Source organism: Haliotis rubra, unplaced genomic scaffold, assembly GCF_003918875.1.
Source record: "Haliotis rubra isolate DU_JTF1 unplaced genomic scaffold, ASM391887v1 Scf911, whole genome shotgun sequence".
Classification (NCBI taxonomy): domain Eukaryota; kingdom Metazoa; phylum Mollusca; class Gastropoda; order Lepetellida; family Haliotidae; genus Haliotis; species Haliotis rubra.
This window is the reverse complement of record NW_025767648.1, coordinates 182,842-254,930: the sequence shown is the minus strand read 5'-3', so window position 1 is coordinate 254,930 and position 72,089 is coordinate 182,842. Positions and strand designations below refer to the sequence as shown.

Below are 72,089 nucleotides of genomic sequence, written 5' to 3'. Positions count from 1 at the left end.
AAGGATTGACACGTCAAACGTTCCCCCTCCCAAGTCAAACACCAGAATGTTCTTTTCACCGTCGGACTTGTCAAGGCCGTAAGCTATAGAAGCAGCAGTTCTGAAACATCGAATATTTCTGTTAGCATCAACTAATCAGCATCAACAACAGCAGCAACAGCATCGCCATCAACATCAACATCAGCAACGGCATCTGCAGCAGCAGCAGCAGCGTCAGCATCAGCAGCAGCAGCAACACCATCGCCATCAGCAGCAACATCGGCAACAGTATCTGCAGCAGCAGCAGCAGCAGCGTCAGCATCAGCATCAGCATCAGCAACAGCATCAACATCACCATCACCATCACCATCACAATCACCGTCACCATCAGCAGCAACAGCATCAGCATCAGCAACAGCAACAGCATCACCATCATCTTCCCATCACCATCAGCAGCATCAGCATCTGCATCAGCATCAGCAACAGCATCAACATCACCATCACAATCACCGTCACCATCAGCAGCAACAGCATCAGCATCAGCAACAGCAAAAGCATCACCGTCATCTTCACCATCACCATCAGCAGCAACAGCATCAACACCAGCAACAGAACCAGCCGCAGCCGCGGCACCAGCAGCAGCAGCATCTTATTAACGTGTACAGTCAAGAGACAGCTTTGTACAATATTAATGTGAAAACAACCCGAGAGGATCCGGGTTAGAATTGATCTTCAGTAACCTATTCTTGTCGTAAGAGGCGACTAACGGGATCGGGTGGTCAAGCTCGCTGATTTGGTTGACACATGTCGTATCCCAACTGCCTAGGTCGATGCTCATGCTGTTGATCACTGGATTATCAGGTCTAGACTCGATTATTTACAGATCGCCGCCAAATAGCTGGAATATTGCTGAGTGCGGCGTAAAACTGAACCCAGTCACTCAATGTGAAAACTTTTCACGTACGGTTCGTTGATCAGACGGAGGACGGTGAGTCCAGCGATGGTGCCGGCGTCTTTGGTTGCTCTCCTCTGGGCGTCGTTGAAGTAGGCGGGGACGGTGACGACAGCGTGGGTGACGTTCTTGCCCAGGTACGTCTCTGCTATCTCCTTCATCTTTGACAACACCATCGCCGAGATCTCCTCGGGAGCGAACACCTTGTCCTCTGACCCAACTCTAACCTTGACGTATGGTTTGTTTTCCTTCTTTATTACCTGGTGGATAAACATGTGTTCTTCTTTGACCAAACCTTTACCTGAATCTCTTGTTTATTACCTGGTGGATAAACATGTGTTCTTCTTTGACCAAACCTTTACCTGAATCTCTTGTTTATTACCTGGTGGATAAACATGTATTCTTCTTTGACAAAACCTTTACCTGAATCTCTTGTTTATTACCTGGTGGATAAACATGTGTTCTTCTTTGACAAAACCTTTACCTGAATCTCTTGTTTATTACCTGGTGGATAAACATGTGTTCTTCTTTGACCAAACCTTAACCTCAATCCCTTGTTTATTACCTGGTGGATAAACATGTATTCTTCTTTGACAAAACTTTAACCTGGATCTGTTACATATTATCTGATGAATAACTGTTTTACCTGTCAATACAAATGAACCATAAACCCAACCCATAAACTGCATACTACCTTGATAAACATATAAATAAACTTCTAAATATCCAACTGATAACATCCGTATTATAAACTCTGATTCCAGCCATATATATTGTGCCATGACATTCCGGTTAACCACCACGTACCACTAAAGACAAAAGTAAAGAGCCTGTTGTCATTTTGGCAGAATATTGTTGATGAAATTAATCACTCACTCACTCACTCAACCACAAACTCAACCACTCATTCACTCAACTTCTCAACTATTCCACTACTCAACCACCCACTCATGTAAGAATATATCGACTGATTTTGCAGAAGACTGTTAATGAAATTAATCATTCACTACTCATCCTCTCACTCAACCACTCACTCACTCAACCACTCACTCACTCACTCACTCAACCATTCAAGCTCTGAACCACTCAACCACCCACTCATGTAAGAAAAATATAGACAAACTGTTGTCACTCATGAAGAATATTGTTAATGAAATTAATCATTGACTCTCACTCACTCACTCAACCTCTCAACCATCCACTTAACCACCGACTCACGACTCATCCACTCATCCACCCACTTATAACTCAGTCTCTCACCCACTCTACTAACCACTCAACCTCTCACTCCACTCCACTCACTCACCCGCTCATCCACTCAACCTCTCTCACTCAACCAAACTACTCATCTCTCACTTATCCACCACCGACTCCCGCTCATCCACCCACTCTATAACTCCTCACTCACTCAACCACTCAACTCATCCACTTAACCACTCTATAACTCAGTCTCTCACTCAGTCACTCACTCACTCACTCACGCAAAATCACAACCCCTTCATGGTGGGCACTTAACGAAACACTCAAATCCATAGAGGTGCAGCTTCCACGTCATTCCACTTGGATGATGAAATAATCACCTTGAACGGATAATACTGTATATCATGCTGCACAGACTTGTCATTCCAGGGACGTCCAATCAGACGTTTGACGTCAAAGATGGTGTTCTCGGGGTTTGTGGTCAGTTGGTTCTTTGCGGCGTCTCCTATCAGCCTCTCCCCATCCGGAGTGAACGCTACGTAGGAGGGGTGATTCTGTTCCCCTGTTCATTGGGGATGATCTCCACACGGCCTCTCCGGTACACCCCCACGCTGAAACACGAAACAATATAACTGAAGACTCGGTATCACCCCAAAGCATAAATGTTTTTGCATAAATCCAGACCTGTGGAATCTTCCAAACTGGGACGAGTGAGTGAGTTTTAGTTTTACGCCGCTTTTCGCAATATTCCGGCAATATCACGGCGGGGGACACCAGAAGTGTGCTTCACACATTGTACCCATATGGGGAATCGAACCCGGGTCTTCGACGTGACGAGCGGACGTTTTAAACACTAGGCTAGCCCAACGCCCCACCTGGGACGAAACTGGACCGGCGTTGGTGTCACCTTCTGTGTCTAAAACATGCCTTTCTACTCGGCATATAGCTGTCGTCGTTACCATACATCGAGAGTATATTGTTACCCCAACACAGTGATTGAGGATACGCGTTAAGGACAGGTGAGGTGAGGTGAGGTGAAATGGGGTTTAACGTCGTACTTAAGGATATTTCGCTCATATGACGACGTGCATACGTGTGTACGAGTGGCTGCTTGTACCAGCCCAGACTTAAGCTGGTTTTATAGTGCTAGCTCACTAAGATAACATGCTGCAGTTAATCATAAATACCCCACTCAGACACATTATACTGACTCCGAGCCGACCAGTCCATGCTGTACCCATTAATGCCGAGCGCCAGGCAGGTACGTTAAGGGTAGACAGATAAACTGTTAATCAACATCGAAGCATAAAGATAGATGAGTGAGTTTGGCTAATGCTTCTATTACAGCTGCTACTACTACTACTACTACTACTACTACTGCTACTGCTACTACTACTACTGCTACTACCACAGCTGTTCCAAATACTGCTGCCCCTCTTTGGTATCCTCCGCCATAATCTTGCTGGAATATTGCTAAAAGCGGAGTAAAACCCCACACACTAAGTGGGAATCGAACCCGGGTTTTAGGCGTGTCGAGCGAACGCTTTAATCACGGACCTACCGCAAGATAACATACAACAAATGTAAGTAAATATTATATGCCAATTGCCACTTATGTACTGACCAGGAGTAGGTTGTTCCCAGATCTATTCCGATCACAGTTCCGAAGTTCTCAACTTTCGGCTCATTGTCCTCCGATTGTGCGTTCCTACATGTTGCCATTAGCAACAGGATGACGTATGTTGGTATCGTCCCCATGTTTCTGTGTATATGGTGGTACGGTTTGACTTTGTGCCGTGACAATGACCGTGTATTAGAGCACGACGTGACACGGGTATCGTTCTGCTGTACGATAACAGTATCTGCCCCGTTTGTTGAACGTGACGGAGGGTACAAATCTGTTGTATGTGACGTTGCTTAGTTCCGTGTCACGATGTTTGCTTGTCTTTCTGTCACACAGTGGATCGCTCTGTTATACGTGACACCATGTATCACCCAGTCGGTTGGCTGTGTCTGATGGCCTGTGCGTAATAAATCAATGAAAACTTATTAATGAAGAAACGCTATATTGCTAAAACAAATTACTACTTCTACATCGATTACAGAAGCTACTACTACTACTACTACTACTACTACTACTACTACTACTACTACTACTACTTCCACCATCACCACCACCGCTGCTACTACTACAACAACTACTACCATCACTACTTCTACTACTACTATATATACTATACTATACTGAAGACCGCCTCCGTGGTGTAGTGGTTAGAGCGTCCGCCCGGAGAGCGGAAGGTCGCGGGTTCGATCCCCGACCGCGTCATACCAAAAGACGTTAAAATATGGTTCTTGTTGGTCCCTGCCTGGCGGTCGGCATTAATGGGTACAACAAGGACTGGTCGGCTCGGAGTCAGTATAATGTGTCTGAGTGGGGTATTCATGCTTCACTGTGGCATGGTATCTCAGTGGGCTAGCACTACAAAACCAGCTTAAGTCTGGGCTATTACAACCAGCCGCATATACACATACACACGAATTGCACGTCGTAATATGAGCGAAATATTCTCAAGCACAACGTTAAATTTCACCTCACCTCACCTCACCTCACCTACTATACTATACACTACACTACACTACACTACACTACACTACACTACACTACACTACACTACACTACACTATATACTATCCTGTTACTATATAACTACTATTATTACTACAGCTTTTTCAACTACGTATACCATAGCACCATTCCCACCTCTCTTCAAAATCCATGCCATAACTGTTACATATAGCCCATTGAAATGAATTCTCATAATCAGAATTCATTTGTGACAATTATTCGTTCCGTTTCCAACTCGATCCTTCTTATCATGGTATTGATTTGGTCAGCCAATGAAATACCGAGTTAAAAATAGCTCACCGGCGTTATGAATGAAACGATAGTATGGTTACCGAATAGCTTGAGCGTATCTATGCTGGAAATTGTTCGATCGTGCGGCATCAGCTTGGACGTTTCCACAGCAGGTAGGAGCTGCTATTACAGGTGTAGTTTGGAGAATATAACAGCTATAAATATATACTGCGCTGTTTGTATGCGTGGCCTGAGTTGACTGGTTAAAGTTGTCTTCACGTTGTTTAATTGGCTATCGACAGTTGTAGAGAACATAGTATCTGAATGACACGTAGCACTTGCCGCCAAATGACGACAGTCTGGTGAAATTTCATGTCTACATTATGTGACAATGGTCTATTAACTATAATATTGAGCAGTCATGCATTCTGGTTTCGTCACTTTAATTGTCACGAATATGCGATTTAGTTCACCAAATATTTATATTTTAGCCGTTAAGTATTATTGTCATATTTTCATTCTATATATCAAATATATTTTGTAATATTATTCCAATTCGTTTGCTCCCTTCAGTCGGGTCCAATCTAATCACATTTTTAAAGCAATGACCTAGAATTATTTTTTTCCTAGTAAGTCTATTTTTGTATACACACATATACATACATTTATTGTTTTGTACATAATGCGCGATTTGTAATATGGCTGAGTCTTGTATAAATTTTCTTCGTAAAAAAATAATTAAAATTAAAATAAATTATCTTCGTTAAATTTGATAACTACTTCTGTGGCTATCAGTACATTTAGTGTATTTCATTTTAGTGCACAAATAACCGGTTTTCAGTTTAGATGAAAATATTACCCGTGAAGGTCTGGGTTAGAATATTGATCTCCAGTAACCCATTCTTGTCGTATGAGGCGACTAACGGGATCGGGTGGTCAGGCTCGCTGACTTGGTTGACACATGTCATCGTATCCCAATCGCGTAGATCGATGCTCATGCTGTTGACCACTGGATTGTCTGGTCCAGACTCGATTATATACAGCCCGCCGCCATATAGCTGGAATATTGATGAGTGCGGCGTAAAACTAAACTCACTCACTCTCTCTCTAGTTAATAAAATCAGTTTGGAATTACAAATAACAGAAATATCCACCAAATCTCTAATGTTTGTACCCAATAATAAAATAAATGTCAAAATATACTCAAAAATCACAGCAAGTATGTAGATAGATGCTCATTCTGTTGATCACTGGATTGTCAGGTCCAGACTAGATTATTTACAGACCGATGTCATATAGCTGGAATATTGATGAATGTGGCGTTAAACAACAAACAAAATAAACACAGCTGATTCAGAAAATGTTTCATATCCATCAGAATATATAATAGTTGAAGCAGTTATAAAATCTACATCTCCAGGCCTCTAACAATACTTCCTCGTCACATTTTTTAACGATTGGGAATGCAAAACAGTCTTATTATGTATGTTATACATCTTTGGAGGTTTTACACCCTAGGTTGCTGAGGATGTCTCCAGTTTAGTCGATGGCGGGTTTCAATTTACTTCGTATCTTACTTTGTCTTAAGTGCACGTGTACGCGGGCAGAAAGCGAGCCGCGTTTGCCAAGGAGAAACGAGGTGAGGTGAAATTGGGTTTTAACGTCGTGCTGGAGAATATTTCGCTCATATGACGACGTGCATGCATGCGTGTGTATGTGTATGTGCGGCTGCTTGTACTAGCGGAGACTGAAGCTGGTTTTTATAGTGCTAGCCCACTGAGATACCATACCGCACTGAAGCTTGAATACCCCACTCAGACACAGTATACTGACTCCGAGCCGACCAGTCCTTGTTGTACCCATTAATGCCGAGCGCCAGGCAGGGACCAACAAGTACCATATTTTAACGTCTATTGGTATGACGCGGTCGGGAATCGAACCCGCGACCTTCCGCTCTCCGGGCGGACGCTCTAACCACTACACCACGGAGGCGGTAAGGAGAAACGAAGAAAATCATGATGCATGTGTAGATGTTTTCGGGTTAGATTATAGGTCCCCCAGCACCCTGTGCTTTTCTCACCGTGGGGATTTAGGGTGAGAATATAGGCCCCAGGCACCTGTGCTTTTCTCACCGTGGGGATTTAGGGTGAGAATATAGGCCTCCAGCAACCTGTGCTTGACTCACCGTGGGGATTTAGGGTGAGAATATAGGCCTCCAGCAACCTGTGCTTGACTCACCGTGGGGATTTAGGGTGAGAATATAGGCCCCAGCAACCTTTGCTTGACTCACCGTGGGGATTTAGGGTGAGAATATAGGCCCCAGCAACCTGTGCTTGACTCACCGTGGGGATTTAGGGTGAGAATATAGGCCTCCAGCAACCTGTGCTTATCTCACCGTGGGGATTTAGGGTGAGAATATAGGCCTCCAGCAACCTGTGCTTATCTCACCGTGGGGATTTAGGGTGAGAATATAGGCCTCCAGCAACCTGTGCTTATCTCACCGTGGGTGTTGTATATTTTTAAACATGAAGGATGGCTGATTCTCAACAGATTTAAATACATGTACACTGATTTTCAAAATATTTTTCGGAAAGAGAAACTTTATACACTGAACTGGACACCGCTTCTGAAGTGCGATCTGTCTCTATTTCCCAAAAATGAAACGTGATACCTCAAACATCATGAAATGAGAATAATATGTCTTTGAAAAATGAATCAATTACACTTTAACGCTATTATATATAAAATATTTAGCTTTAGATTTACACTTCACCTGTATGTTAACAGTATTACATATTAAATATTTAACATTAAAGTTACACATCACCTCTATATTAACAGTATTACATATTAAATAATTATCATTTAAGTTACACATCAATTACATGTTAACGGTATTATAAAAACGGTATTATATATGAGTGAGTGAGTTGGGTTTTACGCCGCTTTTAGCAATATTCCAGCAATATCACGGCGGGGGACACCATAAATGGGCTTCACACATTGTGCCCATGTGGGTATTATATATGAAATATATAAAGTTAAGTCAATTACACTCGTCAAAGCAACTATACATCAATTAGTTAACCCTAAAGTTACTCTCAATTACACGTTAACGGTATGATATATCACAATTAAATGACCCCAAAACGTGCGAGATAAGATTACATTATCACATTTCTCTGAAATTGCCGTACATAATGCTACTTACCTTTTAAACCAAGCCTAAAGAATACTTCACGTGAGCGTCTACCGGCACGCTGTGAGAGCAACACGACACGCACCTGCTCATACGTGGCTGTATGCATTACACTTGTCGGTGGTATTTCTTCGACTAATTTAGCTGTTGACACCATATGTCGCATTCAAATTACAACCCATTGAGAATGAACTTACATACAGCTCAGTCTATACGGCAGTGATCATGTACACAAATTGAAATCGATGTTAGGATCTCCAGCTGTGAGCGCGACCGTTTACCGTGCTATAATGAACGTGGTTTCATAGACTTGAAATTGATCGGGAACGGAATAAGATACAAGTTTCGAGAAAACGTGTAAATGATACTTGCATTTGTGCGTTTAGCTTTTCTGTCAGAATATTTAAAACATGAGTTTGATATTAAACCAACATTTGGCTTCATTTTCATCATCACCAACTTCATCATCATCACCAACTTCATCATCATCATCATCACAATCATCATCTCCATCATCACAGTATATCTTCGCCATCTTCATCAGCGGGACGGGGTTGCAACATTTGAGTGCTGGCTTCGAATCACGCATACAACCAATTTAGATATATCATGACCCGGCATTATTTGATCATTTGAAATAACATCGTCATTTTCATCTTCATCGGGGCGGACCCGTGAAGTTCCGGGTTAGAACATTGATCTTCAGTAACCCATGCTTGTCGTAAGAGGCGACTAACGGGATCGGGTGGTCAGGCTCGCTGGCTTGGTTGACACATGTCATCCGTTCCCAGTTGCGCAGATCGATGCTCATGCTGTTGATTACTGGATTGTCGGTCCAGACTCGATTATTTACAGACCGCCGCCATATAGATGGAATATTGTTGAGTGCGGCGTAAAACTAAACTCACTCACACACTCACCAAACAAATTTTCAAAAAGATATTAAATTTAAAAGAACACATCAAATCAAGCAATAATTAGTGAATAAGCTTGGTAAGTTGAAACATGTCAATCAGTGGATTGTTTGGTCCAGACTCGATTGTTTAAAGACCGCCATCATGTTTCTTGAATATAGCTGAGTGAAGTGTTTAACAAAAATCAATCAAAACTTCAAACACAAGGTTTTTATTTGGCCTCCTGAATTTGTGAAACATACAGACTAACTTGGAGTAAACCGTTCACCAAAATACACAGCAAAACTAAACTCACTCATTGGGGCGGTGGGCAAGTCTAGTTCCGTAAAGTCTGTGGTATGATGTGGCTGGGAATGAAACCACTGACCTTCCCTCCCCAGGCAGCTCTGTTCACTGGTCTTCGTGGGGTAGCCTAGTGGTTAAAGCGTTCGCTCGTCATGCTGAAGACCCGGGTTCGATTCCCCACATGGGTACAATGTGTGAAGCCTATCTCTGGTGTCCCCCGAAGTAATATTGCTGTAAAATTGTTAAAACCATACTCACTCACTCACTCACTCTTCATCTTCATCAGTGAATTCGGGGAGCAAAATGTTTGGGGGCCATGGATGGCCTAAAGGTTTAATTTAAGGCAAGGCTTAACTTGGCTATGCGGAAATCTTTGGTGCTGGGTTCAAATCCAGTATTCAACCAATATACAGGTAACCCCTGCACCATTTCACCATTTGAAATACCATCGACCTCTTCATCTTCAAAAATGGTATTGGGAAAGCGAAAGGTCTGGGGAGTGGGGACACGACCGGAGTAAGGTTTAATATACAGCAATGCTTTTCTAGGAATTGCATGATTCGTTTGGACTGGGTTCGAATCCCATATTTATCCCACACACACCATTCTCACCCCATTCCCCACCCCACCCCACCATTCTCATTCTTTATCATCTTCATCAGTGGAGTTTCGAGAGCCGAATGAATTGAGGTTGAATTTAAGGTTAAAGGTTCAATTTAAGGCAATGCTAAAGTTGGCAAAGCGTGATCCGTTGGTACTGGGTTCGAATCCCGAATTTATCTCATATACATCATGCCTCGCGTCTTTTTTAAGTATATTCCGCAGACAGTCTGCCTCCACACGGCCATCTGACGGAACTCTTGTTTTGTCACAACGAATTCCCACCGGACCACTTACTCGTCATAGTCCTCTGTCATCGTGTCCGGCCAGAAAGACGACTTGCACCAACATTTATTGATTTATTCAGACAGACAGACATTTTATTTCAGTAATGTAGGCCATTGGCCCATAATACAACATAGTGCAAATATAAAGTGAGTGAGTAAGTTTGGTTTTACGCCGCTTTTAGCAATATTCCAGCAATATCACGGCGGGGGACACCAGAACAAATATATAGAATACCTTCGGCGTGACGAGCCAACGCTTTACGTGCTGGATATAGGATAACGATTGGAATACAGGGTCAATTAGTTGTAGTAATGGGTTTACTTCTTAGCTTTAATACATTCGAGAGGAATGTAGTTAATGCTTTTAGATAATTTATGTTGTTACAAGTAATTAAACGCGCAAAGGTTTCAATTGTTGGAGGGTGGGTCTGGTGGGTTGTGAAACACTTATTTCTTGTTTCAGAATATTTGCCACAGATAAGTAGGACATGGAGCTCATCTTCAACATAGTTTAAACCAACAGAGTGGCAGTAAAGGCAGAGACGTTCATCATAGGGTGTATTTGTGTGTCGGTCGGTTTATTCATAATTAACAAGTTACTAATTTCCCTCGTATTGCTTATAAGAGTGAGTGAGTGAGTTGGGTTTTACGCCACCCGTGCCTCCGGCGTGATGGGCGAACGCTTTAATCACTAGGGTACCCCTCAGCCCAAAACAAACAAGAAATTACTGGATGATGGTATATTAGATGGTCTCTCAGACCCTTGAGAATAAATTAAATAAGTGGTGCTGCTCAAGTCTAGTGAGTGAGCATGGTTTTACGCCGCTTTTAGAAATATTCCAGCAATATCACGGCGGGGGACACCAGAAATGGGCTTCATACAATGTACCCATATGGGGAATCGAACCCGGGTCTTCAGCGTGACGAGAGAACGCTTTAACCACTAGGCTACCCCACCGCTCCTGCTTTATAGAGCGAACAGAAATGTTTTGATCCAACGTCGAGAAATTAACAGGTCGCTCAACACGTGTAGCCCAAATGCCCTTTCAGCTTGGTAAGAGATACTATAGAGACTTTGAAAAATATTTCATAAGCGTTCGCAATTTAAGCAAGTTCAATCAAATGCACGTCTGGGGTTGTTTGTCCGTATTTCCAGATTTATTCAACATGTGCCAATGACGAAGACAGCTGTATATTGTTTAAATGTCCCTTGTGGATGACCGGTGACCCAACTTTGAGTAAGTGAGCTCAGTTTTACGCCGCTTTTAGCAATATTCCAGCAACATCACGGCTGGCTACCACCCTATGAATAATTTTAACCAGGGTATCCGTTTTGTTATTAAGTCTTCAGATTCTTATGGACAGTTCATGACTTCCACACGGGCGGCCCAAAGACCCATTGCAGCACAAGATGACGTGCAGAGCTGCGTCTGTAAAGCCTGACAGAATCCAACGTTCTGCTGACATTCCAAGGTTCATAATCAGAGCAACGCTGGTATTCGAAGCCGAGAATCCTGGAACAGATATGGGCCACAACGCTGCACAGCTAATTGCACCAAACCTCGATGTATTCATGTGAGTGAGTTTAGTTTTACGCCGCACTCAGCAATATCCCAGCTATATGGCGGCGGTCTGTGAAATATCGAATCTGGACCAGACAATCCAGTGATCAACAGCATGAGCATCGATCTGCGCAATTGGGAACCGATGACATGTGTCAACCAGGTCAGCGAAACTGACCACCCGATCCCGCTAGTCGCCTCTTACGACAAGCATAGTCGCCTTTTATGGCAAGCACATGGGTTGCTAAAGACCTATTCTACCCTGGGTCGTATTTATGTGAAGCCATAGAACATGACTGTTTGTACGAGCCCGGAACTCATTTTATTCATTTCCACATTTTGAAATAGTTTCCCTAACACACAAAGAAACATAATCGTGAAGAAACAGGATTCGTACAAGCGATGATCGGTTTCTGGTGTAACTAAGGGACGTAACTCTTAAGAGTGAATTGCAGCATTTTAGACAATCCGGTCACATAAGAATTTCTTGAAAGTGATCAGGTTCATAAATCTAATGTTAATGCACATGACTGTAGCTCATATAGGATCTGATATTATAAGTTGTTCACTGGTCTCGATGGGACATGGGTTGAAGATAAACTGTCTTGTACTTGGTAGAACCGCCTCCATGGTGTAGTGGTTTAAGCGTTCAATCCCCAGCCGAGTCATACCAAAAGAAGTTAAAATAAGGTACTTGTTTGTCCCTGCCTGGCACTCGGCATTAATGGGTACAACAAGGACTGGTCGGCTCGGAGTCAGTATAATGTGTCTGAGTGGGGCATTCATGCTTCACTGCGGCATGGCATCTCAGTGCGCTAGCACTATAAAACCAACAGCCACACATCCCTGTACGCGCATGCGAAATAATCTTAAACCTTAAACCCGATTTCACCACACCTCACTAAATCTTTTAAGCCTAACAAAGAGCAAGGTTGTCATACTGGACATCCTGAGCACAAATCCAACCCCAACACTTCTTGCTCACTTCCTTGGTAGAATTGGTCAGTTGGGTCTTGTACAAGCTGACCCGTGAAGATCTGGGTTAGAATTGGTCTACAGCAACCCATGCTTATCCTAACAGGCGTCTAAAGGGATGGGTGGTCTGTCTCGCTGACTTTGTTGAAACATGTCATGGTATCCCAATTGTGTAAATCGATGCTCATGCTGTTAATCACTGGATTGTCTGGTCCAGACTCGATTATTTTTAGACCGCCGCCCCATAGCTGGAATACTGCTGAGTGTTGCCACAAACCAGCCAACCATCAAGACGTCACAATCTTAATATATATCCCAATCTTAATATAACAAACATATACAATTCTCAATATAAGTTTATTGTTATATTCTGTCAACAAATATTACATGTTTATCACAGACTAGCAACTTGAGTGGCTCTCCTAATAACAATATATACCTAAACCGCTTGGCAAAGGAAAGCATAAACACATGTCCACTGGTGGCTGAAAATGAAACAAACGAGTGAGTGAGTCGAGTTTTACGCTGGTTTTAGCAATATTCCAGCAATATCACAGCTGGGGACACCAGGAATGGGCTTCACACATTGCGCCCATGTGGGGAATCACAGTGACAGGCGGACGCTTTAAACACTAGGCTATCTCATCATCCCTATACAAACAAGAAATTACTGGATGATGGTATATTTGATTTGGCGGTCTGTCTCTCAGACCCTAGAGAATAGATTAAAAAAGTGGACCAGCTCAAGTCTAGTGAGTGAGTGAGTGAGCATAGTTTTACATTACTTGTAGCAATATTCCAGCAATATCACGGCTGGGGGACACCAGAAATGGGCTTCACACATTGTACCCAAGTGGAGAATCGAACCCAGGTCTTAAGCATGATGGGCGCTTTAACCCAGGTTACCCACTTAAGAATGATTGGGAAAGTCAAGATTGGCTCTACTCTAGTTGTCCTAGGCCCCTTTTGGATTACTCTTTGGAGATAAAATTCATATATTTTAATATATATCAACTTTATTTCTTGGAGGAAATGTCAGTCTTCTGATTTGGGTATCATTTTTGTTTGGGGCTTTTTCACCTTAACCTTGTAGTGATTGGACAACTGTTTTGAGCGTAGTGCTGTTTTGAAGACATTTCAAACTCAAATTAATTTTTTGAAGAGTATACATTTTTACCAGTATATGTTTTAATCTCCCACCACCTCTGTCATACAAAGAACAACATAACAACACGCATATTCTATGTCCCAAACAACAACTATATAAATACTATCACCCTTGAAACCTACATCACCATGGTAACGCAGTATATGAATACATTGTAATAACAGTCTGGGTACACACTTGCTGACCAGTAACAGATTTGATGTCAAACATTTGACAAGTGAGCACATGGAGTGAGTGAGTTGGTTTCAGATGATTTAAGAAAGATACACGAGAGCCTCATTTACAAGTTTGAGGCCACAAAAATATTTATATGGTTTTCATACATGTTTTGAAGATGTTAACTTTTTAAACAAACTTTAAAAGGAAATTGTGAACATGGGCTGTCAACTAAAGGGATATACATCTATATAGCCTGTTCCTTATGTGGACTTCTTTCAGGAAAGGCAAGCTGAGCTACAAAAGCATCTGATCAATTTCAACAGTATCAAATTTGTTATAACACCCCACTGATTGTTCATTTTTACATGTAGTCCTGTTTGGTCCTATTTGGTCTTATTCGGTCCTGTGTGGTCCTGTGTGGACCGATTGCTCAGGTCGCAAATCAGGTGAAGATTCTGGCAGCTTCCCCGGGCTCCAGTCCTGCATTAGACTCAAGAACATGTACTTCAGGAATAACAGGGTTTTCTTTATAAATCTGGTCTGGATTAACAGGGTTTCAAAATCAATCAGGTCCGGATTAACAGGGTTTCTAGATCAATCAGGTCTGGATCGACAGGGTTTCTGGATCAACAGGGTTTCTAGATCAATCAGGTCTGGATCAACAGGGTTTCTAGATTAATCAGGTCCAGATTAAAAGGGTTTCTAGATAAATCAGTTTAAGGCTAACTGGGATTCATGATAAATTAGCTGGATTAACAGGGTTTCCAGATCAATCAGGTCTGGATTAACAGGGTTTCTAGATAAATCAGTTTAAGGCTAACTGGGTTTCATGATAAATTGGGTTAGGATGAACAGGTTTCCAGATCAATCAGGTCCGGATTAACAGGGTTTCTAGATAAACCAGTTTAAGAGTATCTGGGATTCATGATACATTAGCTGGATTAACAGAGTTTCCAGATCAGTCGGGTCAGGATGAACAGGGTTTCCTCAAAATATAGGACTGGATTAACAAGCATTTTCTGCATTAAGAATACATCAGTTTGACAAATTAAAAATTTTAAAAATTCATTCCGATTATATTTCAACCAGATCGTTTTATAAAACCCTTTAACATTAAGCACAGAAGTCAAATTCAGCATCAGATACTGAATTGATTTTTAAAATTGTTTTATTATAACCCATACAATTCCATCAAGCCAACTTACTACTGATCAAGACCGAAATAGGTGTGTATTATTCAACAATTGATTCTATATCAGCAAATTACGATGGCAGTCATGTGGAACAAGACCTGCATTCATGTGTGAAATTAGAATGCATTACGTTAGGAAGGCTGAATCAATTCCGCAACAAATATTCACTGAATATTTTAACGTTTTTTTAGCACTAAAATTTAAGGCAGTTTGGTTCAAAATGCAATTATTCTTTTAGATGTATGTTTTTTTTCTTTGTGTTTTTTTTTCAATAAATTCAGAATCCTCACTGTGCTTTGAGCATAATATCCAAGTATGGAAAAAGCGCAATGCAAATTTACTACTATTATTATTATTATTATTACAAGTATGTTTAGATATTGCCAGATACATATATGTTTGAAACTGACAGTTGTACACCCTGATGATGTAATTTATTTCACAGGGGGTGATTTTATTACAAATATATTATTGCATTCTGATGCCATATTTGTTTGTCAAGATCCATAAGAGATCAAGGCAGGATCCATGTTTCCAAATTCTTGGGATGAGCAATTCAAACATTTATACAAGCATATTCCTAAATTGAATGTAATCAGACACTTCTGAATGCAAAAAACAAAGACTGACTGACTGACTGAGTTTGGTTTTACGCCGCTTTTAGCAATATTCCAGCAACATCACGGCAGGGGACACCAGAAATGGGCTTCACACATTGTGCCCATGTGGGGATTCAAACCCGGGTCTTCGGCGTGACGAGCCAACGCTTTAACCATTAGGCTACCCCACTGCCCAGCAAAAACAAAGAGCCACACAATTACATTGTTGTGAATATTTTATACATTGTCTTGTTTCTGAGTTCCAAGTCAGATTGAACTATCAAGGGTAAATCTGTATATTTGTGTTCTGTAGTGATAGTCTTTAGTCAAGAGGAAATTTCCGAATTGAGATGAATAAAGAAATGAAACCGTATCAGATCAGGAAGCTCATATGTTACTGCAAGAACCAATGCAAAAGAATCTTGAAAACCCCTTAATAAATCCCTGACATCCTCCTCATATAAACCCCTGACAACCTCCTCATATAAACCCCTGACAACCTCTTCATATAAACCCCCTGACAACCTCCTCATATAAACCTCCCGACATCCTCCTCATATAAACCACCCTGACAACCTCCTCATATGCATGTCCTGACAACCTCCTCATATAAACCTCCTGACAACCTCCTGATATAAACCTCCTGACAACCTCATCCCTCCCTCATATAAACCCCTGACAACCTCCCTCATATAAACCCCCTGACAACCTCTTCATATAAACCCCCTGACAACCTCTCATATAAACCTCCTGACAACCTCCTCATATAAAACCCTCCTCCTGACAACCTCCTCATATAAACCTCCTGACCCTCCTGACAACCTCCTGATAAGCCTCCTCATATAAAACCCCTGACAACCTCCTCCTCATATAAACCCCTGACAACCTCCTCATATAAACCTCCTGACAACCTCCTCATATAAACCCCCTGACAACCTCCTCATATAAACCTTCTGACAACCTCCTCATATACATCTCCTGACAACCTCCTCATATAAACCTCCTGATAACTTCCTCATATACACCTCCTGACAACCTCCTCATATAAACCCCCTGACCTCCTCATAAAAACCTCCTGAGAACCTCCTCATAAAAACCTCCTGACAACCTCCTCATATAAACCCCCTGACAACCTCCTCATATACATCTCCTGACAACCTCCTCATATAAACCTCCTGACAACTTCTTACATATATGCACCCTGACAACCTCCTCAATAAACCCCAACGACTTCAGTAAACAAGTGAACCCTGACCACTTTCGAATTATAAACCTACAAATAATCTCTATAAACCTTCTGACAACCTAGTGTCTAAGCCCTGATACCTTCTTCAAACCACATCCATGACAACCTCCAATGTAAGCCTCCTGACAACCTCCTTCTTGAACCCTTTGACCATCTCCTCTATGATCCTTTTAACAACTTCTTCTAAAAGCCTCCCGACAACCTCCTCTATAAAGCCTGTTTACAACCTCTTCGATTAGCCTCCTGACAAACTCCTTTACAAATCCTCCCTAATAAATCTCTTGAGAAACTCCTTAAAGACCTGACCACTTCCTCTATAAACCTCTTGACAAACACCTTAGAATCAACCTCATAAAAACCCTCCTCTACATCAGTCTTCTTCATCAGCCTCCTCACCAAGCCCCCAAAATACTTTTCATCCAAATCAGTCAGTTATTGTGTCTTCATTTTTGCAATTTTGTAGCCAGTTCATTGATGACTTTCCATGCTAACTTGACATCATCTGAGTTGGTTCGAGACGCACACACAGCAAATCTCAGGAAGTACGTCTTCCTCATCTGGGAGGGAACAAGATGTATACGTCCGTCATCGTTGATGTCTTTCAGCAACTTTTCATTGATGGAGTTCTCTCCCTGTAACACAATAGATTCTATAAGAATAACAGCACTTCTTGATACAGAGTGAATTAGGACGGTTTAACGCCACTTTTCCAGTGCTACATATATTCCAGCACCAGAAATGGGCTTCACACATTGTACGCACAAGAGGAATTGAACCCATGACTTCTACGTGACAAGCAAATGTCTTAATCACTTTGCTAACCCACCGCCCCAAATAGGATAGTAGTTAGAATGAGTGAGTGAGTGAGTGAGTGGTGAGTGAGTGAGTGAGTGAGTGAGTGAGTGAGTTGGATTTGACACTGCATTTAACTGAAAACCATTAAGCCTGATTCAGGACGGAAAAATAGACTGTGAAATGTAGTACACAGATAATGATGAGGTTCATACTCAAATATTAATAGTCCTTTTAAAGCGCAACGTAAACAATGCATCAGCAAGCTCTAAGAACACACACATGTTTGGAGTATATACCAAGACTTGGTTGATTCAGAAAGGATGGATGTATGTAATAGAGTGAGTGAGTGAGTGAGTATGGTTTTACGCCGCTTTTAGCAATATTCCAGCAATATCACTGCGGGGGACACCGGAAATGGGCTTCACACATTGTACCCATGTGGGGAATCGAACCCAGGTCATCGGCGTGACGAGCGAACGCTTTAACCACTAGGCTGCCCCACCGCCCCTGTATGTAATAAAGGCTACATCACATGGAGAGGTTGGCCGTTTTCTCCTTACCTTGAGTCTGAAGCAGACCAGCGCCAACACCACGTCCTGGACAACCTCAAATCTGCTGTCAGCTTTCACAAATGACTCAAACTCGTGGGCCAGCTGTACATCCTGGTAACACAAATACACGCATCTTCACTAGTGTTGGGAACTGTTTAAAATCTCATAATTGATAATTGGTTCATTACAACCAATCAATCATCGAAAATAATTGGTTAGCGTCATTATTGATATTTTGCTGGTAATTTTTGTTAACACACACAAAAAAAAGAAGGAACATGGAGTTCTTCGGGGTTTATTTGCAAAACTGCTCAAAATGCATTTTCAAATTTCACATCTTTAAAGGATGACTAGTATGTTAGGAACATAAATTTCTTGCAGTCTTTAAGATAAATTCAGTCATGACTGGAACGAGCTTGTAGTGCTTATGTAATGTAACCGACAAAACCAACCTTGTGAAAAAATATTGTTAATGCAAACAAGTGTTCCAGAATTGTTCGTGTTTGATTATGAGAAAAAACGATCGATTGCTTGGTCGTTCAGTCATTACGACCAATCTTCGATTATTTCAATTAATGACACCACCACTAATCTACACACAGGTAGTGTTATCTGAGGGACACTGACACCACTGAGAACAGACAGTGTCCAGGTATTGCTTGCTCTGGGATTTTATACCGAGTGTACAGTGTTTCAGTTGTAGAGAGGAATGTAAGCTAAGGCCAGAGATGCCTACCCTTTCTGACACTCATAAGCATGGGAATAGTGCTGATTCAGCAAGACTCATCTGACACTAAAACCCATGTTGCATTATTATTGAACATTCTTTGAACGCTTTAACCACTAGGCTACCTCACCATCCCTTCAATTTCTAAGACTGACTGACTGAGTTTGGTTTTACGCCGCTTTTAGCAATATTCCAGCAACATCACGGCAAGGGACACCAGAAATGGGCTTCACACATTGTACCCATGTGGGGATTCGAACCCGGGTCTTCGGCGTGACGATCCAAAGCTTTAACCACTAGGCTACCCCACCGTCCCTTCAATATCTAAGATGTCAATCAAACAGATACCATGTAGAACAGTAAGTGTAGCCTGCCGTACCCACCTTCCTGATAATGTCCTGGAGACCCTTCACGCCGTACATCCGGAGAACAAACCACACCTTGAGAGAACGGAACCGCCGACCCAAAGGAATGTGCCAGTGCTGGAATAGATGTTAAAAATTCTAAAACTGTACAATTTTAAGGTATATTTTTAAGGGAAGAATATGTTTGCATTTCCCTTTACAACTGTAAAATATAATTGTAATCTGACCTCTGACCTCACATGCCTTACATTTATCCTGAAGTTTGGCATCTTGCCCTTTGGCGTAATTGCAGTTTACCCTGACACCCTACTATTTATTCAGTACTCTGGCATCTTCCCTCAGATAAGTCCACCCTGGCACCCCTCACTTACCTGGTAGTCTGGCATCTTCCCTCAGATAAGTCCACCCTGGCACCCCTCAATTACCCGGTAGTCTGGCATCTTCACTCAGTTAAGTCCACCCTGGCACCCCTCAATTACCCGGTAGTCTGGCATCTTCACTCAGATAAGTCCACCCTGGCACCCCTCAACTTACCCGGTAGTCTGGCATCTTCACTCAGATAAGTCCACCCTGGCACCCCTCACTTACCCGGTAGTCTGGCATCTTCCCTCAGTTAAGTCCACCCTGACACCCCTCACTTACCCGGTAGTCTCTGGCATCTTCACTCAGATAAGTCCACCCTGACACCCCTCACTTACCCGGTAGTCTGGCATCTTCCCTCAGTTAAGTCCACCCTGGCACCCCTCACTTACCCGGTAGTCTGGCATCTTCCCTCAGTTAAGTCCACCCTGGCACCCCTCACTTACCCGGTAGTCTGGCATCTTCCCTCAGTTAAGTCCACCCTGGCACCCCTCACTTACCCGGTAGTCTGGCATCTTCACTCAGTTAAGTCCACCCTGGCACCCCTCACTTACCCGGTAGTCTGGCATCTTCCCCTGATTTCATGTTTCAGATACAAAGGGATCAACATCAAATGCTTCACTAACTAATCTCTTGTCTTTTATCCTGAAAAGAGATAATGTGGTTAGGGATGATTCGGTGAGAAGCAATCAGTAAAAGGAGTTGCATCAAGCAAGGGTGATTAGAGAGGAGAGCTGAGTTGAGTGAGGGTGATTGGAGGTGAGCAAAAAGAGAGCTGAATGACTGACTGACTGAGTTTGGCTTTTTACGCCCGCTTTTAGCAATATTCCAGCAACATCAATGCAGGGGACACCAGAAATGGGCTTCACACATTGTACCCATGTGGGGATTCGAACCCGGGTCTTCGGCGTGACGATCCAAAGCTTTAACCACTAGGCTACCCCACCGTCCCTTCAATATCTAAGATGTCAATCAAACAGATACCATGTAGAACAGTAAGTGTAGCCTGCCGTACCCACCTTCCTGATAATGTCCTGGAGACCCTTCACGCCGTACATCCGGAGAACAAACCACACCTTGAGAGAACGGAACCGCCGACCCAAAGGAATGTGCCAGTGCTGGAATAGATGTTAAAAATTCTAAAACTGTACAATTTTAAGGTATATTTTTAAGGGAAGAATATGTTTGCATTTCCCTTTACAACTGTAAAATATAATTGTAATCTGACCTCTGACCTCACATGCCTTACATTTATCCTGAAGTTTGGCATCTTGCCCTTTAAAGCTTAAGTACTCTGGCATCTTCACTCAGATAAGTCCACCCTGGCACCCCTCACTTACCGGTAGTCTGGCATCTTCCCTCAGTTAAGTCCACCCTGGCACCCCTCAATTACCCGGTAGTCTGGCATCTTCACTCAGTTAAGTCCACCCTGACACCCCTCACTTACCCGGTAGTCTGGCATCTTCACTCAGTTAAGTCCACCCTGGCACCCCTCACTTACCCGGTAGTCTGGCATCTTCACTCAGTTAAGTCCACCCTGGCACCCCTCACTTACCCGGTAGTCTGGCATCTTCCCTCAGTTAAGTCCACCCTGACACCCCTCACTTACCCGGTAGTCTGGCATCTTCCCTCAGTTAAGTCCACCCTGGCACCCCTCACTTACCCGGTAGTCTGGCATCTTCCCTCAGATAAGTCCACCCTGGCACCCCTCACTTACCCGGTAGTCTGGCATCTTCCCTCAGTTAAGTCCACCCTGGCACCCCTCACTTACCCGGTAGTCTGGCATCTTCCCTCAGATAAGTCCACCCTGGCACCCCTCACTAACCCGGTAGTCTGGCATCTTCACACAGTTAAGTCCACCCTGGCACCCCTCACTTACCCGGTAGTCTGGCATCTTCCCCTGATTTTCATGTTTCAGATACAAGGGATCAACATCAAATGCTTCACTAACTAATCTCTTGTCTTTTATCCTGAAAAAGAGAAATAATGTGGTTAGGGATGATTCGGGTGAGAAGCAATCAGTAAAAAGGAGTTGCATCAAGCAAGGGTGATTAGAGAGGAGAGCTGAGTTGAGTGAGGGTGATTAGAGGTGAGCAAAAAGAGAGCTGAATGACTCACTGACTGAGTTTGGCTTTACGCCGCTTTTAGCAATAGTCCAGCAACATCACGGCGGGGGACACCAGAAATGGGCTTCACACGTTGTACCCATGTAGGGATTCGAACCCGGGTCTTTGGCGTGATGAGCCAACGCTTTAACCACTAGGCTACCCCACCGCCCCAGAGCTGAATGAGAGTGATTAGAGGTGAGCAGTGTAAAATATGGTGAGTTGGACTAAATGAGGGTTAGTATGGATAAGTAAAGGTGAGTAGGCATGAGGCGGGAGTATTGAGCAGTTAGGAAGTGTATGGGTGAAAAGAATGAGGAAAGGAGGGAAATGTGAGGTGATTAGGGAAGAGAGATGGTGAGTAAGAATGATCAGGGGTGGAAATAACCCATTGCCCGACGCCCGAGTCCAGTCGTTTTTTCAGTCGGGCAAGCAAATTTGTATATCACACTTTACCGGTGTCCAGTTGACTTTCCAATATTAATTATGTTGTTTATTTAAAAAATCAACAAGAAAACGGTGATTTTACATGTGCCACTGTACCGGAGTACACTAGCAATTTTAAAGTTATTTCCACCCCTGATGATAAAAGGTGAACAGTGGTGTCAGGAAAGTGTGGGTGAGAAAGGGTGTGCAGGAGGGAGAGAGAGCGTGAGCAGTGATTAGGGGGGAGATATAGTGAAAGGATGTGTAGAGAGTCATGGTGAGTAAGTGTGAGTAGGGACAAGTTTCATTGTGCATCACACCAGTGATAGTTACCATAGGCTAGTATGTAACAAAATATATTGATTTTGTATAGAAGAGGTCACAATGGTTCAACCATGATGCGAACAAAACTGTAGTTATTCCATGAGTTAACAAAATGTTTGAATAAAACCTAAAGTGATGCTTCTCTCAGACATTTACCAGTTTGCTGAAAACCACAATCACAAGTGTGGTGCCAACAAACCAAATCAGGCAAGTGCTGGATTTGAAACCAAAATCAGAGGATCCTGCTCTGCATAAGGGAAGCAATAACACATAATCACTTTGAAGATTGTGTCATTTGAGCTTCCTTGTACAGCTGAATTCAGCATTTATACACATTAATTCAGCTATATCACAATGACAAATGAACAAGACATGAAAAAAACAGAGATTGATAGCATGAGCATGGACTTTATTGGGGGAGTATGTAGGTGAGGTGAGGTGAAATTGGGTTTAACGTCGTGCTTGAGAATATTTTGCTCATATGACAACGTGCATGCGTGTGTATGTGTATGTGCGGCTGCTTGTACTAGCCCAGACTGAAGCTGGTTTTATAGTTGCTAGCCCACTGAGATACCATGCCGCAGTGAAGCATGAATACCCTACTCAGACACATTATACTGACTCCGAGCTGACCAGTCCTTGTTGTACCCATTAATGCCGTGCGCCAGGCAGGGACCAACAAGTACCATATTTTAACGTCTTTTGGTATGATCGCGGTCGGGTATCGAACCCGCGAACCACGGAGGCGGTCGGGGAGTATGTAGACACCCAATACACATTGCCACCATGCATATCTGTAGTTTACAATGGTCGTTTGACAATCATGAGTTGCTGGGATCCAAATATTAACCCAAGAGCCCCATTTAAGGATGGGAATGCCACAATAACTCGGTGCGCCTAGTGGTTGCAAGAGTTGTATGCTCCCCAGGGAGTTGAGATTGACAATACGATGTGCCGTTGAGATTGACATCCAGTGAACGAGGGAAAAACAAAAGCGCCTTTGAGCAGCTGAGCTGAGTTGGATATCGGCGTTTTTCAAATGTTAGTATGTATGTATGTAAGTATGTATGTATGTATGTGTTTGTTTGTTTGTTTGTTGTTTGTTTCACGCAGCACACAGCAATATTCCAGCTACATGGCAGTGGGTTGTAAATAATCAAGTCTGGACAAGACAATCCTGTGATCAACATCATGGGCATCGATCTGCACAAATGGTATATGATGACATGTTTCAAGCAAGTCAGCGAGCGTGACCATCCAATCCCATTAGTCACCTTTTACGACAAGCATGGGTTGCTGAAGACCCATTCTAACCCGGATCTTCATGGTCAGATCCCCATTCAGTCAATCTTATCATCTTAACCATACTGTAGTCTACAATACTGACCACATCGCTGAGCAATCGAAGTTCACTTGCAACCACTTGTGAGCATTAAAGTTGAAAGACATGGCAAACTGAAAAGAGAAAAAATGGACAATTACAATGTAACAAATAAACTACATTTTGAAGAAATTCAAATTGACAAACAATTTCAGTACGTTTCAGATACAGAAGCTTCTGTCAAACACATTTGACAGAGTATGTCACTATCCATGTTCATGCCACTAGACTGAAAACACAGGGGTGGAAATAACCCATTGCCTGACGCCCGAGTCTTTTTTCTGTTGGGCAAGCAAATTTGTATATCACACTGTACCGGTGTCCAGTTGACTTTCCAATATTAATTATGTTGTTTATTTAAAAAATCAACAAGAAAACGGCCGGTATAGTGGAAAAATTATCAGAGCAAGTGATTTTACATGTGCCAGCCACTGTACCAGAGTACACTAGCAATTTTAAGTTATTTCCACCCCTGAAACACATAAGGACATCTTTAAATACCACTTTCAACAACTGTTTACCCAGTAGGTTCTGTGTATCATTTACATAATAAATATCATATTCATAAATGCCCACAACATAAAACATTTTAAAAATATTTACATTGATTTTTGGAAAATGATCCAAAAGCACCAACTGTGTACTTTCTTTTATACATGAGTTTACTTGACAAATATTTGCTGCAAGTATTCAACTCAACTTTTGATAAGGATATTTCTATTATTTCTTGATTCACCTCACCTCATGTGGGGTGGGATTCACCTTATGTCATGACTCCTATGAAGAAGTATGAAGCTTCTCAGTATCCTGAGAAAAACATGAGCAGTATATTTTCTAGGTATGTATACAGTGTGTTGTAGTGAGTGAGTTGGGTTTTACTCCGCTTTTAGCAATATCCCATCAAGATAGTGGCGAGGGACACCGGAAATGGGCTTCACACATTGTGGGGAATTGAACCCGGGTCTTCGGGATGACGAACGAACACTTTAACCATTAGGCTACCCGCCACTCATCAGCCAGTTGTAGGATGCATAAATCTCTTGTGTGTGTGATTACCTCAACCCCATTCAGCAGCGGTCGGAACTCAGGACAGATGAACGCACTCCCGGCATATGCTGCGTCAATGTGTAGCCAGATTCCATCTTGTTTACCTGTAATACAAGGCCGCAATAAAAGTACAGTGCAATTCATTACATGGATGTACAAGCAGACAATAACAGCATATTTTCTCTATTTAATGCACAGGTCGTTGTTTTTTTTATAGATCATCTGTAACCCAAACTGCAAAAAAAGAAATTGGAGCATTCTGTGCAAAAAAAACTATCCAGTGTTTAATCTGGGGGTTAATCTACACTACAGCGTTTGTTTGGTAACTTATTAAATTGAGGATCAGCCAGTACTCACATTACAAAAAAAACCCTGTGGAAGATCTGGGTTAGAACTGTTTTTCAGCAACCCATGCTTGTCTTAAGAGACTAATGGGTTCGGGTGGCCAGACTTTTTGTGTGTGTGTGTGTGTGTGTGTGTGATCTTGTTTATGTCAATATTCATACATCTAAATCCAAATTAAGACAACAAAAAATATCAGGAAATTAAATAACAAATTAAAGAACATATTGTTAAAATAACATCGATCTTATTATATAGAGGTTTTTGTGTTACACATTGTACAGATGGTGTACATTTTCTATCATGTCACATGTTATGTTTAACTGAACATATATGGCAGATATGAATGTAAATATTGTGTTAGGGAAACGTTTGATGTGTTTAGTGCAGATATACCAGAGTTTTTTTGTTTGTTTTTTGTTGTTGTTTTTTGGGGTTTTTTTAATTTATTTAGTCAAATATTACAGAAAACGCATTTCCCGAGTATTTACAGTATACATTCTCCGGATTGAAACATTTTTTAAAATTTATGGTGGAAGCCAGGACTGTATTCTGCTGTTTTCTTTTCCGGGTGGCCAGGCTTGATGACTTGTTGGATGCATGTCATCGTATCTCAATTGGTTGGATCGATGTTCACAATGACAGTCACAGGATTGTCTGGTCCAGACTCGGATATTTACAGAACAAACAAAAGTACTTATTAGGGCTGGGAAGGGTAACCCAGATACCTGGGATGGGTGGGTGATGAGTTGTACCCGGTACCCGTCTCTGAATACCCGGATCCGATATGATGTGACTAATATATTAAACAATGTAATATGTTATTCTTTCATGATTGAAAGGTTGTATTGTCTTTGAAGATATAGACATAATTGTGCAGTCACCTGTTTTGAATGTAATACATGGTTAAGATATTGAATAAACTTCGAAATTGTAGCCTCCAAGCTGAAGAATATATTGCCATTTCTTACAAATTTGATGTCAGGAATTAACATAAAGGGTATCCGGGCAGGGTAAGATAATAGGGGGTGGGGAACCCTGGTAGAAAATTTGGACCCTGACCTAGCCTTGAGAAGAGTTAGTGAGTGAGTTTAGTTTTTACGCCGCACTCAGAAGGTGTATTTTATGAGAAAGCTCAGATCTTTTAACATTGACAATACCATTTTGAATGTTTTCTATAACTGCTGTATCCAATCTATTTTACTGTTCTCTGTTCAATGTTGGTTCAGTGCCCTTTTCTCCAAAACAAAAACAAACTGCAAAAAGTTGTAACCATCTGTTCAAAAATTGTCGGCATGAATTTTAACCCCCTTTGTTATATGTATGAGAATCATGTTTTGATGTCTGCGAACAAAATTGTATCCGACCCGTCTCACGATTTAGATTCTTGTTTTAAACTTTTACCATCTGGACGTAGATTCCTCGTACCTAAAGTTTGCACAAAAAGGTCCCAAACATCTTTTATACCTGTTATTAGACTTGTTAGACCCAGCCACAATTTTATATGTATTTGACTACTAGTCTCTTACAGTATACACTAGTTATCCTTCTCAGCCTGTTTATCTGTGTGTTTAAAGTGATCGTTGTTCTTTGCTTAATTTGTTTTAACCATGCTGTATGCCTCACTGTTGTAAAAGGAATTCCTTTGTCGGGCAATAAAGTATTATTATTATTATTATTATTATTTATTAATATTTCAGCTATATGGTGGCGGGCTGTAAATAATCGAGTCTGGACCCCTTAAAAAGAACGATAAGAACTTAATTGTTCAACAGTTCATGGGAGATAACTCCATCAATACTCACACAAGGGTCCCAGCTCAGGAATGTTGTCAAAAGCGCATGATGGGGTTGTTCCCAGAGTAGCACACAGCTGCAATTGAGTAAGATAAAGCCATTTTTAGTTATATATTCTCTGATACAGGTGACACGTGACCTGTTGGAGCAAACTGAGCTGAATTTTTTAACATGTTATATTTGGGATTACACAGCATTTCGAAGCATGAAAATGGCGGCACAGTTGAACTTTTGAAACTTCACTAAACTATGCAAGGCACAATTTAAACATAAACTTTGAGCTAAAGGATCAGCAACTTTAAACACTGAAACATATTTACAAAGAGAATGACTGTATTGCTGTTTTGCCCACAGGATATAGGATATTCTAGGAGCCATGTTTGGAAATTCAATGTTATCTTTCCTTGGGTAATAGTGCTAGACTATTTTCTTCTCCATGCCCATTTACATGTGCTTAGACAGGGTCCTGTCATAAACAAGGCTACTAGAGGGGTACGTCTGAGACACTATCCAGCTTGCCGGAATGACACGTGTAGTTACGAATGGTCCATTTACAGTGGTATCAACAGATAAGCTGGTTCCCGGCTCCCTTTGCACGCGCTAACGTTTGACAAAGTTAGGTATATTGCGATATGCTAAGACGGGGCCCAGCTTATATCAACAGAGTGCTGCAAGAAACTCCTCACAGCAATACCTCAGCACATTATATAATAATACCACAAGGACCAGGAATGTTGCATGCACTGGGGTGGAGCCTGAAGATGAAAGTATTTGGTGTACAACTAGTTATATTTATTAAGTAGTGGGTGTCAATGTAGCTTTGAACAGTCATATATTATATTACATGATCCTAGAGGAATGCTGGAAGTGATGGAGGTTTACAGACTGATCACTCTGGTGAAACCCATGAGAAAAGGACTATTCATGATCAACGCAAATCTGGTTTATGAACCCACAATTATAAGAATCTGGCACTCCTAATAAATGTTAATTTGGGCTCCTTAAAAGTTTTGAAAGTCTGAAAAAGCATTTCTATAACAGATAAGAAATCTAAAGGCAAGAATTTATGGATGTCAACTGCTTTATTTTGAAGAACACAACGTTCAGGAGTATAATTTTTACTCATTCCTTCATCAGTTGTTGTTGTACTTGTATAGCTATCTGTTTCCTAGTTTTTTCATTCAACTGATGAAAGAGCAAGAAAATTCCCCGAAACAACATTGTGTTCCTCAAACTAAAGAAGTGGACATCCATAAACTCTTGCCTTCATCTGTAGCACTTCTAAATGCCGTTCTAAGCTGAAATTGGTTCTTTCAACAAGTTTTAAACTTTTAGGAAAGTTTTTTCAGGAGCATTTCAGGAGCATGCAGACAAATTATTAGTTCATGGCAACTACAGTCAAATCCCGATGAGTCGAATGCCGGTGTCTCGAATATTATGCATAACTCGAAGTACCTGTCGGTCCCGACCATTCCCTGTTATAGTTGTCATCATTTGAATACCGGTTACACGAATTCGTCTCATAAATACACACGATGACTCGAGAAGGAAATTTGGTCCCATGAGGTTCAAACAACAGCAATCTTGTATACATAAGCCGAAGTCAGTCAATGAGAAGTTGATTGGTGTAGCAAACTGATCCAATTAACAAACCAGCGCGGCTCACACCTTTCCGCCATTGACGGTTGAGTTCAAAAGGCAGATTAGTGATTTTACGGAAATCACTGTCTGTGCTAATCAGACTGGAACTGATAAGGTGTCCCTATTAGTGATATGGAAATCATTAGATAAACAAATGCTTAGGCGGAAGAATTAGGACTGGATCATCTTTTTTTCTACCCTCATAGACATACCTATGTCTTGAATACATCGATAAGTCGAATTTATTACTTGGTCCCCAGCGATTCGACTCATCGGGATTTGACTGTATATAACTAGCAAAATATAGTTTTCATAAGCAAAATTTTAGTTCTGGCCCTGTGGGTAAGACCAGACACCATCCAGTTCACAAGAAGATTGACAATGTCCTCACAAAGAAGGGGATGAGTCCCTTGGCCTTGTCTTCTCTGATGGCCGCCTCCAGCGTGTGACCCCTGAGTGACCCCTTCTCATCTGACTCCAACTTCCTCATCAACACCGATCCAATCAGCCCCGCCCGCTCTACCGATGAGTGTGACTGAAATAAACACTTTTATGACCTTATTGTGTTATGGCGCAGTCATCAATTCACCGATTTTACTGAAGACAGCAGACGATTTAGTCTGGAAAGAGCAAATAAGGGGTTGACATTATGATCAACTCTGTCATGTCATGATGACATGCAAACAACCAATCACTAAACAAGAAGACATGATCTATCTTTTTTGGCACTTACAACAAGCATCAGCTATTGGTAATCCATACTATGCAAGAATCCAAGAGGATATTGGGAAATATATAATATAATGAAAGTTTAATCTATAAATAATGCTGTGGCATGTGGTATAAAACCGCTGTCTGTTTTAGAATTAAAGTTCTTTCATAATAAAATAAATAAAATATAGAAGCCGCCAAACATGAAAAGTGTTCGTAACCAAGGCAACACATATTGCAATCTTCTTCATCTGTTTGTAGGTGTAACACTTGAGTGTATAAAGGTGTGGGTGGGTCAAAGATATTTTCATATTTTTATTGACCCCAAGACCAAAGAGACCCAGCCCCTGTGCACCCTTGCATCTTTCGCATACACAAGATACAATCATGTCTCTTACCCATGACGATCCGGGTTAGAATTGGCCTTCAGTAACCCATGCTTGTCGTAAGAGGCAACTTAGAGGAATCAGGTAGTCAGGCTAGCAGACTTGGTTGACACATGTTCCCAATTGTGCAGATAAATGCCCATGCTGTTGATCACTGGATTGTTAGGTCCAGACTCAATTATTTACAGACTCCCGCCATATAGATTAAATACTGCCCAAGTGCGGCATAAAACTAAACTCACTTACTCACTTATTCAATCATGTTCATTGGTTAAAATATCAGTACTTTGAGACCAGACCTTTTTATTTTTAAATGTAATCTTTATTAATGATAAATAAAAAATATAATACAAAAAACACAGATTTCAAGTAAAATACTTCAAGGTGTTCAATGACTGCTATATGATCTTTTCACTTCGACCAGGATCATTTAAAAATAAGTCTGAAAAGTGAAGCCCAGGTATATCTGTTTCCCTGCGAGTGGAAGCGATTCATCTCAACTCATATCGTAAGGTCCTCTTACCTGGTCGGATGTGTAGGCGATGAGTTTGGACATGATGCTCTCAGTTTCAATCTGGGGGTTCTCCTTCTTCATGTTGTTGATAAACATGGTCCGTGCAGACAACAGGGCGACCAGTGTCGACTCGCTTGCTGTACCCTGGAGGGATCATGTAATATTTGTACAACAACAAAGCCAACCTGAATTCTTATGAAAGCTACAGAAGTTTTGTCAAGACGGAGAACTAATTCTTCTTTCAATGTTGGGGCGGTGGGGTAGCCTAGTGGTTAAAGCGTTGGCTCGTCACGCCGAAGACCCGGGTTTGAATCCCACATGGGTACAATGTGTGAAGCCTATTTCTGGTGTCCCCCGCTGTGATATTGCTGGAATATTGCTAAAAGCGGCGTAAAACCAAACTCAGCCAGTCAGTCAGTCTTTCAATGTCAGCAAGTCTGAAACTTTCAAGAAACCTTTTTCAGGAAGTGTTTTCTTCCAGTCATTTGATAGGATTATGTTTAGTCTCAGTCACTAGTGCATGATTAGATTAAGTTAATAATAACTGTAAGTTTAATTCTTTAACAAAATCTGAGAGTTTCATGACCTCAAACAGACCTCACATTTTAAAATATCTCCATAATAGCCACTACTTGCACGTTGTCTCTTTTATGGAGGTGGAGTGCATACACTCATCTACCCAAGACATCCCCTATGTGCCCACCCACCCCAACTGTCACTTCCCTCCCCACACCCACCTCCACCCACACACCCCACAATCATCAGTACTACAAAATAATTATCATGTGTTACATGGGAAACAGTCCTTTTATCACGTCAAAATTGACATGTCTTTTGCGTGTGGGGAGACAAGTGTAAAAACATTCTATGAGCGCACACCCACATCAACATCCACATCCACACCCACACCCACATCACACACATCCACACACCCAGACACACATCAAACCACTTGCATGTTCCCCTTCACAACCCTACCACCCCTCCAACACAGTTACAACTCTTGTGTATAATTCTGTCTCCCAGTAACCTCCGGCCCCACAAAACACACACACATAACCCTTGCATCCCCCCTTCACAACCCTACCACCCCTCCAACACAGTTACATCTCATGTGTATAATTCCGTCTCCCAGTAACCTCCAGCCCAACAAAACACACACACATTACCCTCGCATGCCCCCTTCACAACCCTACCACCCCTCCCATACAGATATAACTCACCTGTAAAATTCCGTCTCCCAGTAACCTCCAGCCCCACAAAACACACACATAACCCTCGCATGCCCCTTTCCAACACTACCACCCCTCCCATACAGATATAACTCACCTGTATCAATTCCGTCTCCCAGTAACCTCCGGCCCCACAAAACACACAAACATAACACTTGCATGCCCCCTTCCCAACACTACCACCCCTCCAACACAGTTACAGCTCATGTGTATTATTCCGTCTCCCAGTAACCTCCGGCCCCACAAAACACACACACATAACCCTTGCATGCCCCTTTCCCCAAGCCTACCACCCCTCCAACACAGTTACAGCTCATGTGTATAATTTCGTCTCCCAGTAACCTTCGGTCCCACGTAACACACACACATAACCCTTGCATGCCCCCTTCCCAAGCCTACCGCCCCTCCAACACAGATACAACTCACCTGTATAATTACGCCTCCCAGTAAACCTCCCCTGCCCCACAAAAAACACACACACATAACCCTTGCATGACCATATCCCCCATCGTACCACCCCTCCCACACACATACAACTCACCTGTATCACCCCGCCTCCCAGTCCCCCCGAGCTAAAGAGGAACTCGTCAGGTAGATGCAGCATCTTCGCCAGCCAGTCCATCATGACCACCTCCAGCTCCGTACAGGCCGGGCTGGATGCCTGGAGTCAAGGGGGACAGTAGAGTACACAACATGAGGGAGCACAGTATCCCATCACACCATGGTGTACCATGCTCACAATGCTTTACCATCACTCGCCATCAGGGAGCACAGTATCCCATCACACCATGGTGGACCATGCTGACAATGCTTTACCATCACTTGCCATCAGGGAGCACAGTATCCCATCACACCATGGTGGACCATGCTGACAATGCTTTACCATCACTCGCCATCAGGGAGTACAGTATCCCATCACACCATGGTGTACCACTGATGATGCTCACAATGCTTTACCATCACTCGCCATCAGGGAGCACAGTATCCCATCACACCATGGTGTACCATGCTCACAATGCTTTACCATCACTCGCCATCAGGGAGTACAGTATCCCATCACACCATGGTGTACCACTGATGATGCTCACTCACAATGCTTTACCATCACTTTCGCCATCAGGGGAGCATAGTAACCCATCAGGGAGCACAGTAACCCATCACACCATGGTGTACCATGCTCACAATGCTTTACCATCACTCGCCATCAGGGAGCACAGTATCCCATCACACCATGGTGTACCATGCTGACAATGCTTTACCATCACTCGCCATCAGGGAGCACAGTAACCCATCACACCATGGTGTACCATGCTCACAATGCTTTACCATCACTCGCCATCAGGGAGCACAGTATCCCATCACACCATGGTGTACCATGCTCACAATGCTTTACCATCACTTTCGCCATCAGGGAGCACAGTATCCCATCACACCATGGTGTACCATGCTCACAATGCTTTACCATCACTCGCCATCAGGGAGTACAGTAACCCATCACACCATGGTGTACCATGCTCACAATGCTTTACCATCACTTGCCATCAGGGAGCACAGTAACCCATCACACCATGGTGTACCATGCTCACAATGCTTTACCATCACTTGCCATCAGGGAGCACAGTAACCCATCACACCATGGTGTACCATGCTGACAATGCTTTACCATCACTTGCCATCAGGGAGCACAGTATCCCATCACACCATGGTGTACCATGCTCACAATGCTTTACCATCACTTGCCATGGTACTAGGCATAAAGACAATACTTTATTAGGCCAAACCAATTTTATTTCTGCTGTCTTACATGATTTTGTCCTCTGATCAGGAACACAGTAACCCATCACACCATGATGCTGACAATGCTTTACCATCATTCACCAGTCAAAAGTAATATTCCTTCTAAATACTCAAAGTATTTTGCTTTTGGCAATTTATGTAGTGTATATGGGCAAAAAAAAATCTAAAAAAAATTATTGTAAGTTTACATATTTGGCAGATAAAAACATTAGGATTTTATTTTTTGAGCGAGGATAATTAATTTTTATTTGTTTTCTTATTCTTGAAAAATTACGACAGGCGGATCCGTAAAACAAGAAATAAAATTGGTCTGGCCTTACCTTAAAAGAATTTGTTTTGGAAAACAGAGCTTGACAAAATACAAATAAATAACAATAAATACTTTGAGGTATAAAAGACACTGGAGCTCGTTTAGTCCTGGTGATAGGCACTGTATTGCGGCAGCCGGGAGGTAAAAGCTTATATTCCTACAATAATAATGTCAGGCGCTCAAGGTTCAAATTCAGACTACCATCGTATCATACCAGGTACCCAATTTACTGCTGGGTGGACAGAGGCAATTTTGAACAAACTCACTTGCCTAAGGTGAGACCACATGTATCACATGCTTCATTGTGGGGCAGGACTCAAGTCCTAGAAACTCTCAGGAGTCAAGCTGCCGAACATGGTCACCCATCCAAGGACTCTCTGTAAGCACCATTGCTTATCTTCAACTGATTGTGACCTGAGCTCTACGCACAGGACCACACACCGCCACAATGGTTTGGTATAGTAAACTGGGGCCACATTTCTTACCTTGGCACCATATGGTAACCATGGTACAACACTACCATGAACATCAGAAACCATGGCAGACCATTGAAGATTTTGGCCACACTGGACCATTGTCATCTGAGACATTGCCATGGAGACTGTGGTACTTCCAAATAGAGCCATAGTGGACCATGGTATACTTAACAAAGCCATGGCACACTATGTTACTTGGAAATATAGCCATGTTAGCCATGGTCATCTGTAATTTTAGCAGTCATTTGCAGGCATAGTAACAGTAACAATAGATCATCACAAGAATCTGCCAGCAGTTTCACCTGCTACACCAATAGTAATTCTCTCAGTGGGAGAACAGTTTTGTGAATATTTTATGTCTGCTTCAGTTAATTTTGCCTGGCATGCTTCACAAACATCATGTCAAACACGTTTTTGTTTTGAAATAGTACATGTATCTTAACTCAGTCACAGGGGCTTGAAAAGCAAAACAAACTTCAAGGTATATATTGTCCCTGTCATGATCTTAGCAATACCTTACATACAGTACTAAGACCCTTGCAGTGACAATGTAGTGCTAGTTTTTACATTGCAAGCCACTGTGAACTCAGAGAGCTGTGTAAGTTAGATAAACTCGAACTTTCATAACAGCATATTGGCCAGTATATCAACATGTTTGTGCATGCCAATGCCTGTGGTATCTTGTCAATCCTATACATTCACAGAGGCTTGTAATGCAAGCAAAAACATTATCAAGGTATATATCGTCACTGAATGGGTATTGGCACTATATCCTCTTTTATACTGATCTGACCACAGCAGAGCCTGGGTTTGAACAGGTCTAGAACCTTCTTTGCTTACACCCTTGTGAACCCTTCAGAATCTGGGTTAGAATAGGTCCAGAACCTTCTTTGCGTGCACCCTTGAGAACACTTCAGAACCTGGGTTAGAATAGGTCCAGAACCTTCTTTGCTTGCACTCTTGTGGACCTTGAGAACCTGGGTTTGAAGTATAGGTCCAGAACCTTCTTTGCTTGTACCCTTGAGAACCCTTCAGAACCTGGGTTAGAATAGGTCCAGAACCCTCTGCTTGCACCCTTGAGAACCCTTCAGAACCCGGGTTAGAATAGGTCCAGAACCCTTTGCTTGCACTCTTGTGGACTTTGAGAACCTGGGTTAGTATAGGTCCAGAACCTTCTTTGCTTGCACCCTTGAGAACCCTTCAGAACCCGGGTTAGAATAGGTCCAGAACCCTTTGCTTGCACTCTTGTGGACTTTGAGAACCTGGGTTAGTATAGGTCCAGAACCTTCTTTGCTTGCACCCTTGAGAACCCTTCAGAACCTGGGTTAGAATAGGTCCAGAACCTTCTTTGTTTGTAGCCAATGAAAACCTGAGTAACCGATCGTTTGTGCTGAGGATCAGTTCGGTTTGACCAAGTGATGACACCGTGATGACCAAGTGATGACACCATGACTTGGTTGAATGTGACAATCATCAAACTTACATCGATTTAGTCATCATAACATCAACCACTGTTTAAATGCGAGTATGGTCTAATTAAGCTGGAATACTGTTTACTTCAGCATAAAAACATACAAACATAAGTCCAACATCTCAACTTACCCATGTGAAGCCGATGCATCCGATGGCATCAGACAGTACATCCCCAAGGATGGCAGGGTAGGAGTTGGCCGTGGGGTAGTAGGCATGGAACTGGGGACTGTGCCAGTGGGTCACCTGGAGACAGAGGACACACAACGGTTGATATACTGTACTAGTTGGTGAGTGAGTGAGTGAGTGAGTTTAGTTTAACGCCGCTTTTAGCAATCTTCCAGCAGTATTACAGCTGGGAACACCAGAAATGGACTTCACACATTGTACCCATGTGGGAAATCGAACCCAAGTCTTCAGCATTTCAAGCAAATGTTTTAACCACCAGGCTACCCCACTGCCCTTGTACAGTCATAGGGGCGGTGGGGTGGCCTAGTGGTTAAAGCGTTGGCTCGTCACGCCGAAGACCCGGGTTCGATTCCCCACATGGGCACAATGTGTTAAGCCCATTTCTGCTGTCCCCCGCCGTGATATTGCTGGAATATTGCTAAAAGCGGCGTAAAACTAAACTCAGTCAGTCAGTCAGTTGTACAATCATAGGACAGTCATAGGGCTTTACCTACAAAACTAGGAGTCCTCAGGAAAATTACAGATTTCAAAGGTCCTGACACAGGAAATATCAGGGTCCTGTACAAGTAATGAAGTAGTGCAATAAGGTGTAATGTAATATGAAGCATTATGTGTAAAAAATATGTTAATAACAGGAACGATATATTACTTGTCAAGAATTTGATACAATGAAAATAACTGAGTGGCACCAGGACACAATATATATTGTTTGTATCCATTCTATTTGTGTACTGGATGCACATTTCTGTGTAGCATAAAACCCTGATCTTAAATCAATAAGAACCAAAAATATGACATTTGAAATGCTGGATGCAAGGCATGAATATAGACCAGCAGAAACATATTGTCAGTGAGGCAGCTTATTCCAATTGTTACGGTTAAATAATCGCCGTGACAAAAGGTTTAAGAATCCCCTTTGAACCAGCAAAATAAAACAGGCAATTCTAAAATATTCAATAATATATTGCCCAAACAATGAGCACGCTACAATGAATCACAATACAGATGTCTAGTACAATGCAATTGCGTCACAAACCTAAAGTAATGGGTCACATATAAAATATCAACTCACCACAAGCCTTTATATTTAGTGAGATGAAGTTTGTTTACAAATGAGAGCAGTCAGGCACGAAGTGTCAGGGTCAGACGATGGCAATGTGACGAAGGACGAAGGCAAACAACGATGGACAACTTCAGTCAAAGATCCATGTAATTCCGTATGTTAGTCCGTGTGTCAGTCCTTGTGTGTCACACAACACAACAGCCAGCCTTTATATATACTGACACAGATTCTCGAACTTTCCAGCAAAGCATGGCTGTATCATTAAACACTTAGATCTTTCTCGAAACATGTTGAACATACGACACAACGATGTCAACACATAAACATCCGGTCAAGGAAGGTAACTCTGGAGCGCTATCATAAAGGCGTGCCGCTAAAATTATACTGTTGCCACTGAACATATATGACTCAAAATGTGACCCACAACCAACACTCAAAACTTTAAACATTGTGACTCATAATTATTATCACCTAACCAATGTCATTACAAATTACAAAATACACACTCTCGTAACACAATTACTTGAAGAATGCCTAAAGAAATCACTTTTATTATATTTTTCCTCATTTATAGATCAAGACATACCCTTCCCCACAGAGGACCCCACCTGCATACCTCCATATACACCCAAACTGAAGAACCCCACCTGCTAACCTCCATACACACCCAAACATTTTTATATGGATTTTAAGGAGTTATCGTGTCTCATAGGCCATAGGGCCAAGTGGTCTACATTTTTTATTGTGAATTTTATGGGATTTTAACATGTCAATTGTATGCCACGGGACACGTTAATAAACTATTTTTCTTCTTCTTTCTTCTTCTAATGATAGACCGCCTCCGTGGTGTAGTGGTTAGAGCGTCCGCCCGGAGAGCGGAAAGTCGCGGGTTCGATCCCCTGACCGCGTCATACCAAAAGACGTTAAAATATGGTACTTGTTGGTCCCTGCCTGGCGCTCGGCATTAATGGGTACAACAAGGACTGGTCGGCTCGGAGTCAGTATAATGTGTCTGAGTGGGGTATTCATGCTTAACTGCGGCATGGTATCTCAGTGGGCTAGCACTATAAAACCAGCTTAAGTCTGGGCTAGTACAAGCAGCCGCACATACACATACACACGCATGCACGTCGTCATATGAGCGAAATATTCTCAAGCACGACGTTAAACCCCATATCACCTCACCTCTTCTAATGATAAGTAAATGATATGAACTGTACAAGCTACATCATGGAAACTTGAAAATGATCTACAGGGCTCCAGATAATTTTTCAACATCAGGAGTACGTACTCCTTATTTTTGTAATATAGGAGTACTGGAAAATCTTAAGAGTACATTTCGAGTACTGAATGGAATTTAATGCAGTATCAGTAATCTTGTTTCATATATGCACCACAACATTGCTATTCTTGTGTAAACAGGTCAATAAACAATAAAATAATACATTTTCAGATAAATACGTCTGTAAATGATTCTGAGACCGTACCATTGCTGTGATGCGTATCTGCTACGTTTTCTAAATTATTTCCTACCGTATCATGCATATTTTTTAGCCGTACATACGTCGATACGTCCCTTAACTGGAGCCCTGGTACAAGGGGGATAAAGTTTAAAGATGCATGATATGTTTTCATTTGAAAATCTCCTCAACTGTTGTATCAGGCTTACAGATAAATGCAGTGCTTAATGTGCCAAGAATGTACATTGTCAGTGATAATGATAATTAGAAGATAAAGCTACTATGTTTTCAATTTTGTGGTCCTTTATCGTTGAGTTAAGACCGCTAAATGTAATTTAAAAAACGAAAGCGTTTACAAACAATAGGGTCAACGATTCATACGCGGTGAATCAGTCACTTTAATTAGTGAACCTTAAACTGTCATTTAAGTACGGTTTTGATGAGCTCTCAGCCAATCAGAATCAAGTATCACACATTGTCGTGCTAGAATGACCATTTAGTATCACATGTTATGTCCTTGATAAATGCTGGTGTCAAGATACAAATATTATATTCTAGTGAAATTTTGTGAAAATGCAGTGCTTAATATGCTGGACTAATCTATTATAAAAATAGGTATCAGCTTGAGGATTAGTTGTGCACTGAATCAGAAATGTTGTTTTAAGCTGTCTCAGATATTTGGCTGTGTAAGTTTTGGGAGGTTACCATACCTCCATCACTTGCCCAGTCTCCTCTAGTGGTGGTCTGATTAATTGAAATAATCGAAGATTGGTCGCAGTGACTAAACGACCAAGCAATCGAACATGTTTTCTCATAATCGAACGCAACCAATCTTGGAACACTTGTTTGCATGAACAATATTTTTCACAAGGTTACTTTTGTCTGTGTCATTAAATTTACATTTCATTAGCACAACAAGCTCGTTCCAAGTCATGATTGAATTTATCTTAAAGAATCCAGGAAATCTGTGTTCCTAACATACTAATAATCCTTTAAATATGCAAAATTTGCAAATGGATTTTGTTTAATTTGCAAAAAAACCCAAATTACTACATGTTTTTTCTTTATTTTTTACAAAGACAACAGGAACATTTGATAAATGACACTAACCAATTATTTTCGATGATTGATCGGTTGTAATGGACCAATCATCAATTATGAGATTTTAACCAATTCCCAACACTTAGTAAGTCTCCTCATCCCAATGGATACATTATCAGCTGTTCGTCTGCACTCACAGCTCCACACTCCACCCACATATTGATAAAAATCCCTGCAAACTATCGTCTCTTCCATTTGCAATAACTTGATTCAGCTAAGAGATAAGATTCAGTAAGTCAATGACACAGGGCCCAAGCAACATCAATATAACATATTTGACTAACATCACTTAACACAGATTTCAACCAGTGAAAACAAAACACTATCCCAATATGTAATGGCTCAGCTCAGATATGGATCTTATTGATTAGAGACAGATGGAAATCAGTAATTCTACATGTTTGCTATGATTTCTAAACATTTTATTGAGCCATCAAGCAATAATTATGTATTGATTTTCAATATTTCTTTATTTGTCAAGTTTCTTGTCAGGAACTGGATCAAAGACGAAGGTTTTATGGACTGATTGATTAGCCATGGTGCCAACATGGCAGAAAATATGGATCTGCGTTAAGAGACCGGAGAAATCCTATTGGAAACAATTTTTGGTGGCATTTCACACTAAAATAGAATAGTGCTGTGTATTTTGGTGAACGGTTTACTCCAAGTTAGTCTGTATGTTTCAGGAGGCCAAATAAAAACCTTGTGTTTGAAGTTTTGATTGATTTTTGTTAATCACTTCACTCAGTGAGTGAGTGAGTGAGTTTAGTTTTACGCCGCACTCCGCAATATCCCAGCTATATGGCGGCGGTCTGTAAATAATCGAGTCTGGACCAGACAATCCAGTGATCAACAGCATGACATCGATCTGCTTGACATGTGTCATCAGCCCGAAACTGACCACCCGATCCGTTTAGTCTCCTCTTCGACAAGCATTCACCTTTTATGGCAAGCACTTGGCTGCTGAAGACCTATTCTACCCCGGATCTTCACGGGTCCACTTCACTCAGCTATATTCAAGAAACATGATGGCGGTCTCTAAAAAACTGAGTCTGGACCAAACAATCCTCTATATGACATTAGTGTTTCAACTTACCAAGCTTATTCACTAAATATCGCTTGACTTCAAGGGTTCTTTTCAACTTAATATATTTTTTGAAAATGTGTTAAGTAGATGAGATGGGTTATTTCAAGTTTATCAAATTTGTTGGTCAAAATTCCTTTAGCAGCAATGATATTTGGGAACATCCAATTTTTACCAGCAGAAATCAACTGAGCGCTGCACACAATACTTGATGACGTCATCACTACATGTGTACATTTTCACAACACAACGTTTCGCGGATCATAAGTTATGCACGAAAAACGAACAACGATATTTAATCTCAAAACGTGTGACATCCTAGGTGTCTGCTAACTTATGGCACATCACTGCATGTGTTTGAATGACAGCTGTGGTGAAAAACATTCAGATTACACATAACCTGAAAAGATTTACCAGTGAAGATTTGGGTTAGAATTGATCTTCAGTAACCCACGCTTGTCATAAGACGCGACTAACGGCATCAGGTGGTCAGATTCGCTGACTTGGTTGACACTTCATCTTATCCAATTGCGTTAGATCAATGCTCATGCTGTTGATCACTGGATTGTCTGGTCCAGACTCGATTATTTACAGAACGCCGAAATATAGCTGGAATATTGCTGAGAGTGGAGCAAAACTAAACTCACTCACTCACTCACTGAAAGGATTTGTTTGGCTTGACAGGGGCCACCACAAATGGGCTTCAGTTTCTCCGAACAATGGGGCTCGATTGTACATACCTCAAACTGCCAAGCTTATTGAGCCCAGTGAACAGATCTATGAAAATATTTGCACACACCAATCAGTAACCCAATGAACACACTTATCCTGGGATGATAATTGTAATACCTATTGTCATGATAACCCAACTGATAACCCCGCCATGATCACATGTTGGAAATATATACCAATACCTATCTTTGCATGATAACCCAATGAAAACCATTATCCTGGCAGAATAATAGATTTAATCTATTTCTCTTACCATGACTGACTTTTCTGGAATATTTGTACTTTTCTGGATAACCCATTGTTATGTCTTTTCTGACATGGTAATTCATTGTACATATCTATCCAGACATGATAACCCACCGTAATACCTATCTCAACATGATAACCCATGGCAATATTGATAACCCTATGTAGAACCATACTGACATGATAACCCATCGTAACACAACCCTGATAGCCCTGTGTAAATACCATACTGACATAAGCAACTATAATATCTATTCTGACATGATAACCCATTGTACATTCCATTCTGACATGATAACCAATAGTATATGCCATAATGGTATAATGACCCATTGCACATGTCATGATGACATGGTAACCCATTCTACCTAATTATCCTAGCAAGATAACTCACTGTATATACCATAATAAGATGATAACCCATTGTACATACCATTCTGACATGATAACCCATTGTATATACCAAACTGATATGATAATACATTGCACATGTCATGCAAACATGGTAATCCATTGTACCTAATTATCCTGGCAAGAGAACCCACTGTTTATACCATAATAAGATGATAACCCATTTCATGTACCATTCTGACATAACCCATTGTATATACAATACTGATATGATAACCCACTGCACATGTCATACTGACATGGTAACCCATTGTACCTAATTATCCTGGTAACCGTTCTGGCACGATAATCAATCATACATACCATACTGGTGTAATACCCATTGAACATACCGCATTGACATACCATGTTGATATGATAACCCACTGAACTACCATTTTGACATAACCTATTAAACATACCATTTTTGACATGATAACCTATCAAACATACCATTTTGACATGATAACCGATTGAACATATCATAATGACATGATAACCCATTGAACAAACCATATTGATAACCCATTAAATATACCATGTTGATATGATAACCCACTGAACTACCATTTTGACATGATAACCTATCAAACAAACCATATTCATATGATGACCTATTGAACATATCATTTTGACACGATTACCCATCATGTATACCATGCAGATATGCAACCACATTGTAACATCTATTCTGACATAGGTACCCATTCATCCAGTGATAACCCAACGTATAAATCTAGTCTCGCATGATAACCCAAAGCGTGCATCAGCATTTGCAGATATAAATACTTGAAACACATACCCTATAAAGATCCGGGTTAAAACTGATCTTCACCAACCCATGCTTGTCGTAAGAGGCGACTAACGGGATCGGGTAGTCAGACTCGTTGACTTGGTAAGCACATGTCATCAGTTCCCAATTGCGTGGATCGATGTTCATGATGTTGATCACTGGATTTGGCTTGTCCAGACTCGATTATTTACAGACAACCGAAATATAGCTGGAATACTGCTGAGTGCGGCGTAAAACAACAACCAACCAACCAACCACTGAAACACCAGTGTCATAGTGCAGTCTTGCCTATCCATGCAGCCATAACACCACACAATAATTAAATTTCGAAGAACCACTTTGGAATACATACCCCTGGCATAATAACACGTTCTATGTCTTTAAATAAGTCCTCCCATTTCTCGGGACTCTCTGGAGCCTCGTCTGGAACAAGCTCCCGCAGGTAACCAGGGCTCACTTCCGGGAACGGACGACGTTTCCGGATTGTTTCCAAGTAGTCGGCAACATAGTCGATCATCTCGCGACCTCGCTTTCGGAACTCCTCGGCGTCCATTTTCTGTCGGAGGTAATTTCTGCCGAGAGATCAATACAAAATTATAGACATTAGGTATATATATGCCACGCTACTCTGCACTAGATCATGCAAGATGGGCCTAAACTGTACATAAACTGTTGTATTTACTCCCCAAAGAGATATTTATTATCACACTTACAAAATAACCAACGCGACAAAACCATCTGTTTCTTCGTTCTGAACGATTTTCCTAAATATATTTGGATACTTTATAATTGTGGTCCATATTTCGACCAAATATGTTTATTAAGATCAGTTATGAACTCCCTGGTTGATGCGCTGCTAAGTCAGGATTTGTTTGTATTGGGTTCGAATCCCAGATTCGACCGAATAACCGTTTGCCAGTCCGAGACATACAAGCAATCGTAGCAGTACAAAAAGGGCAAAAGTTGACCCGAAGGTCACACTGTCTGGAATTAGTAGTAGGAACCGACCCTAAGGGGCCGTTCATAATTTATGGCTAGGGGGGTGAAGATAATTTTTTGGAGAAGCATATACAATGTGAATGACCCCCCGCTCCCCCCACCCCTATAATCTATCTACAAAATAAGTGAAACACATAAAGTCATGTGACTATAACCTTCTAGCGCCTAACAGGCAGCTTAGGTTATCCGGGGTAATAAGAATCAGATTCTAAAAAGAGGGGCGAGCAATCACTTGGTATTTGGAAACGTGCGCTATAGAAGATGACTTATTATTATTATATTATCATTATATCATGAACAAAATCAATGACCACCCCTTCCCCTTCCCATAATTTCTAAGCATAATTTTAAACATATATTTATGTACAAAATTGCTGACCCCCTAGCACGTGTGAACAAAATTGCTGACCGCCCGAACAAAATTGCTTAACGCACACGCACACACACACACACACACAAAAAACAAACACACACACACCCTGAATATCATCATCATCATCATCATCATCATCATTATCTCTCTCTCTCTCTCTCTCAGGCTTTCAAACATTCAATAAAATATAACATCCGGCCATATGGCCTATGAGACACAGGGCACTATATTATATCTAAAACAGATAGTAGTAAATAAAATATCACAGCTTTGTAAGCAGCAATGGAGTCTGGTATATATATTTTATTACATGACTACAAACTGCGTTTGCGTATGGTTACGGTGAAGAAAGAGTGTTATTATTTGTGTGTCACATAGATACCTTAAGACACTTAATATAAAATATAACATCTGGCCTATGAGACACAAGCCACTACATTCTACCTAAAACAGATAGTAGTGAATAGAATATTACAATTCTATAAGCAACAGTGAAGTGTGGTATATTTAATTACATGACTACAAAGTGTGTTTACCAGGGCTCCAGATAACTTTTGGGGGTGCGAGTGTACTTACACATCATATTGCAAGTGGAGGTGTACTGAGAATTTTGAAGGAGTACTGGCATGTTTTGTGTGAGCGAGTTGATGTGGTTTGTCTGGACGATTCATCGATCACTATTTCCAACCATGTATTTGTATTTGAAGACGCGTGAGAAATAACTGCGCGACTGTGTGATGCGCGAAATGCCAGGTCCGACTGGATATAAATAGGAACAGTGTAGTTTTTAGCCAATCGAAAAATAGTGACGCATATCGTTGCATGGCAACGCAAGGGATTCCTACTGTCGGGGTTTCCTTATGTGTCAAATCGTGTTTCGCAAAAGAAACTTAACAAGTATTTATCCGAAATAGATTTCCATTAGCACGATACGCACGGAAAAAATGTTAGACGTACGAAGGTATTTATGTGCGTACACGATACGCTTGAAATCTTATATTGTGTCGTAGCCCTGGTTTACGTCTATTAAACATTTTAGTAACTAATGCAGCTAAGGGTTTTATTAATTTAACATTACCTAGCATATATGCGGCCTGTCAGAAGGTGGCAAAAGAGTGAAAAAGGGTTAATATTTAATACATTTTCCCACAAGTCATATCGTGTGGACAGCTGACCAAAAAGTGAACTTCGTTTTTTTCATTTTCCCAGTTACCTCTCTGGTGTTGATTACTGATTCTAGCACGACAGTGTGTGATACTCGATTCTGATTGGCTGAGAGCTCATCAAAACCGTACTTAACTGACAGTTTATGGACCGCTAATTAAAGTGACCGATTCACCGCGTATGAATACAACGAACTCGTTGACCCTATTGTTTGTAAACAAACATGTCGGACATCGGCAATTTCTATCTCGGCAGCATCTTTGGTGTTTTTGAAGTAAAAAGCGAATGGTTTGAAGAAGAATTTCTTGACCCTAATCCCAGTGAAGAAACTACGAAGCTGGAAAATCCGTCAGCAGCGCAAAAGCGGCAGTATATTCAAAGCGGGTCCAGATCTACGTGTGTTGACGTCGACAACACACGTCGGCCCACACGTCCTAACCGTAATGCCCAGTCCTTCCACTTCCACTGTCCATGTATCCCACATAAAACGTGGCATGTCAGGTCTTTTCCAAATTGGGAATAGTAGGGTGGTTATCAACAATATTATTTCCGTGAATAAAGTTAGCGGCGACTAAACTTAACGAGTTCACGGCTTGCATTTGGGCGAGTCGATTGTTATACAGTAGGGGAGATCAATAATTTGCTTGAGAAAAATCAAATAATTGTACTTGCTCACAGTATAAACTGTATTGTTTATGTATGCTACTTATTACAAATACAAGCATACTGGTTCCTGAAATATAGCATACGTGCATGCGTGTGTATGTGTAGGTGCGGCTGCTTGTACTAGCCCGGACTTAAGCTGGTTTTATAGTGCTAGCCCACTGAGATACCATGCCGCAGTGAAGCATGAATACCCCACTCAGACACATTATACTGACTCCGAGCCGACCAGTCCTTGTTGTACCCATTAATGCCCAGCGCCAGGCAGGGACCAACAAGTACAATATTTTAACGTCTTTTGGTATGACGCGGTCGGGGATCGAACCCGCGACCTTCCGCTCTCCGGGCGGACGCTCTAGCCACTACACCACGGAGGCGGTCATGCAAAACAATTCATACTTATGTCTGAGGAATATACACTATATCCTGTCAAGCAATCCGCTCATACAGGCGCTATCTCATCCCCAAAGACTTTTCTTTATGTCAGAGTAACTACATGTACATCGTGCCAAAGGATTCACGCCTATGTCATGCCGAAAAACCCACTGTGAATGCCGCAGGTATATATACTATATCAAACCAGGTAAAACACGATTATGTCCAAGGTATTGACCGTATGTGAGATGCTATAGCACACCACGCAACCCACGTCATGTCGGAGGTACAGTACAACCAGGAATTATTGAGAATTTAAAGATTGTAATTTTTTTAAAATTTTCACTCATTTCTCACGCATTAAATGTGAATATTAGCAGAACATGACTCCAAGTTCAAAGACAGGTGAACAGTTAGTATTTTGTCAAGTCAGCAAAGGCAGCAATGCAGGCTTTAATGCGAAGGGGCATACTACTGATCAAAGAAGTTAGAAAGTCGTGGTCCATGCTGTCCCAATATCGGACCACCTCTTCTTTCATTTCAGCAATATTTGTCAGATTTGTCTTATTGACACTTTCCTTCTTAAGTCCCCAAACATTTTCTATTGGATTTACGTCAGGGCTATAGCTTGGCCAATCTAATAATGTCATATTTTGGGTCCGAAACCAGGCCTTTGAATGCTTTGAACGATGTTTTGGGTCGTTGTCCTGCTGGAAAATCCAAAACTTTCCATAGAACACGTGAGCAGATGGAAGTTAATGTCGCTCGAGAATATCTGTGTACCGTTCACTGTTCATATTCCCTTCAAATACATAGAGGGGCGTTGCCCCTAACACAGATATGCCACCCCACACGTTAAATTTCGGACTGTACTTTGGGCGCTGATACAAAGGTTTTTCAGTTTGTTTGGTCCAGAATTTCAGTGTATTAGGAAACAGCCACACAGAACTTTCAGCTGAGAAAGTCACATTGTCCCAGTTAAAATTTCTATGCTGTAAGCACCAGTTCAACCTTTGCTCCTTTTGTTCAGGTTTCATGATCGGTGATGGAATTCCTCGACTTTTCCGCCAACCCATTGCATGCAGCTCAGTTCTAATTGTCTCCTTACAGACAGCCGCAGTTCCTCTATCAATCATATCCAGCCTTAAGTTTTCTCAACTCCTTCGTTTGTTTTTAGAAACAAGAATACCAAGCCGCTTCCTGTCACCGACAGTCAATTTTCTGGACCTACCTTTGCCTCCCTGGTGCTCAAAGCCATATCCATTTGCAATATTTTTCAAAACACGATAAACAGTGGGCAAAGGGATGTCTGTCTTCTTGAAATCACTTTAGCTGATGTGATGTCCTTGTTATAATACTCTCAAATCAACTTCCGCTTCTCTAAATCATAAATACTGAGGATCACTGAAGTAAACAAGTAAACAAAGGGGGGTAACTCTGCACAAACTAATGAAAAAGGATTAACGGAGTTGTCTCTCTTGAATGAAACCAAGCATTTGATAGCTGGTCAAGGTTGTTTATGCTAGAAATCCAATTAAACATATTCCTAAAATTCTCAATAATTTCTGTTCATACTATAAAAGATCAATACATGTTTTACTTTTTAGAGCAGGTATACACAGGCTGGACCGCCAGCCTTACCACGTTTAGCACGGGCAACCGCGTACTCAACCTCCGCCAATGTTTTCGGTCTATCTAGGTCACTGGTGTCAAACGCCCGATCACTCGCCACGTGACCGTTGTTCATTTCATCCCGAACACACACACACACACAGCCATAAATTATGAACGGTCCCTAAACAGGGTTTTACCGCGATTCACAAACACGGGGACCCATAATTATTAGTTTTAAGGGTCCTTCCAGGCAATGCGAGGGTAATGTGAAGAAACGGTGTAGAGAACGGTGTGTTATGATAATTTGTTTAATGCCTGGAATGAATTAATGATCATATAGACTGATGGGTGAAATGATGCAAGTAACTGCTCTGAAAGTAACAACCAAACACTTAGTCATAGATGTGTTGTAGCTACAGTGCATAATATTGTGCATCCCTCTGTGCTCAGTGAATTTATTTTCTGCGTCCATTCTCTTCATCTGTTCGTACCGAACGCACAATTTGCGCGTCGCTTAAAACCCTGTCCTAACCAATATATTCTGTAGTAAGGGGCGACTTATATATCGGTTGGACACATTCAGTGTCTTTTTGTGTCATGAATCGGTGCTCAGAATATCAACCACTGGATTGGTCCAGACTCCAAACTGGATCGGCTTTTCACAGGTAAAATATTCCCAGAGCGCAGCATATGTTATATTTGGGATGTGATTCTAGTACTTTTTGGGGTTGAGTCCCATCCGGGATTCGAACCCAAACAAAAAAGTACTAGAATTTGTTCTTTACTAAGAAAGTGTAATCCCAAATATAACATATGTCGCATTTGACCGCATTGTAAATGGCATTGTGAAATCATTCCCAATGTGGCGTTAAACAACAAATAGTAATTTCACCCAGACACTAACCGAACCGAACACATTGTAGCTATGACATATTTCTTTCAAATGCAATATGTGAACGAATATAATGTTACAGCTAATTGCCTCTTGTGGACAATTTATGTCATTCGACAGGATGCTACATAAATGCATATTTATATGAATGCGATTTGCTTCATGTTCAGTGGTTGTGATATAATTGCACTTCATATTTACCTGATCAAGCATAATATTATGTTAACGCTCAGTTACCTGACTAACAAGCTGAACGTGCATATCTGTATACATGTATGTATATCTGTATAAATGTTACTGTGGCTGACGATAGGCTTTGAGTGAGTGAGTGTCTGAATATGTACAGTTTTACGATGCTTTTAGCATAATTACAGCAATATCACGGCTGGGACACCGGAAATAGGCTTCACATATTGTAACCATGTGGAGAATCGAACCCGGGTCTTCGACGTGACGAGCAAACGCTTTAACCACTGAGCTACCACACCGCCCTCTCGGCTTTGAGAGCCTGGACAGCTCTGGGGCAGTATACTGAATGGGACATCCATGTAAAACTGCTGTATAGTTATTGGCTAGCGCAATAAACCTGGATCATTCTGGTGGGTGAGTAAGCTTATACGCTGGTTTTTGCAATATTCCAGCAATATCACGTCAGGGGACACCAGAAATGGGCTTTACATAATTGTGCCCATGTGGGGAATCGACCCCGGGTTTTCGGTGTGACGAGACAACGTTTCAACCACTAGGCTACCCCACCCCCCTGGATAAGTCTGGAGTGATAGAGGCAACCTCACACGGACATACATACACGTGCATGCATGCACGTCGTGATTTGCATAAGTGAAACAATCTTCAACTTGACTTATAAAAACATTTCACGAAACGGTACCCCGTGCCTGTCCTATTGGTGGACCTACATGTATGTTACCCAGGATTGCCTGCCTGTCCTACTGGTGGACCTACATGCATGTTACCCAGGATTGCCTGCCTGTCCTGCTGGTGGACCTACATGCATGTTACCCAGGATTGCCTGCCTGTCCTGCTGGTGGACCTGCCTGTCCTGCTGGTGGACCTACATGCATGTTACCCAGGATTGCCTGCCTGTCCTATTGGTGGACCTACATGCATGTTACCCAGGATTGCCTGCCTGTCCTGCTGGTGGACCTACATGCATGTTACCCAGGATTGCCTGCCTGTCCCATTGGTGGACCTACATGTATGTTACCCAGGATTGCCTGCCTGTCCCTGTCCTGCTGGTGGACCACTACATGTATGCTTACATTGTGCCTGCTGGTGGACCTGCCTGTCCTGCTGGTGGACCTACATGTATGTTACCCTGGATTGCCTGCCTGTCCCATTGGTGGACCTACATGTATGTTACCCAGGATTGCCTGCCTGTCCTGCTGGTGGACCTACATGTATGTTACCCAGGATTGCCTGCCTGTCCCATTGGTGGACCTACATGCCCCAGGATTGCCTGTCCTGCTGGTGGACCTACATGTATGTTACCCAGGATTGCCTGCCTGTCCTGCTGGTGGACCTACATGTATGTTACCCAGGATTGCCTGCCTGTCCTGCTGGTGGACCTACATGTATGTTACCCAGGATTGCCTGCCTGTCCTGCTGGTGGACCTACATGTATGTTACCCCTGATTGCCTGCCTGTCCCTGGATTGGTGGACCTACATGTATGTTACCCAGGATTGCCTGCCTGTCCTGCTGGTGGACCTACATGTATGTTACCCTGGATTGCCTGCCTGTCCCATTGGTGGACCTACATGTATGTTACCTTGCCTGCCTGTCCTGCTGGTGGACCCTACATGCATGTTACCCAGGATTGCCTGCCTGTCCTGCTGGTGGACCTACATGTATGTTACCCAGGATTGCCTGCCTGTCCTGCTGCCTGTCCCTGCCTGTCCTGCTGGTGGACCTACATGTATGTTACCCAGGATTGCCTGCCTGTCCTGCTGGTGGACCTACATGCATGTTACCCAGGATTGCCTGCCTGTCCTGCTGGTGGACCTACATGTATGTTACCCAGGATTGCCTGCCTGTCCTGCTGGTGGACCTACATGCATGTTACCCAGGATTGCCTGCCTGTCCCATTGGTGGACCTACATGCATGTTACCCAGGATTGCCTGCCTGTCCTGCTGGTGGACCTACATGCATGTTACCCAGGATTGCCTGCCTGTCCCATTGGTGGACCTACATGTATGTTACCCAGGATTGCCTGCCTGTCCTGCTGGTGGACCTACATGCATGTTACCCAGGATTGCCTGCCTGTCCCTGCTGGTGGACCTACATGTATGTTACCCAGGATTGCCTGCCTGTCCTGCTGGTGGACTACATGTATGTTACCCAGGATTGCCTGCCTGTCCTGCTGGTGGACCTACATGTATGTTACCCAGGATTGCCTGCCTGTCCTGCCTGCCTGCCCATTGGTGGACCTACATGTATGTTACCCAGGATTGCCTGCCTGTCCTGCTGGTGGACCTACATGTATGTTACCCAGGATTGCCTGCCTGTCCCATTGGTGGACCTACATGCATGTTACCCTGGATTGCCTGCCTGTCCTGCTGGTGGACCTACCCTGGATTGCCTGCCTGTTGCCTGCCCCCTGGATTGCCTGCCTGTCCTGCTGGTGGACCTACATGTTTGTTACCCTGGATTGCCTGCCTGTCCTGCTGGTGGACCTACATGTATGTTACCCAGGATTGCCTGCCTGTCCTGCTGGTAGACCTACATGCATGTTACCCAGGATTGCCTGCCTGTCCTGCTGGTGGACCTACATGTATGTTACCCAGGATTGCCTGCCTGTCCTATTGGTGGACCTACATGCATGTTACCCAGGATTGCCTGCCTGTCCCATTGGTGGACCTACATGCATGTTACCCAGGATTGCCTGCCTGTCCTTTTGGTGGACCTACATGCATGTTACCCAGGATTGCCTGCCTGTCCTATTGGTGGACCTACATGCATGTTACCCAGGATTGCCTGCCTGTCCTGCTGGTGGACCTACATGCATGTTACCCAGGATTGCCTGCCTGTCCTATTGGTGGACCTACATGCATGTTACCCTGGATTGTCTGCCTGTCCTTTCGGTGGACCTACATGCATGTTACCCAGGATTGCCTGCCTGACCTTTCGGTGGACCTACATGTATGTTACCCAGGATTGCCTGCCTGTCCTATTGATGGACCTACATGCATGTTACCCAGGATTGCCTGCCTGTCCTATTGGTGGACCTACATGCATGTCACCCAGGATTGTGTGCCTGTCCTATTCGTAGATATGCGTTACATTGTACCCTTTCCCCCCTTAGGGCCTGTGTTACTCAGTACTCCGTGCATATGGAATCCGAGAAGGGACATTGTCGCGTTGTCGCATTATCGCCCTCTCAAAAACAAATAAAATGAGGCAAAATAAACCAAAACGCGACACGCGACATCGCGACAACGCGACAAATGGGCGAAATGTCGCGTTGTCGCGTGTCGCGTTTTGGTTAATTTTGCCTCATTTTGCTTGTATTTGAGAGGGCGACAATGCGACAACGCGATAATGTCCCTTCCAGGATTCCATACGTGCACGCACTTTATGTGAACGTTTGTTACACAGGGTGTGGCGCATTTGATCTTTTAGCGAAACATTAGCGTAACCCGTGTGTGTAGAGTACTGGACCTACATTATCCTATGTGACCACCGTTGTGTACAAAGTGTCACCTATAATGGCGAACAATCTGATTCTGGTCCTGTCGTAACGTCACTCCTTCTCATCCTCGACATCTTCTGTAGGTAAGGGGTTTGGGCATGCACTAGTTGCCTGGATATGTGCGCTATATAAATATCCTATAATAATCCTATAATAAAATAACAGTGGACTATGACAGTACGGCAATTGCATGACACCACTAACAATATCTGCTCCCAACAAAAACACAGACACCCTTGAATCGCGACCTCAAAGTCGAGGAGATGACTTCAAAACTATTAGGTGCATCACTGAATTTCAGAATAAATGTATTTCAAATGAACTATATATGAAGCACGTGTTCCTTTTATGAGTCTACTTGGCAACGGATTCCAAGTTTCATTTGATCAAAATATACCATAAGGGGATATTCCATTTTTCGAGCACATGAAGCCTACCACGGGATTAATTGTCCATACTCGATTATTTACCGACCGCCATCACATAGCTGGAAATATGCTGGGGGTGGCGTTAAAACGCAAACAAAACTCACCTGGTCAGCTTGCAACAGTGGTCAGCTTCTTTGCCAATGGCAAGGTCACGGGAACAAGAACTTATGCAGATAACGGATGAAGCGCCGAAACAGTTTTGAAATCAACCGTTATATTCAATTGTTATATGCTGACGAAGCGACATTCGAAGCATCTCATTGGACAACTAAAACTGTTCTATCGCAGGCTGTTGAGTCAAATTTATGTACCAAAGGAACACAGCTTAAAAAGTTGAAACTGCGGAAACAAATTTACTGCATGCATTAACTTGGGACACGGCTTTTCGTTACCCAGTTTCTGTCAGTTCTATGATATAGTACAAACATATATACTCACCGTACTGACGGAAGGCAAATTGGTAGAATAGCGTTTACTGCTGGAGGGACATAAACTGCGTGCATTAACTTGAGTCCACTGAGACTTGCCATATAGGCCGAGAGGTCCGTGCAACAGCACTTCATCAAGAATAGTCCACATTTCTTAACAATATTTGTAAGTTTGTACTTAAATTTCTTTAAATGACGTTTAAAAAAATTCTAAATCTTTATCTGAAAGGTTTGAGACCAGGTCCGCGTGTTTCAGTCTGTTAAGGATCCCCTGTTTGCACACTGCATCTGGTTGCTTTGGTTTATTAAGGAAAAAAATCAAAATATCTAAACTCAATTTCAATTTGCATTCCAATTATTAATCAAACTCTAGAGCAAGGATTTCATACATTTTAGTGTGTCTCTGCCATCTGGCGCCAAGTGGTATTAAAACGGTAGCTAATTTGTTAACAGTATGTTATGAACGTAAAATGCTTTGAAAGTTATTATCTATTTATGCCGAACTTCGAAAGAAATGTTTTGTATCGGTACATTTGGTACCAGTCGTTCAATCAGTATCACGGCATTTCATTTGTGAAATTATTGCCGATTCCCATAAAAAAAACGGATGCATTCTTCGAAACATGCGACGAAAATTATTGTTCACCAAAATTGTGTACGCCAATGGTTTATTCTGTTGACAACATAGATCCGGTGAAGATCCGGGTCAGAACTGGGCTTCAGCAAACCCATGCGGGTAACGGGATCGGGTGGTCAGGCTCGCTGACTTGGTTGACACATGTCACCGTTTCCCAACTGCGTAGATCGATGCTCGTGCTGTTGATCACAAGATTGTCAGGTCCAGACTAGATTATTCACAGACCGCCGCCAATAGCTGGAAAATTGCTGAATGCGGCGTTAAACAAACAAAACACACTATTGATAACGTGAGTGCCAAATATTACTCGAGAACACCGGAGATAAATGCAATCACAAACATCATTGTCACCGTCAGCCTAGTTGTATTGGACATTGTAACAGCCATGTTATCTGATCGGAATCATATATGGATTCCTCTCAGTGGCAACCGAGATCACATGATGTTATCAGCATTTGTCGTCATTCGGCTTGTCCCGGAAAAACACGAGAAGGGGTGAAGGGAAACAATCGTGACCCTGAATATATGCATAAGTCAATAGACTATAGCGGTTCAGTGACTGATGTGGATTAAATGCGATTTGAACCAAATGGTACAAACGTAACATGGGAACCAGCCATATGCACTGCTGATCGCACTCACTTATCACTATTTGCTAGGTGTAATTGCTCTTTTCATGGGAGGGTTGTTGTTCCTTTTGTTTGATTGGGATTGTTTTAAAAAAAATATTTATATTTTATTAATTTATTTATCTTTTTTCCTTTTGGGGGTGGGGTGGGGAGATTATTAATTTTTTATTATTTCTTATTATTTTATTTTCTGGTTGCCCCAAATGAAAGAATAAATCCTACTATGACATGGTCAATTACTTACATCATATCATGACAGCTTAATGCTGGTCGAAAGTATTAAGTGAAACAGGGGATGTGAGTTAGCCTCGTGGTTAAAGCGTTCGCTCGTCATGCCGGAGACCCGAGTTCGATTCCCCATATGGGGAATATGTGTAAAGCCCATTTCTGGTGTCACCTGTCGTGATAATGCTGGAATATTGCTACAATATTACTCATTAACTCACGTGACTCGGATATTTCACGGATGAAACAAAGATTCCATATTTTTGCTCATGGCAATCAAAATGGGAACAAACTGTAATATTTTCAGAAATGTCATTTTTGTAATAATAATATTATAAAGCCCCTTCCCCTTTGATGGTCCGTGTTATCAGTGCAACGGGTGTCAACTGGACCAGCCCATCCAGTGATCACAACTAGGTAACCATGAACTGGGAATATTTCCATTCCTGTATTTCTGGAAGTGTTTGCTTGCGAAACACGTTTAAATAGAAGTGACAAAACCCTTTCTACACGAACAAGAGCTCTCTGCCTCGAGAGAGGCGATAGGGTAGCCTAGTGGTTAAAGCGTCCGCTCCTCACGCCAAGACCCGTGTTCGATTCCCTGCATGGGCACAATGTGTAAAGCCCATTTCTGGTGTCCAGTGTCGTGATATTGCTGGAATATTGCTAAAAGCGGCATAAAAGTATTCTGCCTCGAGAAGTGTCGATTGTACGATTTTGCCTGCATACAAGCATGCCTTCATAAATCAGTATGAAGTAATAATGACACCAGGTGGTCGCGTAAAGGTGAGCGTACCCTGTCCCACCGGTGGCACCCGTCATAATCAATGCAAAGGCGGGTAAGTTTTTCAAGTCAAAAAGGTGATTGCATAGGATATACGTTTTTGTTATATTACAAGGTGCGTCAAATTTTGAAATGGTTCACGGCTTGTCTGCCATAATAATCTCTATGAAAGCTTCACTGAGTCTTTGAATGTTGTAACCTTGATCGAACAACCTCTGAGAAAGAGAGGTGTGACGCACTTTGAAATTTTAGCAAAAAGGACTAGCACACTAACACACACTAACACATTTATGAATGGAGCAATATTTGCAGTAATTTTACCATGGCGTTTGCTGTATAACCAAATTCAGCTTACCACGCGTGTGTATACCAGCCTCGTTGTACCAGCCACTATGCCTACGTGAACCTAGCGTCTAATGTATGCATGAGCTGGAAGTCGAGCAAGATGGTTAAACGAGGGAACGTGCCATTAGCACATTACAACCAGTTTAGTTGCGTGTTGTTTGACGCCGCAATCGACATCAGTGGCGGCACCCCCCTCTTTGAAAATGACTAAAGACCATATTGAACTTAATGTTTTGCAATGACAGAGCCAAGGTGGAGTTCAGGGGGTTCGAACCCCCTGAACACACACCCACACCCCTCCCACACCTTTTGGATATTTCTGGATCCGCCTATGGACATTATGACGGCTTTTTGACGTGAATTGTTTGTGAAAAATCGCGTTTGGTCCAATCAAGTCTAGTGATTGATATTATCAGCCACGGGTGTAACTGTTTACAGACAATCAAGGAAGTCACTGAATCCGACCATTCAATCCATTCTATCGCAGCTTGTAAACATCATAAGTTACTAGGGACCACAGACTAAATAAACTTAGGCTCAGTATTTTTCGTTACACTGCTATACTGAGACTCAGAATAGCAGTGTAACGAATAATACTGAGCCTAAGTTTACTTAGACTGCTAGGAACCATATCTTCCTGTTGCATCTCGTATTGACTTTAAGCTCCTCTGCATTGTCTACAAGTGTTTATACAATCTTGCGTCAACTTATCTCAAGGATCTCATCACTGAATACACCCCAACCAGAACTCTTCGCTCGCAGAACCAGCTACTGTTACCAGTCCCCAAGATCCGCTTAGCATCATTCGGCAAGCGATCTTTCCGACATGTAGCTCCATGTCTGTTGAACTCTCTACCTCTCAACATTAAACTTTCTGATTCTCTCCCAAGTTTCGAATCTCGCTTGAAAACCTACCTCATCAAGAGCACCTATTACTAACTATTCAGACCAATAATGTATATTTTGTTGTATATCATCCTCTGATGTTATTGCAGCGCCATGAGCATCCACAAGTCCGTGGATTACTAATGTCCATTATTATTATGTTTTACAGATTAAAATATGAGACTGTTATTATTATCATCTAACCCTATATTGCCATGTCGACTAACGAATACTATTTTCAGTTCTTAAACACTGTACATCTCCACCCATGATGCAGATATTCTCCTTCACATCGCAGATATTCTCCATCAGGAACAAACCTACATTGGTTGCGTTTAACCAAAATATGAAACCCAAAGCTTCCATCAACGAATACCATCGGCGCACTATGCCATCATCCCAGTGTCGATGTTGGTAAGAAATATAACCAATATTACAAAACATTCATTAACGATACAATGCCACTCACCTCAAAACACCGTAATCCAAAAACGTCACTCCAAGCAACACAAACGAAACACGCTCCGTCCCCGACAACCCTCGATCTCTGATAGTGGCGTCCAATCTGGAACTTCTACTCAAAATCGACTCCCATTCACTGGAAGATGGAGATATCCAAATCTGTCTCCTCGCGTCCCCACGTCCGAACAATGAATCTAGCTATTGATCCTAATGAATATTTCATGCCCGCTCCCTCCTTAGTTACAATCGCATTTCGTTAGTTCCCCCTCAAATTCCATGTTTTATATTGACCAGCTTTCTCCTGTTGCGATAAGCCACGAATACATTAATTGATGTACAACTGTAAACTCGATAATGAAAATGGTGCCCTGGGGTTGCATCAATGAATGTTATTATCACATCTGATGCGCTGTTGATGCTGTTGTTGTTGGGTTGCTGCTGTTGGCGCCGTCACTTTGCAGGGGTGATGTTAACAAGTCGGGCACCCCAGCTTAATTAATCTCCCTGTCATTGTTCTTGTCGTTGTGTTAATTATCGGCCTTCACATCGCCGTGGTGACAATTACGAAATTCCATTGATCTATTATTATTATTAGTGGTTATTGTTAACCACTACATGGGGTCTTCAACCAGCCACTCGTAACCATAATGTCTTTGAGTGGCATTTTAAGAAGTTGGAGAGCCAGATAAGGACAAACTTTATGAACAATAGTGCAGTGGTAAGGCGTCTGCCTATCACGCTGAAGGCCCGGGTTCGATCCTAGCACCTAGGTTCGGGTCCCAAGGTAGGCACATTTTCGTGGCATCCTTGGACAGCATAAGTAAATCCACATTGTCTCAGTTCACCCAGCTGTAAAATGGGTACCCGTGAGGATGTTCTGGCAATGTGAGTGATTAGTTCATTGCGCCTAACATGCAGCATGGCTGTATGATCCTCAGGGAGTTGAAAAGTATCGGATAGCACAATGGTGTCCTATGACCAGAGATAGTAATGTACGTAGCGCCGTGAGCAGGTAATGTGCCTGGATATGAGCGCCATATAAGCGGATTATTACTATTACTATTACTATTCAGGTGATGCTGCGTTTCAATACAGATTCTTGTATCGTTGTCAAGCAAGTATGATACTAGTCAAGTTAAGACATACTTATATACTTCCATACTCTAGATATAAAACAGCCTTAAGATGGTCACATGGCTAAGATTATTTTGTGCAATTAGACCCTAGTGCCAGAGATTTCAATCTGGGAGATGGTCTTAAGCTACAACCGTTTATACTAGTTGTGTTTCCTGATGCATGTTTAGCACTGTGTTCGATTCTTTGACCACTTGATAGCTTTTTTACGTGTCAAGTATCACCCTTGCTTGACAACAATACAAGAATCTGTATCGAAACATCGCACCACCTGATCAAAGAAGTTGTTCGTCAATAAAGTTTGTTCTTGTATACACGTCATGGATAAATCGTTTCTTAAAAATAACTAACCCTTACCAATTTGGCTCACCTGTACGCCAGGTATTTTCAAGCAAATTTATCTTTTATATGACTCGTTCAAAACAAAAAAATGTCTGACAGACACCCTAAGTAATAAATTGACTAACCGTTCACAATTTCAACGACAAGTATATAAATGTAAATTCTTTAGCTTAATCAAACACAGCTAACATTATCAACTGCCTTGCTAGTATATAAACTCTGTCAAAAAAGAAACGCAACCCCTGTATTTTAGAGATTTTGATCTGAAGTTTTAGGACGACACGGCATTTTTATTATTTAAGACAGAAGTCTGAAATTTGGCAGAATAATAACCCAGATGGGCATGTTTAAAATTGTCATTTCAAAAGTCATCTCACAGACACCAGTTGGTCACCAGGGGGGCGTCTTTCTCAGTATCTCGTCTCCTTGGACAAGAACGGATAAGACGCCGGATTCTTTCCTGGGGAATGGCTCTCCACTCCTCCTGCAGTGCAACGGCGAGCTGTTGCAGCGTCTGTGGCGGCGGCTGACGTTGACGTACGCGTCGATCCAGAGTATCCCACAGGTGTTCAATAGGGTTGAGGTCTGGTGATTTAGAGGGTCATGGCAAGACATTGACGTTGGAATTCTGCAGAAAGTTCATTGTTGCACGTGCAGTATGAGGCCGGGCGTTGTCCCGTTGAAAAATCTGTGTCTGTTGGTCAATAATCGGGAGAAGGTGAAGCTCTAACACGTGGTTGATGTAACGTTGGGCTGTCAGGTTCCCTGGAACGATCACCAAGTCTGATTTCTGGTTGTATGAGATGGTTCCCCAAACCATGACGCTTTCTCCGCCAAATCTGTCCACCTGTCGGACGCAGATGGGCGCAAAACGTTTATGACGTCTCCTATACAGACGCTGTCTTCCGTCGTGACGTTGCAAAAGAAAACGTGATTCATCAGAAAACCAGATTCGCCTCCAGTTTTGTAAAGTCCGTATCCTTACGTTGTTGCACCACCTGAGTCGTCGGCGTCGGGCGATCGTTGGTCAAATTGAAGTTGTTGTAGCGGCTCCAAAGTCGGGATATCGTTGTTTTGTGAACATTTAGGTGCCGTGCAACAGTTCCAAAACTTTCTCCGGCTTGAACACGACCAATGGCGATATTTCGGTCGGCAGCACTCAATCGTGGCATTTTTAACACAGCTTTTCGGCGACAAATGAATGAATATAATCCGGAAGCACATGGGCTTTTATACACCCCTACATTAACTGCCATTTTCATGATTTGCATGTGTTTTTTTTTGTGCGAAGTCACCATGAGGGTCATTTCATGCGTTGTGACGGAATAAGCAATAAAATACACTTATGCGTACAAATGCAGTTGTTTGGATGGTAATCTTCATTAATTACGTGTATCATTTCAATACATTCGAATAACATTTAGTTTGGAAGCAATAACTTCATTCAAACGAATTTTTCATATCTGAGGACAGGGGTTGCGTTTCTTTTTTGACAGAGTTTATTTACCTGATTTTTGACATAAAGTTATCAATTAATACTGAAAGGTTTTGATATTTCAATTTCCCTATTTATTGCCTCATGCGACACAATGCTCTTGCCCCTGAACTTCATAAAAAACACATCAGCTTGATTTTTCTTCATGTATACTCATTTAAAAAAACTCCAAAGCAAAGCATCACTAACTGCATCATGAAATAATTTATAAACTATTGCCTAGTGATTTTTGTTTTAAATTAAGAAGTAATTTACACAAGCAGTGAAAAATATATTTTCGTCAACACTCTGCCGTCTTGCTGGTTGAGGTTGGACGCACAAAACTACAGATACTTTCATTAGCCACTTAACACAAAAATGATGAAATTGCAATTTTCAGTTGAATCCATGTGCAACCCGATTTCTTAATAAACTACCACACACGATTGTATTTACTTACTAGTACGTATAAATACATGTTTTTGAAAATGTAAGAACATATGTTTCTGAAGTTGCAAGAATATTATTACAATATTATTACATAACAGTATTGTATGGCTAATAACGTCATTATTCTTTGTAACATCGCTATGAAGGAGTAAGAGTGAGTGAGTTTAGTTTTACGCCGCTTTTAGCAATATTCCAGCAAAATTAGACATGGGCTTCACATCCACTTAGTTACCCCACCGCCCCGAAAGGGGCAAGAAGGAGCACTGAAACGTCGCGAAAGAATATAGAATTTGTTATCCATTAAGATGTGTCATGTAAGAAAACATTGGTTATGAAAACGAATATAAGTAACATATTCATTAGGGACCGTTCATAGTTTATGGCTGGTGTGTGTGTGTGTGTGTGTGTGTTTGTGTTTGTGTTTGTGTGTGTGTGTGTTGTTGTGTGTGTGTGTGTGTGTGTGTGTGTGTGAGTGAGAGATATGATCATGATTTTTTTTCCAATGTTACACATGCCATTTATTGCATAATACTTTTATGTACAAAATTGCTTACCCCCTAGTAAATGTGTACAAAACTGATACTTCCCCAGAACAAAATGCGTGAACCCGTTAAAATCATCATCTAAAACACACACACACACGCACGCACACACGCACGCACGCACGCATGCACGCATGCACGCACGCACGCACGCACGCACACCTAGCCATAAATTATGAACGTTTATACAATATAAATTTCGTTCTACTATGTTGACTTTAAATAAAATCCTGGTGGATGCTCAGCTGTTTTTCGCTGCTACGATAAGTATTATTTCCATGGTAACCTAATGATCTGTCATTGTTTAATAGAAAAGGAAATTTCTTTCTGCATTAAATCATAACAAGAGTTCATTTGTTTCTGTGGTTAAATATTTTCATAAGAGTTAACGCTCATGGCAGGCTTGAACGGGTACAGAACTGTTACATCAGCTTTCATCGACATTTTCGTATATGGCGCATATGACAGAAATATGCCACTCTGTTATGTTTATTTTATGTATCTATAACTCCTTTCATCAATGATAATAATTTCCATCTTTAAGATATATCACCACAAATTTCATGTCGCCTGTTTGTATCCAATCGAATTTCATCTGTTGTTTAAAGCCACATTCAGCAATATTCAAGAGATGGGATGACCGGCTGCAAATAATTGAATCTTGACCAGACAATCCACTGACTGAAAACATGAGCATCGATATACGAAATTGGGATACGATGACATGCCCGAACTAAGCTAGCAAGCCTGACCTTCGACTTTTACGACGAGCAGACAGATAGTTTATTTAAGTCTCACCTCATGTAAAAGTACAGATATATACACACATATACATAGAATGAGCCACCCTTTAAGGATTATGAGAGACTATATTTAAGGTATATAATTACATAGAAGTGACATATACGACAGCAGTAACAACACAACATTAGCTAGAAGGTGTTTTCCCCTTTTGAAGTATATAAAAGCAGGTTTTGGCTGTAAAATAAACATGTATATTAAACATGTAAAATAAACATAAACTAGCATATGTTGCTGTTGACCACTTGTAACCATGATCTCTCAACGAGAACACAATCAGGTGGGTAATTTGGTGTTAATGCAGCTTTAAGCATTATTCCATATATGTCACGGTGTTAACTTGATCTGGGAGTAAATATCAGAGCGATGCAGGTCCTAATGGAAGTCCACATTGGAGACCCGACAAGATCCAGATTAGACACAGCTTGCTCATTGCATGCAATGTTCAAACGATTATCTGCTCATTGCATGCAGTTGTAGTTGTGAATGAAAATAATAATTAGTATTGCAATATGGGCAATCAGCGTGTTCATTTCACGCAATGGCCAGGTAGTTGTTTGCACGCAATTGAAAGTGGTATTGTTTTACATGTTTCGTTTTTTTCATAAAGTGAACTGTATTATTATTGAATAAACTGTAATGAATAACGACCAAACAAATAGTGATCTTAAGAAACGTGGGGTTTCTTTCGTAATAGAAACAAATATCAAGCAGTGTTTTCTTCAGATATAGACTATCTGTTTCACGTCACCATTCAGTCACGGGTAGCGTTAGGAAGCCGAGAGGGTAGAACGTTCGCTCGTCACGCCGAAGACCCGTGTTCGATTCCCCACATGTGTGAATCCAGTTTCTAGTATTTTGTGATATTGCTGTAATATTGCTACTGGATTGTCTGGTCCAGACTCGATTATTTACAAACCGCCGCCATATAACTGGAATATTGCTGAGTGCGGCGTAAAACTAAACTCACTCACTCAATCAATCACAGTTTGCAAATGGATTGCCCAATGCAGTGAGTAAGTGAGTTTAGTTTTACGCTGCACTCAGCAATATTCCAGCTATATGGCGGCGGTCTGTACATAATCGAGTCTGGACCAGACAATCCAGTGATCAACAGCATGAGCATCGATCTGCGCAATTGGGAACCGATGACATATGTCAACCAAATCAGCAATCCTAACCATCCGATCCCGTTAGTCGCCTCTTGCGACAAGCATGGATTACTGAAGATCAATATTCTAACCCGGATCTTCACGGGTCTTGCCCCAATGCAGGCAATGGGCTGCACAGATTGGGTGTAACATATATATCACAGTGTGTCAGGTTTATTTTGGGAGGGAAGCCCAAAGTGATGCAGCTCCAACAGGTTTATCACTATGATCATACGCTCGAGTACGGGTATGTTGTTGACAAAACGAGCAATATACAATGTATTTCCGACCAGTGAACCAACGATCATAGGTTTCAAATAGCCCCGCGGTTTAGTCTCGGGATGCCGGCACTCTACCCATCGCCACAGTAAATTAACTTTTTATGCCGGTCGTCTCAAAGGTACATCTCATTCTGAATTTAACCCGGAAAACTGAAAAATGTTCACCCGCTAATGAGACAACCCCGTCAACCCCCCATTGTCACCCAATGAATCCGCTCTGGTGATTTTACTACCTGAAAAACTATAGGTGCCGGCATTCCGAGAAGTCGCCACCCCTGCACAGGGAATCACCGCGGTGGACGCTGGAGCACCTCTACCCCAACCCCCACCCCAACAACCCAACCCCCATCTCCTATCACCCATCCACCATCCATCAACCCACCGTCCCCCGGGACGCGTAAAGGAAGCGACACCGCCCAACTATACGGGTCGCGTTAATTATCGCAGGGCCACCCCTGGGCCTATTATCAACGGGTAGTCAGCGAAGGCAGGTGGCACGGGTGAGATATATGTCCACCTGCCTTACACAGGTGCACCTGAAACAGGTGGATTCGATTTTCTAAGGTAACAGACGCCTGAAATGAATTAACACCAACAAATCAAGTGAAAGAAACACCCACTCACCTTTTGAGATTTTTTCATCAAACACGTAAATCAATTTCCAATGGATCAGTTGCTATGGCAACTAATGGCGATGTTTGATTTACAACAATATTCCATCTACAATGACTTCCAGTCGATATCGCTATCCTGTTGGAATGACGTAACGAGCATTGAAGCTAAGAGCGAAGAATGCTAGAATATCATTGTTCCACAGCACACAGGTACGAAGTCGAGAGGTCTGCGGTTACCTTCATCAGCACGGGGAACTAATCAATACGATGAAATGGTTTATTGTTTTGCTAAAGTAGGTTTGTATTAGAAGCAAATTGTCTGTGTGGTTTTACTCCCGCGGGAGTCGTTTCTGTGGTTCGATGGAACTCTACGTGATTACACCATGTTCTCGCATATGATGTACAGAAATGTTGATAATTGTAATTGCTGTTGATAATCAACCATTATCGACTGTTTCAGTCAGGTTTTCTGAAAACCGAAGCGTAAAAATGGGAACATGTAAACGTCAGGTCTTGATTTATAGTATCCGATTAAAGCTAACATATCACTTTATTTATAAGTACCCGTAAAGATAAGGGTTGGAATTGATCTTCAATAACCCATGTTTGTCGTAAGAGGCGACAACGGGATCGGGTGGTCAGGCTCGCTGACTTGGTTGACACATGCAGTCGGCAATATTCCAGCTATATGGCGGCGGTCTGTAAATAATCGAGTCTGGACCAGAAAATCCAGTGATCAACATCATGAGCATCGATATACGCAATTTGGACACGATGACGTGTCGACCAAGTCAGCGAGTCTGGCCACCCGATCCCGTCGATGTATTATCTTTGTAGATGTAAGTACAATCTATATAGACGTAAGTATCACCTTTGTAAATGATGGTGGGCGTATTATCGCGAAGATATTAGAGAAGGCATCTACGTAGATATAAGTGAGTGAGTGAGTGAGTTTAGTTTTATGCTGCACTCAGCAATATTCCAGCTTTATGGCGGCAGTCTGTAAATAATCGAGTCTGGACCAGACAATCCAGTGATCAACAGCATGAGCATCGATCTGCGCAACTGGGAACCGATGACATGTGTCCACCAAGTCAGCGAGCCTGACCACCTGACCCCTTTAGTCGCCTCTTACGACAAGCATGGGTTACTGAAGATCAGTTTTTTCTAACCCGGACCATCACGGTTCACGTAGATATATAAGTATCATCTACGTAGAGGAAAGTAGACGTAAGTATTATGTACGCAGATGTTAGTAACGTCTACGCAGATGAATGTCGAAGTACTATCTACGTAGATGTAAGTATATCTGCGTAGATTTTAAGCATCACCCACGTGGGTGACTTCTGTTAAGAAAGTGACACTAATAAGCTTCCATAGAATGAGTCGTTTGTGACATATTGTACATGAAAATGTATAGCTGTATGTTTCAGTAATTCAAATAATTGTTTCCATCTGATGGAAAACAGTCTGTATCATGTTACGTGTGTTCGACCATCGAAGTCTTAGTTGTGTCATTAATGCATACACGCAGTCGACTTACGATGCCATGAGATACGTTATATTGATATTTCATGTTTGTGAATTGGACAATCCATGTTGATATAATCATATTTATTCATTGAATATTCGAGAAGGCAGTCCGGCACGAATGCTCGTATCCATCTGAAGGAAATGGAATCACCAACGAGGATGAAGGTTTATATGGAGACTAGACAGAAAGGTCAGCAATAACCCTTGCTTGTATGAGGAGCGGAACGAACCAAGCGGTCAGTTCAAGTGATGGTCATTAGTGCGCCGTAGACACGTGACTTCCGGTTCTCATTACATCAGTCACTGGTTCGTCTGGTCCAAACACGAATATATATACTCCCCATCAAAAGTTTGGACTCACTAGTGTAAATGTAGCCATTTACTTAAGTCAACTTTCAAAACTTTCCATACTGTTTAAAGGTACTGTTTACACATGAACTGATGTATTGTAAAACTAATTTGTAACGTTGAAAAGATTATTGTCAAGAGTTCAATAAATGATGAAACTCAGTGAAAATTGACGAATTTGTAACAAAACTTTACACCAAAACGCAGCTGTTCACATGCATGATATCTGCACATGCTTTACAGCAATTTGATGCATGATCCTCGTGCAATTCATCTGCATAAGGTTGGTTCCCCCAAGTTAGTGGAGAAATTCATCTTCGATGTAGCGATACATATATAAATAACATATAGTGAGTACTTTTAAGTGAGTCTAAACTTTTGATGGGTAGTATAGCTGGAATATTGACGATAAGGGTTAAACAACAAAAACCAATGCCATGCAAATGTCTTGCCCAGACCTTTACTGTTTTTGGAAGTAAAGGGTAGTTCACGCCCCAATGTCATTATGGAATCTCTAAATACTTTGTTATTGTTGCTCTTGGTGGTATTCTTCTTCTACTTCTTCTTCTTCTTCTACTTCTTCTTCTTCTTCTTCTTCTTGGCAGGGTGGTGGGGTAGCTTAGTGGTTAAAGCGTTCGCTCGTCACGACGAGGACCTGGGTTCGATTCTCCACATGGGTACAATGTGTAAAGCGCATTTCTGGTGTCCGCCGTTGTATTGCTGGAATATTGCTAAAAGCGGCGTAAAACTAAACTCACTCACGCACTCTTCTTCTTGGCAATTGGTAGATTATGCCTGATACTCATATCTTAAGGGCAGCCGGAGCTAACAACAAACAATTTTGGACTTGGGATAGTGTCGGAAGTATCCAGATAAATTCCTTGGAATAGGTCAAATTACTTGATTCGGGTATGCAGTCTCACAAGAATAATACTCAAGGGATGTAACAAAATCTGTATTTGGAACTTGGTGAAACCCTTGAGTGTGTGCGTGGATTTTCTTTCATTCTTGGTCCATTTTTCACCGGTGCGTTTCTCGTTTTGACATTGCCAACAGCAGGAAGGGGCGGTGGGGTAGCCTAGTTGACTAAAGCGTCCGCTCGTCACGCCGAGGACCCGGGTTCGATTCCCCACATGGGTACAATGTGTGAAGCCAATTTCTGGTGTCCCCCGCCGTGACATTGCTGGAATATTGCTAAAAGCGGCGTAAAACTAAACTCACTCACTTATAGGAGGTATCATCACTATTTGATTGTGATTCATAAACATATGCTCTGCCATCGTTTCGCATGGTGTCTATCACTGAACGTAACATGGATTTGCCATGATACAGTCAGAATTGTACAATTGCTTTTAGCCAAGATGTCGCACGGATGCGGAGTGAGTGAGTGAGTTTAGCGATTGTATTTACCTTTGGTATGAATACATATTTTTAAAATGTAAGACACTGTTTTTGAAGTTGCAAAAATATTAATGCATGACAGTCCTTATGGCTAACAACGTCATCATTCTTTGTAACATCGTGATGAAGGGGCAAGAATGAGTGAGTTTGGTTTCACGCCTCTTGTAGAACTTTTCCAGCAATATCACGGCGGCGGACACCAGAAATAGGCTTCACGCATTGTATCCATGCTGGGAATCGAAACCGGGTCTTCGGTGTGACAATCGAACCTTTTCATCACTGGGCTACACCACAGCCCTTTTCGACAATAGCCTTGAAAGCTAAGGGTACTGACTGACAGTTGAAAACCACCAAAACTCTCAATATATTTTCAATATATTCAAATGCGATTTACTTTAATGATGCTACCTAATGCGGATTTCAAGAAGGTTCTATATCTATACGACAGGTGGCTTCAAAGGGGATTAAGGGGCGGTGGGGTAGTCTAGTGGTTAAAGCGTTCGTCACGCTGAAGACCCGGGTTCAATTTCCCATATGGGTAGAGTGTGTGAAGCCCATTTCTGGTGTCCCCCTCAGTGATATTGCTGGAATATTGCTCAAAGCGGCGTAAAACTAAACTCTCTCACTCAAAGGGGACTATGGGAGCAACCGCTATGTATTGTGTTCGAAAATTCCGTTTTAACCCTGGTTGAGCATGCAGATGGTGTAAACCCAGTGGCCGGTCACTATCTCGTAACATTTAATGCAGTTACAAATTATTCCTTGAGTGTTATTTTTTTTCCCACAATAAGCCAATAAAATAAACTCAGACCTCACGTCGCATGGATTTGTCGTAAGAGGAGACTAACGCGATCCGGACATCGTATTCCAGCTGCGTAGATCGATGCTCATGATGTTGATCACTAGATTGTCTGGTTCAAATTCGGCTATTTACAAATGGCTAACATAGCTGCTATATTGCTGAGTGCGACTTTAAACGACAAACAAACGATTCTTATATCGCTGCCAATAATTTCAAAATTGCAAATGCGTCACAAAGCAACATTCAGTCACTTATATTACAGATGACTGAATTGACGGTCCAACGCTTGAAGCCTTGCTTACAAGATCGGCTTGTTCTCTGAAACTTCAGTAGACTCGAGTCGTGACTTGACAAGCATCCCTCCCTGCTCGCTCTGCATCCGGGCAGCGTGTCGCCCACTAAAGCCATTCCTCCATCAAAGACTCTCTTACCCATTCCATGTAATGTCAACATTTGCGGGGAATATCGCCCATTGATCGGCAATACGTTTTCTGTCATTTGATTGGTCGAGGCTAATTGGCCCGAGATCGGCTATCTTTGTACTGGCATTGACTGGATTCAAAATCGATGATGCTGTATTCAAAATTCAGCCCACTAATGACGCTGTCAGGAAGTCCATTTCGGGCAACGACGTGTGCAAATGGGGACGTCGTGTACATTAACGAATCAGTCCCGTCATGCAAAGCTTGGCGAGCTCGGACACGGTGGTTTTAGTGGGCTGAAGGCCGATATGTTCTGGGGCTAGATTCCCTCGGATAGAACGTCGAGCAGCTCTTTCAGTCCTTCAGCATATCGGAAATGATCCATAAATAATTCCAGGCGCTCCGGTTTGGGACACGACGGGACCGGTCTACGTATTCCCTCAGCAGTGCCCTGTACGTTACACTAAGAGTGACTGGGGTAGCCTAGTGGTAAAAGTGTTCGCTCGTCACGCCGAAGACCCGGGTTCGATTCCCAGCATGGGTACAATGTGTGAAGCCTATTTCTGGTGTCCCCGATGTGATATTGCTGGAATATTGCTAAAAGCGGATAAAACTAAACTCACTCACTCACTACTATGAATAATAGTTTGATTTAACGACGCTTAGGACAGTATTTCGGTTAAGGGCATTAGGCTGAATCAGAAAGCAAGATGTAACACAGCTCTTAGAGGCTTACCATGTTGACGAAGATAAGAATGGTGCATACAAACCAAAGGGAAATCAATCATGAAAATATCTTTCTGCGAGACAAATGAATGCATGTTGTTCGTTGTTAAATTTTCTAGCTGTGCGACGGAGGGCTGCAAATAGTCTGAACTAAACAATCAAGTGATTGATCGTATGAACACCAATAAACTCCGATACAGTGACACGCAGTCAACCACATCACCGAGCCTGGCCACCCGATACCCTAAGTCAGTCCTTACGTCCCCTGGGGTGCTACTGAATGCTACTTTGCACAATGACTTGCGGGACTTTAGGTTGTTTGGTTGGTTTGCTGTTTACTTTAGCCCTGATAAGTTGTTCATTGGTTATGCATACATATACATGTTTGTCATGTTTTAACGCCGTACAATTTTGGCAGTCAAATATTCCAGCTATATGATAATCGAGACTGGACCATCCAAGTTAGAATTTATTGGTCTCTAACCCATGCTTGTCGAAAGAGACAACTAACGTGATCAGGTGGTCAGGCTCGCTGACTTGGTTGACACATGTCACCGTATCCCAGTTGCGTAGATCATTGCTCATGCTGTTGATCACTGGATTTTCTGGTCCATACTCGGTCATTGCAGCGTTAAACAACAAACAGAACAAACAAACTATTGACAACGTGAATACCCTACATGAGCTGGGAACACCGGAGATAAATGCAGTCACAAACATCACAAATATAGTCACCATTGGCCTAGTTGCACGGGACATTGTAACAGCCGTGCTATCTGGTCGGTTGGTCGACCGAAATTGCGTAGATCGGTGCTCGTGATCACTGGATTGTCTGGTCCAGACTTGATTATTTACAGACCGCCGCCATGCAGCAGGAATATTGTTGAGTGCGGCGTAAAACAAACAAACACGCAAACAAACGAAATTAATAACACTACGAGTTGAAGATAAAACACAACCAAAGCACATTCATCAGCAATTTGGATCAACTCCTTTTTTGGTCTTGTCGGATCTTGTCCACTTGGCGCTTGTACACAGGTACAAATGACGGAAATGTTCGTTCAGACAATAGCGTCCATCACTGACAGGCGCAAGCCATTCTTTCGTGTAAGCCCGACAGGTTGCAAAGCTGTATATTTAGATAGTACTGGTTTGCCTAACCTATATAGCAACAATTACGTGTAAGCCCGGGCTTTTTTTCATAATGGTAGCTACGCCCCTGACTGACTAGCCGGAACATCCAGGAAGTCGAAATGGCTATACATGTATACAAATCGAACGTTAAAAACAAAAACGAGACTTGAGCGAGAATACACGGGATTGCATGGACGTGCGTTGGAACAAGTAATGGGCTCAGTTCGTTGAAGCATTTTGTTTTACAACAATGGAAATAATAAATAAAATTCTCAGGAACCGGAACAGCAAAAACCACTCCTCGGGCATCGGGTGTCATCATCTCGAGAGGATTTTGTCTATCGTCCAAGACCGGCTACGACGGTCGTAACTTTAACATAGACTTATGAGTCATAAATCTACTTTCGTAACGCGGATTTGTCCTTTCGTAACACGGATGAGTCCTTTCGTCAACGCTGATTTTCATTTCCGGCAAAAACGCAGTAATGACCTAAACAACCTAAACTCCTCAAATTGTTTGAGTGAAAAAACGAGCTGAGTATATTTCGAAAAATACATTTTGCTGAGTTTTATCCAAATTGATACAAACTTCAGACTTAGGTCATAACTCATAGTTTGTTACGAGAAATCGGGGAGAGGCGTGCTTTGGTAGCTGACAACGTACTGGTCTTACACCTAGACAATTTGCAAACATGACAATAGAAATTCAGAGTTTGTTTTTTAATCATTGAAATATGACCCAAGATGGCAAGCATTCTGGCAAAGCTAAAGACTATACACCATTGAACAGGTTATAACACTTCGTGCCTCTGCCATATTGATATTTCAGCCTCAATTCATCTCATCAGTTGCTGTTCCGCACAGATGCGTTAATTCATCTTCATGTTTCAGCAGAGCGTTGGGTTAGCCTAGTGTTTACTGTGTTCGCTCATAGCGGTTTATTTTTTTTTCACTCCATAGGTCCAAGGTGAGTGAGTGAGTGAGTGAGTTAAGTTTTACGCCGCTTTTAACAATATTCCAGCTATATCACGGCGGGGGACACCAGAAATGGGCTTCACACATTGTACCCATGTGGAGAATCGGCGTGACGAGCGAACGCTTTAACCACTAGGCTACCCCACCGCCCCATAGGTCCAAGGGGTAAAGTCCATTTCTGGTGGGCATCCAAAAGGATGTTGACTCAATCCTACTCAATCGTGTCTGCAACTGTACGATCAGATATATTATACACTAGGCTCGTACTAGAATGTGCATCTGTCAGAAAAGGGGCCCCAAAGTCGAAAATATACCGCACATTATTTTTCTGGACTTTTCCAGATAATATCATGTTTAA

At 42.1% G+C, this 72,089-nt stretch overlaps 2 protein-coding genes across 2 annotated transcripts in view; both read right to left on the bottom strand.

Annotated features, from left to right (window-relative positions):
• Positions 1–8,313, bottom strand: part of LOC124264169 (endoplasmic reticulum chaperone BiP-like) — a 27,563-nt gene extending 19,250 nt beyond the window's left edge. Inside the window, 6 exon segments of the mRNA XM_046698909.1 lie at positions 1–100; positions 944–1,191; positions 2,512–2,681; positions 2,684–2,742; positions 3,756–4,152; positions 8,200–8,313. The exon segment at positions 1–100 is cut by the window's left edge and continues 55 nt beyond it. Coding sequence (XP_046554865.1) covers positions 1–100; positions 944–1,191; positions 2,512–2,681; positions 2,684–2,742; positions 3,756–3,889 — 711 coding nt within the window. The 5' untranslated portion in view covers positions 3,890–4,152; positions 8,200–8,313.
• A 5,581-nt stretch (positions 8,314–13,894) lies between these two features.
• LOC124264174 (aromatic-L-amino-acid decarboxylase-like) lies at positions 13,895–58,059 on the bottom strand. Its single transcript, XM_046698914.1, has 15 exons — positions 57,609–58,059; positions 43,342–43,561; positions 36,064–36,177; positions 32,420–32,539; positions 30,656–30,790; positions 29,427–29,570; positions 27,404–27,470; positions 25,266–25,360; positions 24,216–24,283; positions 21,853–21,943; positions 20,989–21,091; positions 18,531–18,646; positions 16,816–17,807; positions 16,613–16,663; positions 13,895–16,479 (listed from the first exon to the last, which is right to left on the bottom strand). Exons 2-13 carry the CDS (start codon positions 43,540–43,542, stop codon positions 17,619–17,621), a joined length of 1,443 nt encoding a protein of 480 aa, XP_046554870.1. The 5' UTR covers positions 43,543–43,561; positions 57,609–58,059; the 3' UTR covers positions 13,895–16,479; positions 16,613–16,663; positions 16,816–17,618.
• Positions 58,060–72,089: the final 14,030 nt, after the last annotated feature.

Bases quoted from the DNA above. Each gene is read 5' to 3' on its own strand.
- LOC124264174 (XM_046698914.1), bottom strand. From the start codon at position 43,542: ATGGACGCCGAGGAGTTCCGAAAGCGAGGTCGCGAGATGATCGACTAT. The intron at 21,944-24,215 runs GTCAGTATTGTA...TCTCTTTTTCAG, and splicing joins TTCGATTGCTCAGCGATGTG to GATAAAAGACAAGAGATTAG. The intron at 17,808-18,530 runs GTAAGGAGAAAA...ATTGTGTTACAG, and splicing joins TGGTCTGCTTCAGACTCAAG to GGAGAGAACTCCATCAATGA.